Here is a 69,227-nt window from a genome sequence, read left to right on the forward strand (position 1 = left end):
TGGGTCTCCCAGGGGTGACCGCAGAACCGACCTGGATGCCTGCAAACCGAGTCCCCACACACGGTTCTACCTTGACTCCTGGCAACGCTGGGCTCCTTCCCTCTGCAAACCTGAAGCCGGCCTCCCTCACCCAGGCCCTCACCTCTCTCACCTCCCAAGGGTGGGGCATCAGTGCCCGTCACATCTGGACCCTGAGCCCAGGGGTTTCCGAGGGCTGTCGGGGGGGGCCGGAGGTGGATTCCCTGCGGGCCTCAGTCTCCTGTGTCCTCACCTTGACTCCTGACAGGAGCTGGATTCGCCCTCTGCCCTCCTGAGACTGCGTCTCTCAGACCTAGCCTCTGACTCCCCGAGTTCGCTGAGGAAGTGGGGGCCGGGGACTGCTCAGCCTGACAGCCCCGTCCGGGGGCCCCCAGGATTCCCGCACGGGGCCGATTTGCATTCTTAGGGTCCCTGTGTTGTCGGGTGGTTGGACCCCTCTGTCCTTACCCTGGAGGGCCCTCACCCACCCTCGCACACAAAGGCTGCAGTCCCAGCAAAGATGCTGGAGGGGACCTGCCTCCTGGTGACCGTGAAGGGGCAGAGAGCAACACAGCTTCCCTCGGCGACTCGCTGACAACCAGCCTGACCTCGGGGACGGTCTGTTCGAAAGACTTACCTTTTCCTGAAGAGGCTGAGCAGTGGCAGGGGAGCTGCGGATCCCTTGCGTTGATGACTAGATAATAGTACCTGTTCCAGAGCCGTGACTTTCACTTGTCAATTCTCATCTGCACCTACTGTGCGTGTATCTGTATCACATGTCTAGACTGTATGTGCTTATGTACACGTACATCCACGCACCACACACATGGACCAAACATGCCACGTGTGCCGCATGTGGAAACCTGGGCCGTCCCCAGACACAGGTGCCTGCCCAGGGCCCTGAGGCGCGGATCCCCGCCCCCTTGCGGGAGCCCTGAGAGCCCACCGGACCCAAGGGCACCATGCTTTGAACTACAGGCCTGCCGCCTGCCTGACACCCCATCTGCCCAGGGCAGTGAGCCTGCAGGAGAACGTGGGCCCCCCAGTCAGCTGGGAGAGAAGCCGAGCAGAGTGGGCAGGAGGAAGTGGGAGCAGGGCCCCAGCCCGAACAGAAGAGCAGACTTCAGAGGGCCGAGCCTTTACCCCCACCTCCAGGAGCCTTCTCCATCCTCACACCCTCTCTCCTAGACCCAGACCCGCCTCCTGGGGCCCCGTCTCCATTTCAGGATGGATGGTGATCCCGCGGGGCTGGGACAGGCCACGTGGGCAGAATCCGGTGTCAGGCTCTCCTGAGCACCGATGCCTGGCTTCCCTGTGTTCTCAGCTACGTGGCATGAGGCACCAGGTGGTAGGACAGCGTGCAGGACAGCCGGGGCCCCCGTGAGTGTTGGCGAGTCGGCTCAGACCAGTGGGGCACAGGGCTTTCGACCCACACAAAGCTCAGACTGAATGTGTGTCCTGCGGCCGCTAAGCTGAGCCAGTCATGGAAACCGTCTGTGCCTCGATTTCTGCCCGTCAAATGGGCATAGTAGTCGTACCCGTTGAAAGCACCGGTGCGAGTTTATACACGATGTGACCTGTCTCTACAATGTCTGGGCCAAGGACGTGGACAGTAGATGCAGCTGTTGTCACTGTGCGTGTACGATGTGCCTTCCCCACACTGTGGGGCTTCTGAACCAGTGTGTATCTCCCGGTCCACTGACTCAGGTGGGTTTCCTCTTCTCACCGGCACTCTGTTATTGGGAATGGGACCCCTCGCGTGCCAGAAGTGCTTAGACATGACAAAGCTTGTTCTAGACCCAGCATGGGTGACGCTCAGGGGCCCTGGACCAGCGCAGGGGAATGGACTGTGCTGAGGGGCTTGGCCCTGGGGAGGAGGCATCAGGACCTCTGCACGTGCTCCGTCCTGATCCACACAGCCCACCACAGAGCTCTGTGAGCGAGGGTGTTCTGGGACTCTCTGAGTGTGAGGGAAAGTTTCTGCCGTGGGCCTTTCCCCTGGCCCCCCGAGGAAACGTTTCCTCACCCAGAGCCACATTCCAAGTTCTCCCGGTCACAGCTCGGACTTGGAGGATGTGCCCGCCACGTGGTTGCTTCAGCAGCGTTTGGGCTCACACACGGTCTCTGAAGGTGGGAACCAATCTGAGTTACCTAGAGCCATCCTAAAGTTCTTTTCCTCTGAACTTTCCAGTTTCCTCTTCTGCTTTTCCTCCTAGAAAGAGGAATAGGAATGATGTCCAGAGGACAAAATCTTGCGCACACACAGTGTGACTGAAGCTGCCTCCTGATGCTTTGGGCAGGATTCTCCAAATCTTTAGCTTGACTGTGCCTTTCCCAGCTTGATACCTAGTGATCAACAGGTGTGAGGAGTCACTTGATGATCACACACACACACACACACACATCGTAACTAGACACGTATTGCAATTGGGAAAATCTGGTACAGTGACAACACCAAATGCTGGGGAGGATTTGGAGCAGCAGGAACTCCCATTCATTGCTGGTGGGAATACAAGATGGTACAGTTACATTGGAACAGCTTGGCAGGATCTTATAAAAGTAAACAAACTCTTACTGTATGATCCAGAAACCATATGGGTATTTACCCAAAGAAGTTGAAAACTTGTGTCCGCACAGAAACCTACACGTGGATGTTTATAGCAGCTTTACTTAGAATTGCCAAACTATAGATGCAAACAAGAGGTCCTTAAGTCGGTGAATAAATACACTTTGGTATGTGCAGGAAATGGAGTATCACCCAGTGCAAAAAAGAAATGAGTTATCAAGCAAGGAATAGACATGAAGAACCTTCGATGCAATTACAAACTGAGTGATTCTGAAAAGGCAACATACGGTATTATTTCAACTATGTGACATTCTGTGAAGGCAAAATGATGGAGACGCTAAGAAGATGAGTGTCTGCAGGCGCTGTGGGGAGAGGAATGAATAGGCGCTGTACAGCAGAGGGTGGTTAGTGACGTGAAATAGTCTGCATGATACCCCAGTGATGAGGGCATGTCATACACGTTTGCCCAAACCCAGGGAAGGTGCAGCACCAAGAGTGAACCCCAAGGGAAACTCTAATTTCTAGGTGACAGCGTAGGTCCATCAATTCTGACACATGGACGACTCTGGTGGGTTGCTGATAAGGAGGCAGGCTACGTAGGTGTGGGGGCGGGAAGTAAATGGGAAATCTCTGTACCTTCTCTTTGTTGTTCTGTGCACCTAAAGGTGCTATAAAAATAAAGACTTTAAAATAACACACGGTATGAACAACGCTAGGTGAACAACAAAACGTGAGGACACCCGAGGGGAAGACTGCTGACTGGGGAGCTGACTCGTCCGTTGCGGGGTGGGGGTGGGGGGCAGCAGGGAGTGGGGGAGGGGCTGTGGGCCGCACAGACGCAGAGGGCAGGACAGGTAGGAGAGAAGATCTCCCGCTTCTGAGCGGTTTCGTGCCTACAGCTGGGGCAGGGCCCCGGACACACATGCCTCAGCCCTGGGGCTCTACCAGGACAGCAAGAAAGATGGGTCAGTTGAGGCATTTCCCTCCTGAGTCTCTGCTAATACCCACCTGACATCAAACCTGCGTGAGGACTGGCCTGTGCAAAACACATCACTTAAACAGAACGTAAGGGAGAGACGGACAATAAGGTGGCGGTACCAGAGCACCTCACACGTGGTTATAGCAGGCACACTTTTGCGCCTTGGGTATGTATACCGTCTGCACGTACATACGAGCCCTCGTAAGATATAAACACGCACCCAGATACACGCGCTAGTACGTACACAGGTGGTGCGTGGATGTACGTGTACATAAGCACACACAGCCCGCACACGTGTCATACATACACGCACAGTAGGTGCAGATGAGAAATGTAGTTCTTACTATGCATGAGAATTAACAAGTGAAAGTCACGGCTCTGGAACAGGTACTATTACCTAGTCATCAACGCAAGGGATCCGCAACTCCCCTGCCACTGCTCAGCCTCTTCAGGAAAAGGTAAGTCTTTCGAACAGACCGTCTCCGAAGTCAGGCTGGCTGGCGAGGAGCCCCCGAGGGAAGGTGTGTTGCTCTCTGCCCCTTCACGGTCACCAGGAGGCAGGTCCCCTCCAGCATCTTTGCTGGGACTGCAGCCTTTGTGTGCCAGGGTGGCTGAGGACCTTCCTGGATGAGGACAAAGGGGTCCAACCACCCCGCAACAGAGGGACCCTAAGAACGCAAATCGGCCCCGCGCGGGAATCCTGGGGGCCCCCGGACGGGGCTGTCAGGCTGAGCAGTCCCCGGCCCCCACCTCCTCAGCGAACTCGGGGGGTCAGAGGCTAGGTCTGAGAGACGCAGTCTCAGGAGGGCAGAGGGTGGCTCCCAGATCCTGTCAGGAGTCCAGGTGAGGACACAGGAGCCTGAGGACCCCAGGGAATCCACCTCCGGCACCCCCACCCGCCCCCGACAGCCCTGGGAGACTCCAGGGCACTGGGTCCGGATGTCACGTGCACTGATGCCCCACCCTTGCGAGGTGAGAGAGGTGAGCGCCTGGGTGAGGGAGGCCGGCTTCAGGTCTGCACTGGGAAGGAGCCCAGCGCTGCCAGGAGTCAAGGTAAAACCGTGTGAGGGGACTTGGGGGGCGGGGGCAGGCATCCAGGTCGGTTTTGCGGTCACCCCTGGGAGACCCCAGGCAGGGTTGCGAGGATCAGATCCCCACCCCCTCATCCCCACTCCCCTCTCGGGGGTCCTGCCTGGGGAGGGTCTGAGTACAATGGGATCAAACTCAGGTGGGCAGAGGGAGGGGCCCAGGCCCAGCCTGGAGCCCAGGTGGGGAGCAGAGGGAGGGCTGCGGGATCCCCGGGGAATCCATCTCAGCCCCTGGCGTCCACAGTCCTGGGAAGCCCTGGGCCTGGTGGCCTGATGTGCGTCCACAGACTCCCCTGGGGGTGTCAGGGCAGTGAGGGCCTTGGTGTGAGGGTGTGGGCTCGGGTCAACAAGGGGGCGTCCCAGGACCCGCCAGGGCTGAAGCTGAGGACGCTGAGGGAGGACAGAAGGAGCCCCACAGATCCCCGCCCCTGCTGTCAGCCCTGGGAGGGCCTGGGTGGGATGAGCACTCGTGGGGTCCTGACTTCCTGACATCCGGGTCTCGGAGGGACTGGGGTCCTGGGATGAGGGGCGGGGCCTCGGGTGGTCCAAGGGGAGGCCAGTGCTGCCTGAGTGAAAGTGAGGACCCTGAGGGAGAACAGGGGATCCCGCACCCCGGGACAGTGTTGGTCCTTGGAGACCTTAGGGCAGGGTGACCAGCGGCGGCATTTCCTGACATCCGGGTCTCACAGGGTCTGGGGTCCTGGGATGAGGGGTGGGGCTTCGAGGGTTCCAAGGGGAGGCTACATACCGCCTGAGTCAAAGTGAGGACCCCGAGGGAGAACGGATGGATCCTGCACCCCGGGACAGTGTTGGACCTTGGAGGCCTTGGGGCAGGGTGACCACCGGTGGCATTTCCTGACATCCGGGTCTCAGAGGGACTGGGGTCCTGATATGACGGGCGGGGCCTCGGGTTGCCAGAAGGTAGACCACATGCTGCCTGAGTCAAAGTGAGGACCCTGAGGGAGGAAGGAAGGGCCCCGGAACCCAGAAAACAGACCATCCACAGACAGGGAACCTTACTATCAGCTGCCCGGAGGCCCGAGGGCAGGACAGGCCCACGTGTCGTGTCATGACTGCGGCACCCTGGTCTCAGAGAGACCGGGGACTTTGTGTGAGATGGGGGGACCCTCAGATATTCAGAGGAGAGAATCCGATGTCCCACTGGGAGTGAAGGTGACGACTGCGAGCGAGCAGTGAGGGACCCTGGACCCTAAAACATAATGAGTCCTGGGAAGCCATAGGTCGGAATAACCAGAGGCGGCATTTCCTGACATCCGGGTCTCACAGGGACTGGGGTCCTGGGATGAGGGGCGGGGCCACGGGTGGGCAGAGGGGAGACGACATGCCGCCTGAGTGACGACGCTGAGGGAGAACTGAGGGGACCCGGGACCCAGAAGATAGGCCACCCCACAGAAAGGCGCCCTTGCTATCAGCTGTCCGGAGGCCCGAGGGGAGGACAGGCCCACGAGGTTTGTCCTGACTTCCGCATCGGGGTCTCAGAGAGACTGGGGACATAGTGAAAGGGAGGCGGGGATCTCAGGGAGGCGGGGATCTCAGGTCTGCGGAGGCGAGAATCTCAGGTCCCCCTGGGAGTGAAGGTGACGACTGCGAGCGAGCAGTGAGGGAACCTGGACCCTAAAACATAATGAGTCCTGGGAAGCCATAGGTCGGAATAACCAGAGGCGGCATTTCCTGACATCCGGGTCTCACAGGGACTGGGGACATAGAGAAAGGGAGGCGGGGGGCTCAGGTCTGCGGAGGAGAGAATCTCAGGGCCGCCTGGGAGTGAAGGTGACGACCGCGAGTTAGCACTCAGGGACCCTGCACCCCAGAAGAGAGTCAGTCCTGGGAGGCCATAGGGCGGGAGGACCTCAGGCAGCAGTTCCTGAAATGCGGGTCTCAGAGGGACTGGCGTCCTGGTATGACGGGCGGGGCCTCAGGTGGGCTGAGAGGGGAATCTCAACTCCTGCCAAGAGTCAAGGTGAGGACCCCGAGGGAGGAGTGAGGGGACCCGAGACCCCAGAACAGGGGGACGCAACCGATCCTGCCCCTGCTGGCAGCCCTGGGGGGCCCCCAGGCAGGATGAGCACACGTGGTGTGTCCTGACTTCCGCATCCAGGTCTCAGAGAGACCTCGGACTGATTATAAGGAGGGCCCCTCAGGTGGTTGGAGAGCCGAATCCCAGGTCCCGCTTGGAGTCACGGTGAGGACCCTGAGCTAGCGCGGAGAGGACCTCCCGTGCTAGAAGAGTGGGAACCTGCCAGAGCCCAGGCCTCCTGCCACCACGCGGGTCCAGGGCTGTACCACAGTGTAGACCCGAGGTCTCCCCTCCTTTCTCTTCCAGGGGCTCCAGACACCGGGAGGTGAAGGCCTAGGTCTGAGACACGTGTCCTCGGGTCACAGAGCACAGGAGGCCGGCAGTGCCGGGTGAGGTGTGGGCCCTGAGTGTGTACCCGGGGGCTCCCGGAACAGACGGGAACCCACAAGGCCAACGTCCACTCCACACACCCCCTGTCGCCCCCAGAACCTCGGGCTGGTGCCGGCAGCACCCTGAGGAGTTGCCTCACTTCCCCCGTCAGGTTCACAGACGACCGTCCACCAGGAGGAGAGCCCCTGTGAGGCCGAGGGCACCCCTGAAGAGGAGACCTGTAAGTCGCCTTTGTCAGAGCCCCTCAGGGTGGGTTTCTCAGCCCAGCCTGCTGACACACCCTCTCTCCCCCAGGCCCTTGGGTCTCCATTTGTCACCCCTTCCCTCGCTCCTCTCGGCTGCCCGACACCACTCATCGTGCCCCCCGTTGAGATGAGTGAGCTCCGCAAGGCTGCGGAAGACCTTCAGGACCCCAGAGACTCCCGGGGCCTCATGGATGTTCAGCAGATGGAGGCTGAGCAGGAGGGGGGCGCATCCCCCTGGTCCTCCTCCTCCTCAGTCTCCTCTTCCTACTCTGCCTGTGCCGTGTCCCTGCTCCATGATGCACAGCCTTCGATGGTGACTGACCTGGTGGGCTTCCTGCTCCTCAAGTATCACAGGAAGCAGCCGACCACCAGGGCAGAAATGCTGAGTATCTTCCTCAGAGAATACCAGCACCATTTCCCTGCGGTCTTCAGCCAGGCCTCTGAGTACATGCAGCTGGTCTTTGGGGTGGATGTGAAGGAGGTGGATCCCGGGGGCCACTGGTATGTCCTGGTCCCCACCCTGGGCCTCACCTGTGATGGGATGCTGGGCGATGGGCAGAGCATGCCCAAGAACGGCCTCCTGGTGATGCTCCTTTGCATGATCCACCTGGAGGGAGAGCGCCTCCCTGAGGAGGAGGTGTGGGGAGCACTGAGCAAGCTGGGGCTGCGTGCTGGGAGGGAGCACTTCATCTACGGGGAGCCCAGGGAGCTCATCACCAAAGCGTGGGTGCAGGAGGGGTACCTGGAGTACCGGCAGGTGGCCGACAGCGATCCCGCTCGCTTCGAGTTCCTGTGGGGCCCCCGGGCCCACGCGGAGATCAGCAAGTTGCAAGTCCTGGAGCATGTACACAGGGCCAGTAGACGGGGTCCCAGTTCCTTCCCATCCCTGTCAGATGAGGCTGCTAGCGATGAGGAAGAGGAGGCCTGAGCCAGACTTGCAGCCGGGCTCCTCCAGGCCCCTGTCCACCAGCAGCTTCTCCTGCCGGGCAGGAAGGGAGTCCATCCTTCACTCTGTGTTTGCAGAGCGAGCGGTCAGCCTTGGAAGGAGTGAGGGCCCGGGCCAGCTCGGGGGGCACGGCGTACAGCATCTCTGGGCTCCTCCCGTCCTTTATGGTGACGTGGAAATTGATCTTTGTTTCCTGTAGGTGTTTTTCAGTGCTGTTCCTGTTAATAGAAGATTTAATAAGCTTCAGTATCTAACTTTGTGAATGACATTGATCACAACGTGTGTGTGCTTATCCAGTTCAAACACAACAGTTTTCCTCTTCTGTAAAGGAGACTGAAATCTGTCTCTCTTTTTTTTTTTTTCCTGTCATCCTGGATGACATAATATGGAATTGCAATTAGAATTGTTTGGGAAATGTGAGAGTAATTAGCAATAATATAGATGAGGGAAGATTTAGAACAATAAAAGTAAAAATATTAACTCGCTTCTTATCCCTTCTTGTTTGTCATTTTATACGTGTAATATCCCTATGTTTAATTGGATTTCCACGGGTTATTTAAGAAAGTAGGAGAAAATCAGTCTGAATCAATAGGATCCCCGCTCACCGTCTCACTTCATCCGCACACATTCACCGAGCCTCTGCTCTTCTCTTTGGGAAGCTGGGGTTGGGGGCGGGGGTCCTTCTGTGGGAGGTGATGGTAATGAAGCTGGGTGGTGGCGGCAGGCAGACGTGCAGACGGCACTTTTAGTGGTGAGAGGAACGTGTCAGGTGGGAGGTTGCTGTGAGCAGTCCCTCTGGGATCGTGGATACATCTCCTGGGCGAGAGGGGAAGATGCACTTTGTTCAGGGATGCTTAGAGACCTGGTTATCCTGCCTGAGCTGCTAGGACACTCAGAATGCTCCGAATGCAGGGAGGAGTGGCGTTTGATGTGGCTCCCAGTGTACTCCGTCCTGGCGTATATAGTTGAAGAGCTTTGGTAACCGCCCCAAACGCGGGGTAGGATTTACTGGGGTGTGTTCTTGGAAACGGTCTGCTGGACACTTACACTGATGGCTCAGCTCCCCTCGATGGTCAGACTCCAAAGCCATAGGTGCGGAATGGTCCTGGAATTCGCAGGGAGGGAACGCCCGCCGAGGCTGAATACAAAACAGCTCAGAATCCTCCTTGGAGATGAAAGATGGTTCTTGGTGGGTATTCTAGCCTGATTTGCAAAGAGAAACTAGTTAACCGTCCTTCCTCTGTGTCTAGTCTGCTGCCTGCCGCACAGGAAGGTCCTGGCTTTCAGGGTCCCTGATGCCACCTGAGCAGGTGCTCGGGCACTTCCGGTCCCGTGGAGGGCTGCTGAGTTTCCGAGGCTGAGCCTGTGTCCTGGCTTCAGGGCCAGAGAGCACGTTGCCAGCCCGCCGGCCTTGTGGGCGTTACTGCAGAGGGCAGGGCAGGAACGTGCTGTGGAGTAAGCCAGAAAGAGAAAGAAAAATACCATATGAGGTTGCTCGTATATGGAATCTAAAAAAAGAACATAAATTCAAAACAGAAACAGACTCATAGACATAGAATACATACTTGTGGTTGCCAAGGGGGCGGGGGGTGGGAAGGGACAGACTGGGATTTCAAAATTTGTAGATCTTGACAGGCATATATAGCATAGATAAACAAGATTATACTGTATAGCACAGGGAAATATATGCAAGATCTTGTGGCAGCTCACAGCGAAAAAAAAATGTGACAATGAATATATGTATGTTCATGTATAACTGAAAAATTGTGCTCTACACTGGAATTTGACACAATATTGTAAAATGACTAGAACTCAATAAAAAATATGGAAAAATTCCCAAACAATTAACAAAAGGACAATAAGAATCTACTGATTGATAACCTCTTTAATTGTGCAAGAACTAAATACTCCAATCATAGACATAGACTGGCTGAATGGCTACAAAAGAAGGCTCATGTATATATGCTGCCTACAAGAGGCTCAACTGAGATCTAAAGACATACATAGATTAAAAGTGAGGGGATTGAAAATGTTATTCCATGCAAATGGAAATAAAAACTAAGCCAGGGTAGCAATACTTGTATCAGACAAAACAGAATTTAAAACAAAGACTGTAACAAGACACAAAGAATTACAAAGTGATGAAGGGATCCATCCAAAAAGAAGATATAATATTATAAGTATATGTGCACCCAACACAGGAGCACCTAAATACAGAAAGCAAGTATTAACAGACATGAAGAGAAAAATCGGCAGTAACACAATAATGGTAGGAGACTGGAACACCCCACTTCTATGAATGAATCGATCATCCAGACAAAAAAATCCATGTGGAAACACTGGCCTTAATGACACTTCAGACCTGATGGACTTTATATATCTATGTTATAAATAACTGTATGTGTATTTACACACACACACACACACACACACAGACACACACACACACTTCATCCCAAAGCAGCAGAATAGATATTCTTTCAAAGTGTGCATGGAACATTCCCAGGATACATTACAAGCTAGATCACAAAAAAAGTCTCAGCAAACTTAAGAAGATTGAAATCACATCAAGCAACTTTTCCCATCACAGTTCTTTGAGACTAGAAGTCATATACAAATAAACCCCTGCAAAACCCACAGACTGGTGGAGGCTAAACAATATGCTATTGAACAGCCAGTGGGTCACTGAAGAAATCAGAGAGGAAATCAAAAATACCTGGAGGTAAATGAAAATGAAAACACAACCATCCAAAATCTATGGGACTGTAAGAGCAGACGCAGCTTTTGCAAGCATGTTCATAACAATACACTTCTAAGGTAGATGGGTTAATGAAGTTGCCATCTGCTGTAACTTGCAGTGTGGAGAGTGAAAGATTTCGAACCTTTGAGTGACTTTTTTCTATTCTCTGATAGACATCTCTGGTGTATACTGGGCAAGACATAGATTGTCAGAAATCGTTCGAGTCTGGGGCACTTTTGTCTTACTGAGAAATAATTGACATACCTTACCATCACCCTTCTAAAGTGTACAGTTCAGAGCGGCTTTTAGGAACTGCACACATTTTTGTATCCATCACTGCTATCTAATTCCAGAACATTTTCATCATTCCGATTTGACTCTATAAATTTTACAAAAATCTTAGAGAACCAAAATCACAAAGATTTTCTCTTATGGTTTCTTCTATAAGCATTCTAGTTTTCATCCATACAGTTAAGCCTATCTTCATTTTTGAGGTGTGGGTTGAGATCTCTGGTTTTTGTTTCTCAGTGTTTTACACACACACACACACACACACACACACAGACATACGTACACACACATCTCACACACACACACACACACACACATACATGTCCAATTATTCTAGCATAATTGGATTGCTTTGCAACTTTTGTTAGGTCTATTCTGGACTTTCTGTTATGTTCATTTGGCCCATTTGACTGGCCCTTTGCTAATAACACTAGGGACTGGCCAAGTATGGCTAATAGTCCAAACTCCTTCTGCCACCTATTTCTGTAAGCAAAGTTCATATTGGAACACAGCAATGCCTCTTCATTTACACGTTACCTATGCCTGTTTCTGCACTACAACAGCAGAGTTGAATAGTTGCAACAGAAGCTATATGACACACAAAATCTACCAAAACCACATGAAAAGATTGCACCCCCTGTTATGTAGTAAAGTCTTGACATTAAATTGTGTGGGACCTTTGATACTGATACTCTCTTTTCATAGTTGTTTAGACTATTCTAGTTCTTTGACTTTACATAAAGACGTTACTCATAATACATTTGGGAATCAGACATTTATATTTAGAAAAAAATCCTGCTGGAATTTAAAAAATATACTGTGGTAAAATTCATACAAAATTAACCCATTTAAAGTGAACACTTCAGTGGCATTTAGTTGTGCAACCAAGACATCTACCCATTTCCAAAACATTCCCATCACCCCAAATGGAAAATTCTTGCCCATTAAGCAGCTTCTCCCTGTCCCAAGCCCCTGGCAACTAGTAATCTAACTTCTGTCTCCATGGATTTCTCTAGTTTCAATATTTCGTACACATGGAATCATACAATATATGACCTTTTGTGTCTGCTTTATTTCACTTGGTATCATGTTTTTGAGGATATGACCATATCATAGCATATACCAGACTTCATTCCTTTTTATGGCTGGATATGATTCCACGGTACGTATGTATCTATATACACATACATATACATACATACATATAGATAGATATATAGCTATAGCTATAGATATAGATACATGACACAATTTGTTTAATCATTCCTCCACTGATGGACTTTTGGGCTGTTTCCACTTCTTGGCTCTTGTGAAGAGTTGCAATGAGCATGCGTGTACACGTACTTGTTTGAGTATCTAGTTTCAAGCCTTTTTGGTAGATACCTAAGAATGGAATTAAGGGGTCATATGTTCATTTCTACGTTTAGCTTTTGAAGAACTACCAAACTGTTTTCTTCCTGCTGGGATTTTCCTTGTGATCGTGATGATTCTATAGAACAACGTGAGGATAATTAACATCGTGACAATATTGACTCATGATTCATGAAAACCACACATCTCTCTATTTATCTCTTTCTTGATGACTTTCATCAGTGTTTTGTGGTGTTCAGCATACATATCTCACACATATTTTGTTGGACTTATACTAAGGATTTCGTTCCACGTTTCTTAGTTCTTAGTTATAAGTGACATTGATCTTTTTTTCCAATTTTCAATTTTAAGAACAATGATAGTGTACAAAAATATATAATTAATATTTCTGTATTGTTCTCATGTCCAGTGACCTTGCTAAACGCACTTAGGAATTTTCTAGGCAGATGTTGATGTCATTTTCTAATAGGGACTGTTTTGTTTTTCCTTCTCCTATCTGTTTATCTTTTTTTTTCTTATACCTGCTTCATTACATTGGTCTAGACTTCCATGTCTTCTATGCCTCGAAAGAATTTGCTTAAGAATGTACACCCTGGGCTTTTGTAAGTCTTAGAAGGAAGTCATTCAGGCTTTTACTATTAAGTATGAGGTTAGCTGTAGGATTCGTTGTTTGTGTGTTTGTTTTGGTATTTGAATCAAGGCGTGAAAGCTGTATAAACATCCAGGCCAAAGTCACTCACACAGAAAAAGACCCAAATCAAATGAAAAACATAGTCAACATAGCAGTGAAATAAACAGACAGTCTGTCTTAGTCTGTTTGGGCTGCTGTGACAAATTATCATAGACTGCAGACCTTATAAAAGATAGGAATTTCTTTCTCACCGTCCTCGGGCTGGAAGTCCAAGTTCAGGGTGCCAGCATGGTTGGGTGAGGTCCCTCTTCAGGGTAATACACTTTTCCTGGTATCTCCCGTGACAGAAAGGGTGAGGGACCTCTCTGAGTCCCTTTGATAAGGCACTAATCCCTTTCAGGAGGGTTCTTCCTTTGTGAAATTAATACTTCTCAAAGCTCAAAGGTCACACATCCTAGTACGATCACATCAGGCGTTAGAATTTTAGCATATGAATTCAGAGGGACATAAGACAGACCAGAGCACAGGCTGTGTTCAAGACGTAAACATTGAACATTATAAAAATACTTCCATGTGTAAATCCCTGTGTTAACAAATCCGCAGAGAAAAAAAGTTTTGATCAGGTCAACGGAGACAGAAAAGCCTTTGAAAGATATTCAGCACAAGTTCATGGTAGGAACTTTAGCAAGGTAAGATTGGAAGGTAAATTTCCTTTCCTACAGTTGGCAGCAAGCATACAGAAATGTGAAATGTTAGAAGCATTCTTGTCATGAACAGGTCCTAAAAAGATGTGATCACCTCCGATTTCTGAAGCTGCCCTGAAACGGAAAGCCAGAGCTATGGATATCAAAATAAATAAGAAATACATATATTGAAAAGAAAGAATGAATGTTCCTCGTCACAACATGATGACGTATCTAAGCAGATTCAAAGGAATGGGCCCATGGAAGAGTCAAATGAATATGAGGTTTCAGAGGAATAGTGGATGGAAGATCACCACAGCAAAACCAAGAGCCTTGCCATACAAAAGCAATGACTATTTAGAACATGTAACAGAAAAATACCTCAATTTATAACTGCAATAAAAGTTAAATGTTACCTAAAAAGAAGCCTAACAAATATGTATACAAGGTCTTGACGGAGGCGTTATACAAGTTTCCTGGTAGATTCAGGCTGAAGAGCTCCCCAAAAGAGCAGTATGCCATATCCACTGATGGGGAATAAACTATTGTGACCGTATCAATTCCCCTTTTTCTTTTCTTTCTCTTTCTCTCTTTCTTTTCTTTTTTCTGTCTTTTTCCCCCCACAGATTTAGTGCTATAAGTTTATCTGCCAAGATGACAGTCAATCTTGAGATTTTGTCTTCCGTTTCCAAAATCAACCCCGGAAAAAATTACACGGGAGAATGAAATTAAGTGTGTGTGTGTGTGTGTGTGTGTGTGTCTGTGTGTGTCTGTGTGTGTGTGTGTGTGTGTGTGTCTGTGTGTGTTGGATAAAAGCAGATGGCAGGATGGGTAAGAGGAAAAGTTTAAACTTCTACCCTTGTTTCACTGTGAAAATTGGGAGAGAGCTCAGCATCTCTGGCCACAGAGGCCAGAAGCCATGGGGAAATATCAGGGCAGTGTGAAGGATGGGATGATTAAGGGCAGCGGAATTTGTGCTAATAACCACCTGAAATCACCTTAGTGGATGAGGCCTGTCCTTTTCAAAATTGACCATTTAAATAGCAGAGGAAGTCTGGACAAGAAACAAGAGTATGGAGCATCGGAGTGAATCAGGCAGCCTAAGAGTGGCTATGCTTTCCGGAAACTTGGTGAGATGTAAAATGTATTTCTGACTCTGAATGAGGCTTCAGAGAATGAAAATCAGTGCTCTGAACTATGAAATGTTAGATAACCTCGAAAGAGCAGGACGTCCCCAAGTCCGGCTGCTCAGCCGCTGCCTTTTAGAGGGAAACGTTTCCGCAGTCTGGCTGGCTGGTGCTTCTTCTCTGACCCTCCGCGGCGGTCAGGGGCGCTGCAGCTCCCCACCCAGCATGGAGTCTAGGACTCAGAGTCATTTTCTGCAAGGGGTGCATCTGAGACACAAGCTCAGAGCTGACAGGGAGGGAGCCGGCCCAACCAGCATTTCATCAAGGACCCAGGAGCCAAGTTAGGAACTTCAGGAGCGAGTAATGGGGAGGGGCATCTTCCCCAGGGGGTCCGAGGAATCCAGCCTGGACCTGATTTCAGCCCTGGGAGACCCCGAGGCATGGCGTCTGGATGTGATGTGCCCTGACTTCTGCCTGGGAGGTCTGAGAAAGGTACGGGCCTGGGTCTGGGAGGAGGCTCCAGACTGGCACAGAGGAAGCCCAGCCCTACAGGGAGTCAAGGTAGGGGCCTGAGGGAGGACGAAGGCCCCACAGGATCCGTCTCCGCCCTAGGGGATCCTGGCCAGGCTTCTCGGGGGACTAGGAGGAGGAGGGCCTGGTTCTCAGGGAAGGCAATTCAAGTGGGCAGAGGGAGGGCCCAGGGCCTGATAGGACCCAAGGTGAGCATGCAGATGGAGAAATGAGGGCGTGGGGTGGGGTGACCCAGAGAAACCTGCCCTGCTGAAAGCCCTAGGAGGCACATGGCAGCGAGCCCTGACTTCCGCATCCGGGTCTCAGAGGGAGGGGGGACTTAATTTAGAGAGGGGGACCTCAAGGGGGCAGAGCGGAGACTCGCAAGTCCTGCCAGGAGTCAAGGTGAGCACTCTGAGGGAGGACTGCGGTGACCCTGGACCCCAGAACAGAGTCTGTCCTGGGAGGCCATAGGGTGGAATGACCACAGGCACATTTCCTGACGTCCGGGCTCTCAGAGGCACTGGGGACCTGGTATGAGGGGCGGGGCCTCAGGTGGGCAGAGGAGAGACTACAAGCCACCGGAGTCAAAGTGAGGACCCCGAGGGAGGACGGAGAGGACCCAGAACCCCCGAAAAGAGGCCATCCCACAGAAAGGAGCCCCTGCTCTCAGCCATCCAGAGTCCCGAGGGCAGGACAGGCCCACGTGGTGTGTCCTGACTGCGGCACCCTGGTCTCAGAGAGACCGGGGACTTAGTGTAAGTTCGGGGAGGGGGGGGCTCAGAGAGGGAGAATCCCAGTTTCCGCCTGGCGTCAAGGTGAGGACCCAGAGGGAGGACTGCGGTGACCCTGGACCCCAGAACAGAGTCGGTCCCGGGAGGTCGTAGAGCGGGATCACCTCGGGCAGCGTTTCCTCACATCCGGGTCCGCGTCTCAGAGCGAGCGGGGACCTGGTATGAGGGGCGGGGCCTCGGGTGCGCTGAGGGCAGAAACCCAGTTCCTGGCGGGAGTCACAATGAGGAACCTCAGGGAGGACTGCCGAGACCCTGGACACCGGAAGAGAGGGGACCCCACGATTTCTACCTCGGCAGGCCCCGGGTGGACGAGCACATGGCAGCGTGCCGGGACTTCCGCATCCGGGCCTCGGAGGGACTGGGGCGCTGGTATGGGGGGCGAAGCCTCAGGTCGGGAATGCGGAGCTGAGGGCCTGTCAGGACAGTAAGCAAGGACTGTGAGGGAGGACTGCGGGACCCTGGACCCCAGAACAGAGTCGGTCCTGGAAGGTCATAGGGCGGGATCACCCCAGGCCGCATTTCCTGACATCAGGGTCTCGGAGAGACTGGGGTCCTGGTTTGAGGGGCGGGGCCTCAGGTGGGCCGAGGTGAGAATCCCAGTTCCTGCCGGGCATCAAAGTGGGGACCCGGAGGGAGGACTGAGGGGACCCTGGACCCCACAACGGAGTCTGTCCTGGGAGGCAGTAGGGTGGAATGACCACAGTCGCATTTCCCTGAACATCCCGTACTCAGAGAGACTGGGGACCTGTATGAGGGGCGGGGCCTCAAGTGGGCTGAGCGGGGAATCCCGGTTCCTGGCGGGAGTCACAGTGAGGACCCTGAGGGAGGACCGAGGCCCAGGACTCCAGAAGAGAGGGGACCCCAAGATATCTACCCCATCAGTCAGCCCTTGGAGGCCCCGGGCGGACGAGCACATGGCAGCGTGCCCTGACTTCCACAACTGGGCCTCAGAGGGACTGGGGACTGGGGACTGGGGCGCTGGTACGAGGAGCGAAGCCTCAGGTCGGAAATGCGAAGCTGAGGACCTGTCAGGACAGAACGCGAGGACTGTGAGGGAGGACTGCGGTAACCTTGGACCCTAGAACAGAGTCGGTCCTGGGACGTCATAGGTCGGGATCACCTTTGGCAGCATTTCTTGACATCCAGGCTTCAGAGAAACTGGACCAGATTTCAGGGGCGGGGCCTCAGGTGAGCTGAGGGGGGAATCCCAGTTCCTGCCGAGAGTCAAGGTGAGGACGCGGAGGGAGGACTCAGGGGACCCTGGATCCCAGAAAAGAGTCAGTCCTGGGAGGTCATAGGGCAGGATGACCACAGGTGACATTTCCTGACATCCCAGTCTCTTAGAGAGTAGGGTCCTGGTATGAGGGGCGGGGCCTGCAGTGGGCAGAGGGGAGACTACATGCCGCCTGACTCAAATTGAGGTCCCTGAGGGAAGAGGGAGGGGACCCAAGACCCCAGAAAAGAGGCCATTCCACATAAATGTGCCCCTGCTGTCAGCCGTCTTGAGGGCCCAGGGCGGGATGAGCCCAATCGGAGTGTCCTGACTTCCGCAACTCGGTCAGAGAGACTCGGGACATAGTGTAAGGGGGGGTGGGGGAGGTCCTAGGTCTGTGGAAAAGAGAATCTGAGGTGCCAGTGGGAGTGAAGGAGACGACCGCGAGGGAGCACTGAGGGACCCTGGACCCCAGAACAGAGTCAGTCCTGGGAGGCCATAGGGCGGGATGACCTCAGGCAGCAGTTCCTGAAATGCGGGTCACAGAGGGACTGGCGTCCTGGTATGACGGGCGGGGCCTCAGGTGGGCTGAGAGGGGAATCCCAGGTCCTGCCAGGAGTCAAGGTGAGGACCCGAGGGAGGAGTAAGGGGACCCGAGACCCCAGAACAGAGGGGATGCAACTGATCCTGCCCCTGCTGTCAGCCCTGGGAGGCCCCCAGGCAGGATGAACACACATGGTGTGTCCTGACTTACGCATCCAGGGCTGAGAGAGGCCGGGGACTTGCTATAAGGAGCGGCCCTCAGGTCCTTGGAGAGCAGAATCCCAGGTCCCGCTTGGAGTCCCGGTGAGGACCCTGAGCTAGCGCGGAGAGGACCTCCCGTGCTAGAAGAGTGGGAACCTGCCAGAGCCCAGGCCTCCTGCCACCACGCGGGTCCAGGGCTGTGCCACCGTGTAGACCCGAGGTCTCCCCTCCTTTCTCTCCCAGTGGCTCCAGACACCGGGAGGTGAAGGCCTAGGTCTGAGACACGTGTCCTCGGGTCACAGAGCACAGGAGGCCGGCAGTGCCGGGTGAGGTGTGGGCCCTGAGTGTGTACCCGGGGGCTCCCGGAACAGAGGGGACCCTACAAGGCCAACATCCACTTCACACACCCCCTGTCGCCCCCAGAACCTCAGGCTATGCCGGCTGCACCCTGAGGAGTTGCCTCACTTCCCCCGTCAGGTTCACAGGCAACCGTCCACCAGGAGGAGAGCCCCTGTGAGGCCGAGGGCACCCCTGAAGAGGAGACCAGTAAGTCGCCTTTGTCAGAGCCCCTCAGGGTGGGTTTCTCAGCCCGAGCCACCGGCATTCCCTTTCTTCCCCAGGCCCGTGGGTCCCCATCTGTCATCCCTGCCTCCACTCCTGTCGGCGCGGACACCAGTCGTCATGACTGGGGTTCAGATGAGTGACCTCCACCAGACTGAAGCCGACTTTCAGGACCCAAGAGAGGCTGAGGATGTGGTGGTTGCGCAGCAGATTGGGGCTGAGGAGGTGGCGGATGCATCCCCCATGTCTCCCTCCTCCTCCTCCTCCGTCCTGTTCCTGGACACCCTGGAGGAGGTGGATGATTCTGGGACACCCAGTGCCCCGCAGAGCCCACGGGGTGTCTGCTCCTTCCCCACTGCTGACGATGCCGCCCCTCCATGGAGCCAGTCGGAAGACAGCACCTCCAGCAGCCAAGATGAGGAGAGGCCCAGCACCGGCCAGGACCCCGCAGATGCCGAGTCCTCACACCCAGACCCACTCCATTTGAAGGTGGCTGAACTGGTGAGCTTCCTGCTCCTCAAGTACCGCTCAAAGGAGCCGACCACAAAGGAAGACATGCTGAATGCGGTCCTCAGAGATGACCAGGACCACTTCCCTGCGGTCTTGAACCAAGCCTCTGAGTGTGTGCAGCTGGCCTTTGGGGTGGATGTGAAGGAGGTGGACCCCAGGGAGCACTCGTATGTCCTGGTCCCCACCCTGGGCCTCACCTGTGACGGGATGCTGGGCGATGGGCAGAGCATGCCCAAGAACGGCCTCCTGGTGATGCTCCTGGGTGTGATCCTCCTGGAGGGAGAGTGCGCCACTGAGGAGAAGATGTGGGAAGCACTGAGTGTCATGGGGGTGTATCCCGGGAGGGAGCACTGCATCAACGGGGAGCCCAGGGAGCTCGTCACCAACGTGTGGGTGCGGGAGGGGTACGTGGAGTACCGGCAGGTGCCCAACAGCGATCCCCCTCTCTACGAGCTCCTGTGGGGGCCACGGGCCCACGCGGAGACCAGCAAGCTGCAAGTCCTGGAACATTTCCTCAGGATCAATAGAAGGGGTCCCAGTTCTTTCCCGTCCCTGTCTGAAGAGCGAGTGAGTGATGAGGAAGAGGGGGCCTGAGCCAGACTTGCAGCCGGGCTCCTTCCAGGCCCCTGTCCGGCAGCTTCTCCTGTCGGGCCGGAAGTGAGTCCATCCTTCACTGTGTGTTTGGAGAGCGAGCAGGCAGCCTCCTAAGGGGTGACAGCCCGGGCCAGTTGGGGGTACACGGTGCACAGCATCTCTGGGCTCCTCCCGTCCCTTATGATGACATGGAAATTGATCTTTGTTTCCTGTAGGAATTTTTCAGTGGTGTTCCTTGTATCAGAAGATTTAATAAGCTTCACTATCTAACTTTGTCAATGACATTAATCACAATGTCTGTATCCTTATCGAGTTCAAACACAAGAGATTTGCTCTTTTGTAAAACAAGTTATAAATCTCCCATCTTATTGTGTCATCCTGAACAAGATAACATGGAATTAGAATTTGGGGGAGCAATGAGAAGAAAATGTCTCCCTCCCTGGGCCTCGCCCCAAGTGCCCTGAAGAGGGACGTCGGTTCCTCGGAAATGCTCAGCCAGCGCGACCCAGTTGACTCTGGGTCCACGTGCTGATATCGCCTCCGTCTCTAGTGGTTGTGACCTTGAATAACCATGTTCTCTTAGGGGCAGGCCTGGTTTATGGAAGGGAAGACATCTGTGTGCTTCTCTCTTTGTGCACAGGGCTCGTTGACGTTGGGGACACTTTGCTGTGCCCAGAAAACTTAGGTCCCGAGGAGGTTGTGGAACTGGAGAATCGAGCCGTCCTGACCAACCTGCAGCAGAAGTACCTGACCACGCTCTCCAACCCCCGGTGGTTACTGGAGCCCGTGCCCAGGAGAGGCGGGAAGGGCATCTTCCAGGTAGACGTCCCCAAGCACCTGATCCCCTTTGGGCAAGAGGCCTGAGCAGCGTGGGCTCTTGAGAGGAGGTGACCGAGAGACCAAGCTAAACCGTGGCACGGTCAGCTCGCCGTCACGCCCTGGACGTGCCCCCCTGGTTCGCTCTGAATCGGCGCCGCCCTGGAGGGCGCTCCCCACTCTGTGCTGTTCCCGGAAACAGATGTGTCCACCGGGACGCGGGGACGGGGGAGCGGGACCCCTGCAGGGAGATGCCTCCCTGGGCTCGGTGACAGAGTCTCAAGGACTTTGGACCTCTAGGACAAGGGGAAGCGGCCTTGCAGGCCGCTGCTCATTCTGGCCCTGCTGATTCTGGATTGTGTAGAGAAATGTGTTTTGAGAGAGCTGGTGAGTGTTCTCCCCGCCTTTGTTCTGGTCAAAACCCCTAGAGGGTCTGAAGAGCATCCAGGAGACGATGTGGGACGGCTGGAGCGGGCGCTGAGTGCTTGCCAGGGAGTCACCAGCCAGCGACGGCCTGACTCCCGGGCAAGAGGACGTCGGACTCAGAAAGAGCACCGTCTGCCTCGCAGATGACTCTCGCCCTGTTGTAAAGTGTCCCTTGGCTCACGGAGCCGGTGTGTTAGACGTGCCGCACGGCCGCTTCACGTCCCAAGAAAGGGTCCTAACTACAGCCCTGATGGAAGTGAGCAGTGCTGGTGTTCGCTGGGTGGGAGATCTTTTATACATTTGTGGGGGGGGGTGGGGTTGGTCACTTGAGAGTAGGGTTTCCAGTGGTTGCTACCTTCGAGGGTGACGGGCCTCCCCCCAGGCGTTTGACTGCAACCCCCCGTCTCTTCGGAGCCAGGCTGCAGTGCTCTCAGCCCTTGGTGGAGGGGGTGGCCCTACTTTTCGGCGGGCCTCCGTGGGGGGCCCCTGGATCGTGAGCTGGAGACGCTGAGCTGCTGATCAGAAACTTCTGGCATCCTTGCGGGACCCAGGAGGAAGACCCTCCTGCTCCGCGATGCATGAGTAATGGGGGGGAGACACCCCCGAGGTCAGAAGCCAGGCTGTCTGTCCCCTGACGGGCAGGCCCGGCCCAGCGGACCAGACCTTCCTGGGCTCGCCTCAGTGCTCGCTCCCCACCTCCTTGGGCGGGTGTCCGAGATGCCACAGCTTCAGATGCAAGAGGCCGATGGGGACCAAAGCCTGCCCCCGGCCGGGGTCTCCAGCCTCCGCGGGCTTATCTGGTGAGAGGTGTGCGGAATCGAACGCGAGAAAGAACACGGACCCGCGGGTCTCGCAGATTGTTTATTTAGTCCCGGGGAGTTTTGCTTTTCTTTATTAAAGCCCAAAATGTTCATGGTTACAGGACGGTGCTCTTCGTGTGTCTCTAGTGGTCTGTGAGCTCAGCGCTTTGGGTTGTTCTGGAACTGTTCGCAGAGAGCACACTTGTAATCTGAAGAGCCCTCGGGCTCTTCATCGGCCTCGGGCCTCCTGGTTGGGGGCCATGAGCAGAAGGGCCGCGAGCAGCATGCAGTAACCCGTGTTGCACGTGGACACCACCGAGCTGGGATCGGGGCAAACGGGGGGGCTTCTGGGCAGCTCCCCTGCACCGTCCCTTCCGGCAGTAGCCGGGGGCACTAGCGTGACATTCCTGGAGGTGCCCTCCCCACTCGGGCCGCCCTGCTCGCTGGAGGGACGCTGCACTACCACCAACCTGGCCACCCGGCCGGCAGACAAGACGCCAGGGAGCACGAAGGCCCGGATGCCGCTGGGCACCTGAGCACGGGGGGCTTCCCTCTGGGTCTTCCTGTCGGCATCATTGGTGGAGTCATTCTGATGGAAAAATTGGGTGCATCTCATAGGTGGGACGGCTTGCTTCTTTCTCTTTGGGGTGGTTGTGCTGGAAGCGGGCCGAGCAGTTGCTCTCGGGTCACCTTTTCTCCGCATGTTCTCGATCAGCAGGGGCTTCTCTCTCTGAAAGTTGCAGTTGTGGTAGATCTGAAAGGACAAGAATCATTCTCGTCATTTCGGGGGAAATATTCACTCCTCCCCGCCCACCTCCATCATAAAGGTCTTGTTTGACTGTGGAGAAAAGGTCTTTTTAAATTCCTGGCAAGTTTTGTTTCGCCCTGGAGTGTGCGCTCACTAAAGCTACGTGGTGCCTGGGCTGAGGTGTCACTCTAGCTCCCTGACGTGAAGTGGCCCCTGGGTCTTCGGTCACACCCGCAGGGCATCTCTAAGGGGCGAGCCTTCCATGACACGCCGGACTGCCTCAGCCTTCATTCAGTACTGGCTCACAGGAAAAAAGTCCCCCTCGGGAATGAACCCCGCCCAGCACATCACTCATCCGCTCAGGACTAGGAAGCCGTTCCAGGAACAGAGAACTCGGGAGACGGAAGGGCTGTCTACGTTACCATCAGCCTTTTCTTCCCCGGAGAGCGACCCAGAGTGCCGGGCAGGTGTATTTTCCTGAACCCATAGAGGTTCAGTTGGCGGATGAAGCTCTTCAAGCTGTCTGTTTCAAAGATCCTGTCTGCGCCGCGCCGGCGAAGAACCTCCCGCTGGAAAAGGTCTTCCTCGATGATCAGCATGTCTCCCTTGTCGTTCCAGCGCACGGACGTGAAGGCCTCGTCCTCCACTATCATCCAGAGCTTTCTCGGGAAGGAGAGCCCAAGAACACCATGGGTTCCGTCCACGTTGGCGGGACCCGGGTTTGGGTCCTGTGGTGGCTGGTTGTCTTGGGAGCCTGGATCTTGGCTCTCGGCCTGGTCGCCGGGCCTCTCCAAAATCTCCCTCGAATCCACCTTTGGATCCGGGGATGAACCCGATGGGGCCCCCGCTGGGGGCTCTCCATCAGCTGCGGGGGCCGCCGTGGCCGTATATTCCTCGTCGGGGCTCTGACTCGCCATGCAGCTAGTCTAGACCAGGCACACGCTCTCCCTGAGACCAGATCACTGAGCTCTCAGGGCAGAAGTGCCTTCAATCTGAGCAGGGACGCCCAGTAAATAGTGTCCGCAGAATTCTAGAATCTCGGTAGCAGGGCAACCAGCGACTTTGGTCATCGTCCTCTTTATGTGTCACGTGAGGTCACAGAGTTGGTCTGGACAGGGAGCCCTGGCCGAGGGGAGGGGAGGGGAGGGGAGGGGAGGCGAGGGGTACAGAGCCCCCAGCTTCTCTGTTTTCTAAAAGTGTAGGAAGGTATGTTCAAGTTCCCGGGAGAAGGCTCCCATCTGCTGCCAGGCACCTTTTTCCCAGGGGCCAGGCCCTGAGTGGGCGGACAGACATGATCCTGTTTCCATCCCCAAAGGTTGGGGAGGCCTGTTGCCAGCCTCCGATTTGTTCAAGGGCCAGGCCCTGGCTGGCCCTGGCTTGGCTACCACCAAGGCGGCAGGGGTGAGATGGGCCCCGGGCGACTGCACCTCCCGGAAGTGGTGGTCCGAGTGGGCTGGTTGGCCCGGGCTGGCTGGCAGCGCCCCCTCCCCCCACCCCGCCACCAGCTCCTGCCTTGGTCTCTTCCAGCTGTTCCTGCTGGCTGGTCGGTCCAGCTCTGATGGGCCGTAAGGAAGTGTTCCGTTCTCCTGCCCCTGGGTCGAGCTGTCCCCAGAGTGGGGCTGTGTGTGGGAGCGTGTGGGGGCACTCCCCACGTCCCACTTCAGTGTCACCAAAGCACCTGGCACATAGGGTTCCCCCCGTACCGCGTGAGTGGATGGCCGCATCCTCCCCTGTGCTTTGGAGCCTCCTTTTGAGCTCCGCTGTCCGCAGCCCCACCCCTCTCCAGAGCACATGGGATCCTCTTTAGTGTCCATTTCTTGCCATAGAAACTCCTCGTGGCCCGAGAGCACTCACTTTCAGAACACCGGCCTTAGTCCGCGTCAGAGCACCTCCCTCAGACCTCGGATTCAGCCTCCCCTGAGGCTGCTCTAAGGCCCTCTTCCCTCTGTCACTGGGGGGGGGGGTTAGGCTCCTGCCCTGCCAGATTGCTGGCCTTCCGCTTCCAACTCGGCTCTGCCCTGCTTCTTCCCCTTTGCAGTCCTTGATCTGGGGGTTCAGCATGTATTCTGATCTGTTGAGAGCAAGCATTTCCCTGGTCTGCTCCCAGGCCTGCCCTGCTGGCCTTCCCCGAGCCAGCCCCACCCCCAGCCCTGGGTCCCCGTCCCGCCGTCACCTCGGTGGCAGGTACACTGAATAATTTTGCCTGCTCTGGGTGCGGTACTTTTCAAGGGGCCTACTCTACAGACTCACTCCCAAGGACAATTCCTACTTGTTGAGCTAGACGTGACCAACGGAAAGCCCGTCCACGTGTGACTGAAAATAGATGAGGCTCTGGGTGTGGGATGGGACAAATCCCGCCCGAGAGCCGTCTTCACCACGGATGGCAGGACAGACAGGACAGTGGTCTGGGGGGACACGTGTTCTGTAGCCGCTGTGGTGGCTGTTCTTCCTAGTCACTGCACAGGGAGAGACAATGGGACCTGGAAAGGCCCGTCTGCCAGGCTCCTAGGTCCTCATCCCAGCTCTGCCGCTAAGGAGAGGCGTCTGTCCTCTCTGAGGGCCACTCCCTGTTCCAGAAGGGGAGGGCAAGGGGTTCGAAAGAGATTCTCCCAAGGGGCCCTCGAGTCTGAGGACTGTCAGCCTTCGTGGAGCTCCTAGGCCGAGACTAGAGCTTGGGCTCAGGTCTTTGTGCCTCTAAACAGGTTTACAGAGCACTTGTTCGGGTCACTCCCTCCTGCAGGGACGTGTCCTTAGAGTTCGAACTTCAGTGGAGGCCATGGGGGCGTCTCAGAAGGGGGCCCAAAGGCTGGGACATCGGTGGGCCGATCCCAGCCCTGTGGCCTCGCCTGCCGCCCGCTCCTTCCAGCCCTCCCTCACACCCTGGGTCTGGTGGGCCTGCCCCCTCACAGGTCTGCCTCCCTCCCTCCCACGCACCCCTGCCCCCCCCCGGGGGGGGCCGGCTGGGCCGTGGCTACGTGTAGCGCCCCAGGGGTCGCTCTCAGCCATGGCTCAGGACACTTGTTACTCGATACCAGCCCTCACGACGTCCAAGGCCTGCCTTTCCCAGCCTGGCCCGCCGGCCGCTGCACCTGCCTTAGCCCCTGGTGTCCGCCAGCCCAGAGGACCACCCAAGCGCTCTCCGTCACCATCCATGGGCCCTGGGCCAGACCCGCACCCAGTCCCCAGCTGCTCTGGGACCCGCCAAGAACTCCCCTGTCTGGGCGTGTCCTCAAGCTGCCTCGTCGGGTGGCGATGCCCGTCTCTATCCAGAGGCCGCTCTGCATGTTGGGGCCCGGCTTCAAGGCCGGCCCGGCTTCCAGGCCACCTCGGCAGTCAGGGCTTCCTCCAGTCCCAGGCTCCCTCCCAAGGCTCCCACAGCCCGCCTTGCATGTCCAGTCCCAAGATGGGGTGCTCCTGTCTCCCTGAGACCTTGGGTGTATCTGCCTCCCCCTCCAGACCAGGAAAGAGGTCCCTGAGGACAGCAGACTAGGATGTGAACGGGGTCCCCAGCCTATCTTGGAACGAACAAATTTGTATGTCCCCCAGGAGCTGGCTTTAGTGTCCTTGAAAGCAGCTGTGCACGGTCACTGCGACAGCTCGAGCAGGTGGGAGGGCGCCTGCATTCCCTTGGCGGTGCTGAGCGCTCTGCGGTGCAGCGCCGTGGACTCTTCCCGTCTGACCCGGGGCAGGTGGCAGGGAAGGCCCGGCCCGGGCCGGGGAAGGTGGAGTCGTGGGCCTAGGATCCGCCCGACGGAGAAGTAGAGCCGGCCTGTGGTCCACTGCGGACGCCCGAGCCCACGGCCTCAGCCCAGACTGGGGGCCTTGTGTCTGCCCGGAAGCCACCTGCACCCCGCAGGGACAGCAGCAAAGGGGAGTCTTCCTTGTCCAGTGATGACTCATTTCGTAGTTGTCCAAGGCCAAGGAGACCCGGGAAAGCCATCCTTAGAAGCTCAAATGGCACAGGGGCCGTCGGGTGCAATGCACTTTCCAAAGGAGCCCCAGGCAAGCTCTGTTACAGCCGCTCCCCTCCCCCACTGGGGACGGGGAGACGGTGTCAGGATGTTCCCTAGTGTTACCTTTTCTCCAGCTTCTGAAAAGTCTACGTTAGGGATGTTATCCCATAAGAAATGTGGCCTTCAAGACGCAGTCAACCACAATCCCAATCCCAGTCTCAAGCCCAGTCTCGCGCTCTGGCTCTCGCTCTGTCCCTGTGTCTGTCTCCGTGACTGTCTCTCTGTCTCTGTCTCTGTCTGTCTCCGTCTCTCTGTGTCTCTCTCTCTCTCTCTCTCTCTCTGTCTCTCTCTCTCTCTCTCTCCACACCCCCACCCCCCGTGATGACCAAGTCAGCAGGTCAGGTTCGAGTTGGCCAGGAGGGCCCCGAGGAAGGAGGAGACCAGGGCAGGGTGCTGTCGTGTGGGATAAGGGCTGGGACTGGACAGCAGTGCCACCACCTGGCAGGGTCAGCTCTCAAGAAACCGCAGACAGTCCTCACCCTGGCTTTGATTGTCACAGTCACCTTCCTTTCTTGGTCCAGCTTTTACTACCTGGGCCTCAGGATCCTACTTTCTGTCACCCGACAGACTCCATGAGGACACTGAGGAGACAAGTGGACTCTGGGTCAGGAGGCGGGCCGCAGGCTGCGATGGGTGGGCGCAGCGTGGGCTCTAGATGAATTCAGACCAGGGGTCTCGGCCCCAGCCCGTCACTTACTAGCACGTGATCCTGGGAAGGTTCCCGAGCCCCACGACCCCAGGGTCTTCATCTGTGCAGTGGGCGGGTGTGAGGAGGCCCGGCCCGCAGGACTGCAGGGGTGCGTGCGATGTGCGCCAAGCACCTCGCGCGGGGCGCGCTGCCTGTTGGAACCGCGATGATTGGCAGTTGCTTCTGATTTTCTTTGGCCCCAGACCCTTCCACTCCCTCCTCTGGGACTTGGCTGGTTGGTTTGTTATCCAGGTCATGTTAGAGAACACGCAGCTCAGTAGGATGTGGAAGAGCTAATCAGCCAAAAAGCATGCCTCGTAAATGAAACTAAGTAAATTCTCCCGATTAGAGGCTAGGTTACACTGAGGGGTGGGGGAGCGTTCCCAGCTGGACTCAACACCGAGCTCCTAGGAAGGGAGTCAAGGAACAACCTTTGCCCCCTCCCAGCCGCCCTTCCATCCGAACTGTGGCTTCTGAAACCCAAAACACGCCTTCTTCAAGTCTGGCCGCCGCCACCACCCAGCTTCATTACCGTCACCTCCCACAGAAGGAAGCCCAGCTTCCCAAAGCCCCCACCTGCCCTGGCTCTGCGCACTTGCACTTGGGTGCTCTCTCCCGGACCCCCTCCGCCTCACCGCTTCTTTCCCTTGTTCTGTGGGACTTCAGGGACATGTCACCATCTTCCTGATGTGACTGGGCTCCTAGCCTGTCCTTCTAGGTGTGGGGTGTGTCTTGCTTTTCCTAGTGTCCCCACTAACACAGAGCCCTCCGGAGAGCAGAGGCTCGGTGAGTGTGTGCGGATGAAGTGAGACGGTGAGCGGGGATCCTATTTGATTCAGACTGATTTTCTCCTACTTTCTTAAATAACCCGTGGAAATCCAATTAAACATAGGGATATTACACGTATAAAATGACAAACAAGAAGGGATAAGAAGCGAGTTAATATTTTTACTTTTATTGTTCTAAATCTTCCCTCATCTATATTATTGCTAATTACTCTCACATTTCCCGAACAATTCTAATTGCAATTCCATATTATGTCATCCAGGATGACAGGGAAAAAAAAAAAAAAAGAGAGATTTCAGTCTCCTTTACAGAAGAGGAAAACTGTTGTGTTTGAACTGGATAAGCACACACACGTTGTGATCAATGTCATTCACAAAGTTAGATACTGAAGCTTATTAAATCTTCTATTAATAGGAACAGCACTGAAAAACACCTACAGGAAACAAAGATCAATTTCCACGTCACCATAAAGGACGGGAGGAGCCCAGAGATGCTGTACGCCGTGCCCCCCGAGCTGGCCCGGGCCCTCACTCCTTCCAAGGCTGACCGCTCGCTCTGCAAACACAGAGTGAAGGATGGACTCCCTTCCTGCCCGGCAGGAGAAGCTGCTGGACAGGGGCCTGGAAGGAGCGCGGCTGCAAGTCTGGCTCAGGCCCCCTCTTCCTCATTGCTCACGGCCTCCTCAGACAGGGACGGGAAGGAAATGGGACCCTTACTGTTGAGTCTAAACAAATGCTCCAGGACTTGCAACTTGCTGGTCTCCGCGTGGGCCCGGGGCCCCCACAGGAACTCGTGGCGAGCGGGATCGCTGTCGGCCACCTGCCGGTACTCCAGGTACCCCTCCTGCACCCACGCTTTGGTGATGAGCTCCCTGGGCTCCCCATAGATGAAGTGCTCCCTCCCAGGATACACCCCCATGACACCGAGTGCTCCCCACACCTCCTCCTCAGGCGCCCCCTCTCCCCCCAGGACGATGACACCCAGAAGTATCACCAGGAGGCCGTTCTTGGGCATGCTCCGCTCATCACCCTGCATCCCATCACAGGTGAGGCCCAGGGTGGGGACCAGGATGTACAAGTGCTCCTTGGGGTCCACCTCCTTCACATCCACCCCAAAGACCAGCTGCATGCACTCAGAGGCCTGGCTGAAGACCACAGGGAAGTGGTGCTGGTATGCTCTGAGGATACTCAGCATTTCTGCCCTGGTGGTCGGCTGCTTCCTGCGATACTTGAGGAGCAGGAAGCTCACCAGGTCAGCCATCATTGAAAGCTCTGCCCCTTGGCGCAGGGACTCGGCACCGGCAGAGTAGGAAGAGGAGACGGAGGAGGAGGAGGAGGAGGAGGAGGACGAGGAGGACCGGGGGGATGCGGCCCCCTCCTGCTCAGCCTCCAGCTGCTGCACATCCACCAGGCCCTGGGCGTCTCTTGGGTCCTGAAGGTCTTCCACAGCCTGGCGGAGCTCACTCATCTGAACCAGGGACATAATGACAGGTGTTGGCAGCTGACAGGAGTCTGGGCCGGGGTGACAGGTGGGGACCCAGTGGCCTTGTGGGAGGACAAGCTTATCGACCTTCCCAGGGTTTCTAGGGCTGAACGAGGTTTCCTTTGGTGTCCCATCTTTGTTGTGGGCGTGCGGGTCCCCTCACCCTTCCCTCGGGCCCTCACCTTGACTCCTGGGAGGACCCGGGACTCTTCTCTCTGTTGCCAAGGCGTGGTTCCTTCAGATGATCTGACCCGTCCTCTCACACCAAGGTCCTCACCTCCCTGAAAGGCGGGAGAGAAAGGAGAGGAGGCCCCTTTCCTGCTGTGATTCAGGACAAGGATACCTCTGGTCATTGACTTTGGTTTCTGGGCACAGTTCCTTGTTCACAGCTCCCAAAGCCCTTGGGATGTCCTCAGTGTTGAGAGTGATGAATGTGCTTTTTTTGTTTTTTATGTGAATGAGATGTGTTTGCAAAGCACCTAAAATGGGGCTGGTTGCCAGAAGAGCCAATCATGTGATTAAAAGTTTGGATCTTTTGGCCCCTCCCCAGCACCACCAGGGAGGGGAGAAAGGCTGGAGATTTGAGTTCAATTGCCAATGGCCAATGATTTAACCAATCGTGCTTATGTAATGAAGCCTCCGTCAAACCCCAAAAGGATGGGTTTGGAGAGCTTCTGGGTTGGCGAGCAGGTAGAGAGCTGGGGCAAGTGGCGCTGTCTGAGAGAGCGGGGAAGTCGGCCCCGCTCCCGCACACCTTGGCCCTAGCACCTCTTCCATCTGGCTCTTCGTGACTCATGCCCTTTATGTTCAGCTGGTGATCTAGGAAGTGGTATGTTTGTCAGAGACCTGTGAGCCACTCTAGCAAATCAACCAAACCTGAGGAGGAGGGCGTGGCAACCTCTGAAGGTCTTTCAGAAGGACAGGTCTTTCAGAAGGACACGTAACAGCCTCGACTTGTCACCAGCGTTGGAAACCCAAGGAGGAGGGAGTTGGAATCCCCAACCTACAGCTGGCCATTTAGCAGCACAGGCAAGAACCTTGCCTTGCGGTGGGCTTCTGAAGTGGTGGGGGGAGGGCAGTCTTGGAGGACTGAGCCTGAACCAGAGGGTCGGATGCCATCTCTGGCTAGACAGTGTCAGAACGCAGTTGAATTCCTGAACACTCTGCTGCTGTCTGAGAACTGTCGTTGGTCTGGGGAACCTCTCCCCTACGTGGAAATTGGTCCCAGGATCCATTTACACAACATCCACCCCCAGCTCCCCCCGAAAAACCCAGAAGCACTGGCAGCGGGGATCGGCCCCTCTGCCCTGGGCGGAGGTGCCCTCAGTGCCTGGAGGCCATGCATCTTGACTCCCGCCAGGGCCTGCTCTTCCCCCCTGCCCCCACCTGGGATGATGAGTTGACATCTGCCCTTCAGACCCAGACCTCAACTCCCTGAAGACTCCCACCTTCCCACCCAGGATGGAAGTGAGCACGGCACTTAGGGCCACCACTGACTGTTCCTTCCAGGGCTGGGAACAGGGGTCAGCTGGAGCCGGTGGGGTCCTTCCTCTCCTGAGATGGCGGGGTACATTTGGTCCTCATGAAGAGTCCTTGCCTTGACACGTGGGATATCCTAGGACTCCTCCCTCTGCTGGCCTGATGTTTCCCCTCAGACCAAGGTCCTCACACCCTGAGATACCCCACCCCCAACCACGTGACGGAAGTGATGGCAGGCCCCATCCGGCCAGACCTGACCGGGGACTCCTAGGGCTGAAACAGCTCAAGCCGGACACTGTAAGTTCCCATCTCTTTTGGGGTGAGGGTCTCCTCACGCCCTGCATCCACCCAAAGGGTCCTTCTCCTGAGTCCTGGCACATCCTGTGAGTCCTTCTGCTGCTGACCGGTTGTGGCTCCTTCTGCCAACCTCAGAACTAGGTCTGAATTCCCTGAGAGCCTGGGGCAGAGGTGAGGGGGCAGCACCACTGGCCACTCCTGCCCAGGGACTTCAGGGATGACAGGGGGCAGGGCCGGATTCTGTGGGCTCACTCTCTACTCTCAGTATCAAGATATTCACATTTACTCCCAGCAAGTCCTGGAACCCTCCCCTCAGCTAACATGAGGTTGTCCCCTGCAGGCCGACACCACCATCGCACTGAGTTTGAGGATAAAGTGGGGAGGTGATGCCTCCTGACTCACACCCGGGCCTCCCAGGAAGGAGCAGAGGAGCAAGTTTCTGTTGAGGCCCCCTCTACCTGGGGAGGGGGTCTGCCCAGTCCTACTGGGGGTTCCGGGGAGACCACCCTCTGCACATCTGAGCCACACTCCTCAGACCAGGGACTTCACCTCCCAAGGACCTCTGAGTTAAGAGGTCAGAAAGCATCTCACCTGGTCGCCCTGCTCTGGGGCCTCCAAGACCCAGCACAAGGGCAAAGGCTCCCTCACGGTCCTCACATTGCCTCCTGGTAATTTAGGATTCTGTCCTCTGCCCATCTGACGCCCCGCCCCCTCATACCAGGATCCCTGTCCCCTCTGAGACCGCGATGTCAGGAAATGCTGCCTTTGGCCATCCTGCCCTATAGCCCCCCATGGCCGACTCTGTTCCGGGGTGCAGGGTCTCTTAGTCCTCCCTCAGGGTCCTCACCTTGACTACCGGGGGGACCGGACCGGGGATACCCTCCTCTGCATACCTGAGGTCCCCCTCCTTATATTAAGGCCCCAGTCTCTCTGAGACCCGGATGGGGAAGTCGAGACACCAACGTGTGCTCATCTCGCCCTGGGGCCTCCCAGGGAGAAAAGCAGGGGCAGGATCGGTTCGGCGGGTCCCCACTGATCTGGGGTCTCTGGTCCCCTCAGTCCTCCCTCAGGATCCTCACCGTGGCGCCAGGCAGGAACGGGGATTCCCACCTCAGCCCATCTGAGGCCCCGCCCCTCAAACCTGGTCCCCAGTCCCTCTGAGACGCGGATGTCAGGAAATGTGCCTGTGGTCATGCCACCCTATGATCTCCCAGGACCGACTCTGTACTGGGGTCCAGGGTCCCGCAGTCCTCCCTCACAGTCCTTGCTTACTGTCCTGACAGGCCCTCAGCCCCGCGTTTCCCAACCTGAGGCTTCGCTCCCCACACCAGCGCCCCAGTCCCTCCGAGGCCCGGACGCGGAAGTCCCGGCACGCTGCCATGGGCTCGTCCGGCCTGAGGCCTCCGAGGGCTGCCTGCCGGGGTACATATCTTGGGGTCCCCTCGATTCTGGAGTCCAGGGTGTCCCCAGTCCTCCCTCAGGGCCCTCGCCTTGACGCCCGGCAGGAACCGGGATTCTCTCCTCAGCGCACCCGAGGCCCCGCCCCTCAAACCAGGACCCCAGTCCCTCTGAGACCCGGATGTCAGGAAATGCTGCCTGAGGTGATGCCGCCCCATGACCTCCTGGGACCCACTGTGTTCTGGGGTCTCTGGCCCCCTCAGTCCTCCCCCAGGGTCCTCACCTTGACGCCCGGCAGGAACTGGGATTCTCTCCTCAGCCCACCCGAGGCCCCGCCCCTCAAACCAGGACCCCAGTCCCTCCGAGACCCGGATGTCAGGAAATGCTGCCTGAGGTGATGCCGCCCTATCACGTCCCAGGACCGACTGTGTTTTCGGGTCCAGGGTCCCTCACTGCTGGCTCGCGGTCGTCACCTTCACTCCCAGTGGGACCTGGGATTCTCTCCTCTGCAGATCTGAGGGTTCCCCCCCCCATCACACACTAAGTGCCAGGTCTCTCTGAGACCAGGATGCCGCGGTCATGACACGACACGTGGGCCTGTCCTGCCCTCGGGCCTCCGGACAGCAGCTAGCAAGGGCCCCTTTGTGTTGGATGACCACTTTTCCGAGTTCGGGGTCCCCTCAGTTCTCCCTCAGGGTCGTCACTTAGGCGTCATGTCGTCTAGCCTCTGGCCACCCGAGGACCCACCCCTCATCCCAGGACCCCAGTCCCTCAGAGACCCGGATGTCAGGAAATGCCGCCAGTGGTCACCTTGCCCTATGGTCTCCAAGGTGCAACGCTGTCCCGGGTGCAGGATCCCTCCGTTCTCCCTCGGGGTCCTCACCTTGACTCAGGCGGCATGTGGTCTCCCCTCTGGCCACCCGAGGCCCCGCCCCTCATCACAGGACCTCAGTCCCTCCGAGACCCGGATGTCAGGAAGTCAGGACCCCACGAGTGCTCATCCCACCCAGGCCCTCCCAGGGCTGACAGCAGGGGCGGGGATCTGTGGGGCCCCTTCGGTCCTCCCTCAGCGTCCTCAGCTTGAGCCCCGGCAGGTCCTGGGACGCCCCCTTGTTGACCCGAGCCCACACCCTCACACCAAGGCCCTTACTGCCCTGAGACCCCCAGGGGAGCCTCTGGACTCACATCAGGCCACCAGGCCCAGGGCTTCCCAGGACTGTGGACGCCAGGGGCCGAGATGGATTCCATGGGTTCCCTCAGCCCTCCCTCTGCTCCTCACCTGGGCTCCCGGCTGGGCCTGGGTGCCTCCCTCTGCCCACCTGAGCTTGGTCCCCTTGGACTCGGACCCTCCAGAGCCAGGACACCAGAGAGGGAAGCGGGGATGAGGGGGTGGGGATCTGATCCTTGCAACCCTGCCTTGGGTCTCCCAGGGGTGACCGCAGAACCGACCTGGATGCCTGCAAACCGAGTCCCCACACACGGTTCTACCTTGACTCCTGGCAACGCTGGGCTCCTTCCCTCTGCAAACCTGAAGCCGGCCTCCCTCACCCAGGCCCTCACCTCTCTCACCTCCCAAGGGTGGGGCATCAGTGCCCGTCACATCTGGACCCTGAGCCCAGGGGTTTCCGAGGGCTGTCGGGGGGGGCCGGAGGTGGATTCCCTGCGGGCCTCAGTCTCCTGTGTCCTCACCTTGACTCCTGACAGGAGCTGGATTCGCCCTCTGCCCTCCTGAGACTGCGTCTCTCAGACCTAGCCTCTGACTCCCCGAGTTCGCTGAGGAAGTGGGGGCCGGGGACTGCTCAGCCTGACAGCCCCGTCCGGGGGCCCCCAGGATTCCCGCACGGGGCCGATTTGCATTCTTTGGGTCCCTGTGTTGTCGGGTGGTTGGACCCCTCTGTCCTTACCCTGGAGGGCCCTCACCCACCCTCGCACACAAAGGCTGCAGTCCCAGCAAAGATGCTGGAGGGGACCTGCCTCCTGGTGACCGTGAAGGGGCAGAGAGCAACACAGCTTCCCTCGGCGACTCGCTGACAACCAGCCTGACCTCGGGGACGGTCTGTTCGAAAGACTTACCTTTTCCTGAAGAGGCTGAGCAGTGGCAGGGGAGCTGCGGATCCCTTGCGTTGATGACTAGATAATAGTACCTGTTTCAGAGCCGTGATTTTCAGTTGTCACTTCTCATGCATGGTAAGAACTACATTTTTCATCTGCACCTACTGTACGTGTATGTGTATCACATGTCTAGACTGTATGTGCTTATGTACACGTACATCCACGCACCACACACATGGACCAAACATGCCACGTGTGCCGCATGTGGAAACCTGGGCCGTCCCCAGACACAGGTGCCTGCCCAGGGCCCTGAGGCGCGGATCCCCGCCCCCTTGCGGGAGCCCTGAGAGCCCACCGGACCCAAGGGCACCATGCTTTGAACTACAGGCCTGCCGCCTGCCTGACACCCCATCTGCCCAGGGCAGTGAGCCTGCAGGAGAACGTGGGCCCCCCAGTCAGCTGGGAGAGAAGCCGAGCAGAGTGGGCAGGAGGAAGTGGGAGCAGGGCCCCAGCCCGAACAGAAGAGCAGACTTCAGAGGGCCGAGCCTTTACCCCCACCTCCAGGAGCCTTCTCCATCCTCACACCCTCTCTCCTAGACCCAGACCCGCCTCCTGGGGCCCCGTCTCCATTTCAGGATGGATGGTGATCCCGCGGGGCTGGGACAGGCCACGTGGGCAGAATCCGGTGTCAGGCTCTCCTGAGCACCGATGCCTGGCTTCCCTGTGTTCTCAGCTACGTGGCATGAGGCACCAGGTGGTAGGACAGCGTGCAGGACAGCCGGGGCCCCCGTGAGTGTTGGCGAGTCGGCTCAGACCAGTGGGGCACAGGGCTTTCGACCCACACAAAGCTCAGACTGAATGTGTGTCCTGCGGCCGCTAAGCTGAGCCAGTCATGGAAACCGTCTGTGCCTCGATTTCTGCCCGTCAAATGGGCATAGTAGTCGTACCCGTTGAAAGCACCGGTGCGAGTTTATACACGATGTGACCTGTCTCTACAATGTCTGGGCCAAGGACGTGGACAGTAGATGCAGCTGTTGTCACTGTGCGTGTACGATGTGCCTTCCCCACACTGTGGGGCTTCTGAACCAGTGTGTACCTCCCGGTCCACTGACTCAGGTGGGTTTCCTCTTCTCACCGGCACTCTGTTATTGGGAATGGGACCCCTCGCGTGCCAGAAGTGCTTAGACATGACATAGCTTGTTCTAGACCCAGCATGGGTGACGCTCAGGGGCCCTGGACCAGCGCAGGGGAATGGACTGTGCTGAGGGGCTTGGCCCTGGGGAGGAGGCATCAGGACCTCTGCACGTGCTCCGTCCTGATCCACACAGCCCACCACAGAGCTCTGTGAGCGAGGGTGTTCTGGGACTCTCTGAGTGTGAGGGAAAGTTTCTGCCGTGGGCCTTTCCCCTGGCCCCCCGAGGAAACGTTTCCTCACCCAGAGCCACATTCCAAGTTCTCCCGGTCACAGCTCGGACTTGGAGGATGTGCCCGCCACGTGGTTGCTTCAGCAGCGTTTACGCTCACACACGGTCTCTGAAGGTGGGAACCAATCTGAGTTACCTAGAGCCATCCTAAAGTTCTTTTCCTCTGAACTTTCCAGTTTCCTCTTCTGCTTTTCCTCCTAGAAAGAGGAATAGGAATGATGTCCAGAGGACAAAATCTTGCGCACACACAGTGTGACTGAAGCTGCCTCCTGATGCTTTGGGCAGGATTCTCCAAATCTTTAGCTTGACTGTGCCTTTCCCAGCTTGATACCTAGTGATCAACAGGTGTGAGGAGTCACTTGATGATCACACACACACACACACACACATCGTAACTAGACACGTATTGCAATTGGGAAAATCTGGTACAGTGACAACACCAAATGCTGGGGAGGATTTGGAGCAGCAGGAACTCCCATTCATTGCTGGTGGGAATACAAGATGGTACAGTTACATTGGAACAGCTTGGCAGGATCTTATAAAAGTAAACAAACTCTTACTGTATGATCCAGAAACCATATGGGTATTTACCCAAAGAAGTTGAAAACTTGTGTCCGCCCAGAAACCTACACGTGGATGTTTATAGCAGCTTTACTTAGAATTGCCAAACTATAGATGCAAACAAGAGGTCCTTAAGTCGGTGAATAAATACACTTTGGTATGTGCAGGAAATGGAGTATCACCCAGTGCAAAAAAGAAATGAGTTATCAAGCAAGGAATAGACATGAAGAACCTTCGATGCAATTACAAACTGAGTGATTCTGAAAAGGCAACATACGGTATTATTTCAACTATGTGACATTCTGTGAAGGCAAAATGATGGAGACGCTAAGAAGATGAGTGTCTGCAGGCGCTGTGGGGAGAGGAATGAATAGGCGCTGTACAGCAGAGGGTGGTTAGTGACGTGAAATAGTCTGCATGATACCCCAGTGATGAGGGCATGTCATACACGTTTGCCCAAACCCAGGGAAGGTGCAGCACCAAGAGTGAACCCCAAGGGAAACTCTAATTTCTAGGTGACAGCGTAGGTCCATCAATTCTGACACATGGACGACTCTGGTGGGTTGCTGATAAGGAGGCAGGCTACGTAGGTGTGGGGGCGGGAAGTAAATGGGAAATCTCTGTACCTTCTCTTTGTTGTTCTGTGCACCTAAAGGTGCTATAAAAATAAAGACTTTAAAATAACACACGGTATGAACAACGCTAGGTGAACAACAAAACGTGAGGACACCCGAGGGGAAGACTGCTGACTGGGGAGCTGACTCGTCCGTTGCGGGGTGGGGGTGGGGGGCAGCAGGGAGTGGGGGAGGGGCTGTGGGCCGCACAGACGCAGAGGGCAGGACAGGTAGGAGAGAAGATCTCCCGCTTCTGAGCGGTTTCGTGCCTACAGCTGGGGCAGGGCCCCGGACACACATGCCTCAGCCCTGGGGCTCTACCAGGACAGCAAGAAAGATGGGTCAGTTGAGGCATTTCCCTCCTGAGTCTCTGCTAATACCCACCTGACATCAAACCTGCGTGAGGACTGGCCTGTGCAAAACACATCACTTAAACAGAACGTAAGGGAGAGACGGACAATAAGGTGGCGGTACCAGAGCACCTCACACGTGGTTATAGCAGGCACACTTTTGCGCCTTGGGTATGTATACCGTCTGCACGTACATACGAGCCCTCGTAAGATATAAACACGCACCCAGATACACGCGCTAGTACGTACACGGGTGGTGCGTGGATGTACGTGTACATAAGCACACACAGCCCGCACACGTGTCATACATACACGCACAGTAGGTGCAGATGAGAAATGTAGTTCTTACTATGCATGAGAATTAACAAGTGAAAGTCACGGCTCTGGAACAGGTACTATTACCTAGTCATCAACGCAAGGGATCCGCAACTCCCCTGCCACTGCTCAGCCTCTTCAGGAAAAGGTAAGTCTTTCGAACAGACCGTCTCCGAAGTCAGGCTGGCTGGCGAGGAGCCCCCGAGGGAAGGTGTGTTGCTCTCTGCCCCTTCACGGTCACCAGGAGGCAGGTCCCCTCCAGCATCTTTGCTGGGACTGCAGCCTTTGTGTGCCAGGGTGGCTGAGGACCTTCCTGGATGAGGACAAAGGGGTCCAACCACCCCGCAACAGAGGGACCCTAAGAACGCAAATCGGCCCCGCGCGGGAATCCTGGGGGCCCCCGGACGGGGCTGTCAGGCTGAGCAGTCCCCGGCCCCCACCTCCTCAGGGAACTCGGGGGGTCAGAGGCTAGGTCTGAGAGACGCAGTCTCAGGAGGGCAGAGGGTGGCTCCCAGATCCTGTCAGGAGTCCAGGTGAGGACACAGGAGCCTGAGGACCCCAGGGAATCCACCTCCGGCACCCCCACCCGCCCCCGACAGCCCTGGGAGACTCCAGGGCACTGGGTCCGGATGTCACGTGCACTGATGCCCCACCCTTGCGAGGTGAGAGAGGTGAGCGCCTGGGTGAGGGAGGCCGGCTTCAGGTCTGCACTGGGAAGGAGCCCAGCGCTGCCAGGAGTCAAGGTAAAACCGTGTGAGGGGACTTGGGGGGCGGGGGCAGGCATCCAGGTCGGTTTTGCGGTCACCCCTGGGAGACCCCAGGCAGGGTTGCGAGGATCAGATCCCCACCCCCTCATCCCCACTCCCCTCTCGGGGGTCCTGCCTGGGGAGGGTCTGAGTACAATGGGATCAAACTCAGGTGGGCAGAGGGAGGGGCCCAGGCCCAGCCTGGAGCCCAGGTGGGGAGCAGAGGGAGGGCTGCGGGATCCCCGGGGAATCCATCTCAGCCCCTGGCGTCCACAGTCCTGGGAAGCCCTGGGCCTGGTGGCCTGATGTGCGTCCACAGACTCCCCTGGGGGTGTCAGGGCAGTGAGGGCCTTGGTGTGAGGGTGTGGGCTCGGGTCAACAAGGGGGCGTCCCAGGACCCGCCAGGGCTGAAGCTGAGGACGCTGAGGGAGGACAGAAGGAGCCCCACAGATCCCCGCCCCTGCTGTCAGCCCTGGGAGGGCCTGGGTGGGATGAGCACTCGTGGGGTCCTGACTTCCTGACATCCGGGTCTCGGAGGGACTGGGGTCCTGGGATGAGGGGCGGGGCCTCGGGTGGTCCAAGGGGAGGCCAGTGCTGCCTGAGTGAAAGTGAGGACCCTGAGGGAGAACAGGGGATCCCGCACCCCGGGACAGTGTTGGTCCTTGGAGACCTTAGGGCAGGGTGACCAGCGGCGGCATTTCCTGACATCCGGGTCTCACAGGGTCTGGGGTCCTGGGATGAGGGGTGGGGCTTCGAGGGTTCCAAGGGGAGGCTACATACCGCCTGAGTCAAAGTGAGGACCCCGAGGGAGAACGGATGGATCCTGCACCCCGGGACAGTGTTGGACCTTGGAGGCCTTGGGGCAGGGTGACCACCGGTGGCATTTCCTGACATCCGGGTCTCAGAGGGACTGGGGTCCTGATATGACGGGCGGGGCCTCGGGTTGCCAGAAGGTAGACCACATGCTGCCTGAGTCAAAGTGAGGACCCTGAGGGAGGAAGGAAGGGCCCCGGAACCCAGAAAACAGACCATCCACAGACAGGGAACCTTACTATCAGCTGCCCGGAGGCCCGAGGGCAGGACAGGCCCACGTGTCGTGTCATGACTGCGGCACCCTGGTCTCAGAGAGACCGGGGACTTTGTGTGAGATGGGGGGACCCTCAGATATTCAGAGGAGAGAATCCGATGTCCCACTGGGAGTGAAGGTGACGACTGCGAGCGAGCAGTGAGGGACCCTGGACCCTAAAACATAATGAGTCCTGGGAAGCCATAGGTCGGAATAACCAGAGGCGGCATTTCCTGACATCCGGGTCTCACAGGGACTGGGGTCCTGGGATGAGGGGCGGGGCCACGGGTGGGCAGAGGGGAGACGACATGCCGCCTGAGTGACGACGCTGAGGGAGAACTGAGGGGACCCGGGACCCAGAAGATAGGCCACCCCACAGAAAGGCGCCCTTGCTATCAGCTGTCCGGAGGCCCGAGGGGAGGACAGGCCCACGAGGTTTGTCCTGACTTCCGCATCGGGGTCTCAGAGAGACTGGGGACATAGTGAAAGGGAGGCGGGGATCTCAGGTCTGCGGAGGCGAGAATCTCAGGTCCCCCTGGGAGTGAAGGTGACGACTGCGAGCGAGCAGTGAGGGACCCTGGACCCTAAAACATAATGAGTCCTGGGAAGCCATAGGTCGGAATAACCAGAGGCGGCATTTCCTGACATCCGGGTCTCACAGGGACTGGGGACATAGAGAAAGGGAGGCGGGGGGCTCAGGTCTGCGGAGGAGAGAATCTCAGGGCCGCCTGGGAGTGAAGGTGACGACCGCGAGTTAGCACTCAGGGACCCTGCACCCCAGAAGAGAGTCAGTCCTGGGAGGCCATAGGGCGGGAGGACCTCAGGCAGCAGTTCCTGAAATGCGGGTCTCAGAGGGACTGGCGTCCTGGTATGACGGGCGGGGCCTCAGGTGGGCTGAGAGGGGAATCTCAACTCCTGCCAAGAGTCAAGGTGAGGACCCCGAGGGAGGAGTGAGGGGACCCGAGACCCCAGAACAGGGGGACGCAACCGATCCTGCCCCTGCTGGCAGCCCTGGGAGGCCCCCAGGCAGGATGAGCACACGTGGTGTGTCCTGACTTCCGCATCCAGGTCTCAGAGAGACCTCGGACTGATTATAAGGAGGGCCCCTCAGGTGGTTGGAGAGCCGAATCCCAGGTCCCGCTTGGAGTCACGGTGAGGACCCTGAGCTAGCGCGGAGAGGACCTCCCGTGCTAGAAGAGTGGGAACCTGCCAGAGTCCAGGCCTCCTGCCACCACGCGGGTCCAGGGCTGTACCACAGTGTAGACCCGAGGTCTCCCCTCCTTTCTCTTCCAGGGGCTCCAGACACCGGGAGGTGAAGGCCTAGGTCTGAGACACGTGTCCTCGGGTCACAGAGCACAGGAGGCCGGCAGTGCCGGGTGAGGTGTGGGCCCTGAGTGTGTACCCGGGGGCTCCCGGAACAGACGGGAACCCACAAGGCCAACGTCCACTCCACACACCCCCTGTCGCCCCCAGAACCTCGGGCTGGTGCCGGCAGCACCCTGAGGAGTTGCCTCACTTCCCCCGTCAGGTTCACAGACGACCGTCCACCAGGAGGAGAGCCCCTGTGAGGCCGAGGGCACCCCTGAAGAGGAGACCTGTAAGTCGCCTTTGTCAGAGCCCCTCAGGGTGGGTTTCTCAGCCCAGCCTGCTGACACACCCTCTCTCCCCCAGGCCCTTGGGTCTCCATTTGTCACCCCTTCCCTCGCTCCTCTCGGCTGCCCGACACCACTCATCGTGCCCCCCGTTGAGATGAGTGAGCTCCGCAAGGCTGCGGAAGACCTTCAGGACCCCAGAGACTCGCGGGGCCTCATGGATGTTCAGCAGATGGAGGCTGAGCAGGAGGGGGGCGCATCCCCCTGGTCCTCCTCCTCCTCAGTCTCCTCTTCCTACTCTGCCTGTGCCGTGTCCCTGCTCCATGATGCACAGCCTTCGATGGTGACTGACCTGGTGGGCTTCCTGCTCCTCAAGTATCACAGGAAGCAGCCGACCACCAGGGCAGAAATGCTGAGTATCTTCCTCAGAGAATACCAGCACCATTTCCCTGCGGTCTTCAGCCAGGCCTCTGAGTACATGCAGCTGGTCTTTGGGGTGGATGTGAAGGAGGTGGATCCCGGGGGCCACTGGTATGTCCTGGTCCCCACCCTGGGCCTCACCTGTGATGGGATGCTGGGCGATGGGCAGAGCATGCCCAAGAACGGCCTCCTGGTGATGCTCCTTTGCATGATCCACCTGGAGGGAGAGCGCCTCCCTGAGGAGGAGGTGTGGGGAGCACTGAGCAAGCTGGGGCTGCGTGCTGGGAGGGAGCACTTCATCTACGGGGAGCCCAGGGAGCTCATCACCAAAGCGTGGGTGCAGGAGGGGTACCTGGAGTACCGGCAGGTGGCCGACAGCGATCCCGCTCGCTTCGAGTTCCTGTGGGGCCCCCGGGCCCACGCGGAGATCAGCAAGTTGCAAGTCCTGGAGCATGTACACAGGGCCAGTAGACGGGGTCCCAGTTCCTTCCCATCCCTGTCAGATGAGGCTGCTAGCGATGAGGAAGAGGAGGCCTGAGCCAGACTTGCAGCCGTGCTCCTCCAGGCCCCTGTCCACCAGCAGCTTCTCCTGCCGGGCAGGAAGGGAGTCCATCCCTCACTCTGTGTTTGCAGAGCGAGCGGTCAGCCTTGGAAGGAGTGAGGGCCCGGGCCAGCTCGGGGGGCACGGCGTACAGCATCTCTGGGCTCCTCCCGTCCTTTATGGTGACGTGGAAATTGATCTTTGTTTCCTGTAGGTGTTTTTCAGTGCTGTTCCTGTTAATAGAAGATTTAATAAGCTTCAGTATCTAACTTTGTGAATGACATTGATCACAACGTGTGTGTGCTTATCCAGTTCAAACACAACAGTTTTCCTCTTCTGTAAAGGAGACTGAAATCTGTCTCTCTTTTTTTTTTTTTCCTGTCATCCTGGATGACATAATATGGAATTGCAATTAGAATTGTTTGGGAAATGTGAGAGTAATTAGCAATAATATAGATGAGGGAAGATTTAGAACAATAAAAGTAAAAATATTAACTCGCTTCTTATCCCTTCTTGTTTGTCATTTTATACGTGTAATATCCCTATGTTTAATTGGATTTCCACGGGTTATTTAAGAAAGTAGGAGAAAATCAGTCTGAATCAATAGGATCCCCGCTCACCGTCTCACTTCATCCGCACACATTCACCGAGCCTCTGCTCTTCTCTTTGGGAAGCTGGGGTTGGGGGCGGGGGTCCTTCTGTGGGAGGTGATGGTAATGAAGCTGGGTGGTGGCGGCAGGCAGACGTGCAGACGGCACTTTTAGTGGTGAGAGGAACGTGTCAGGTGGGAGGTTGCTGTGAGCAGTCCCTCTGGGATCGTGGATACATCTCCTGGGCGAGAGGGGAAGATGCACTTTGTTCAGGGATGCTTAGAGACCTGGTTATCCTGCCTGAGCTGCTAGGACACTCAGAATGCTCCGAATGCAGGGAGGAGTGGCGTTTGATGTGGCTCCCAGTGTACTCCGTCCTGGCGTATATAGTTGAAGAGCTTTGGTAACCGCCCCAAACGCGGGGTAGGATTTACTGGGGTGTGTTCTTGGAAACGGTCTGCTGGACACTTACACTGATGGCTCAGCTCCCCTCGATGGTCAGACTCCAAAGCCATAGGTGCAGAATGGTCCTGGAATTCGCAGGGAGGGAACGCCCGCCGAGGCTGAATACAAAACAGCTCAGAATCCTCCTTGGAGATGAAAGATGGTTCTTGGTGGGTATTCTAGCCTGATTTGTAAAGAGAAACTAGTTAACCATCCTTCCTCTGTGTCTAGTCTGCTGCCTGCCGCACAGGAAGGTCCTGGCTTTCAGGGTCCCTGATGCCACCTGAGCAGGTGCTCGGGCACTTCCGGTCCCGTGGAGGGCTGCTGAGTTTCCGAGGCTGAGCCTGTGTCCTGGCTTCAGGGCCAGAGAGCACGTTGCCAGCCCGCCGGCCTTGTGGGCGTTACTGCAGAGGGCAGGGCAGGATCGTGCTGTGGAGCGATCGGGGTGAACCCTCCCTGCGGACAGGTACTAGGTCCTGCGAGAGCACATGGAATGTTGTATTTGAAAGGACGTGTCAGAGGCAAGTGATTAGAGAACGTTGGAGGATTTCGAGGCACATGTGGCTTCTCAGAAGCTCCTCCAGCGGATGAAGGGAACTGCTTTCATCCCCAATTACACTAGCTGCTTTTCGTCGAGCACCTAGTACCCAGCGCTGTTCCGGAGAGACCTTGAGTGTGGCCCATGTCTTGTCTTCCTCTCCTTCCTGGACGCTGAGTGGAGGGAATATGAGATTCTTCGTGTAAACCTACAAATATTTTGTAGTAAAAAGGTGTTAAAGATCACTTTAGTAAATCCGAAGACGGAAAATAAAGTCCGTTTAAGAATCAATAGCACATTGGCCGGCAAAAAGATACCACGTGCCCTGGCTGCTGGGTTATGTGGAAAGGTATTTGGGGTCCAGGCGGTCCTTACTCCAGGGGCTGAGCTCCCAAAGAAGCAGGAAATGCTCCTGAGAGACTGTTTGATGCAACCTCGGACCAGGCAAAGTCCCTTCAGGGCCAAGGGGAGGAGCCAGACAGCTCCTCCCAGTGGCACAGTCGCAAGGTGTGTGTGTCTCCTTGGACTGCTGTCTTCCTAGAGCCTTCCAGGACAGCTGTGATGTAGAGATGGGGGAGGAGGGAGGAGCATTTTGGACTGTGGGCACTGCAGAAGCTGTCTTGGGGGTGGTACGGCAGAGGGACCAGGGAGGGGCCAAGACCCCTGGGAGCAGGAGGCAGGGACACAGCACAGGAGTCTGTAGCTGAGCTGAAAGGCAAGAACTGCACGAGGACGGTGCACTCCTCTCCCCACTGCCCTCCTCCCGGGATCCACCCCTCTCTCCCTGTTCCCTTACCCACGGGGCAGGTCAGGCCTGGCCAGGAGGAGGGGATTGACGCGGATGGGGGTCCGGTGCCTGATCTGCTGGGGATGGTGAGAAGAACCTGGATCCAGGAAGCTGTGTGAGGCAGCAGCCCCAATGGCTCTGTAGAGATTGGAGTGCCCTGTGCCTGGGGTTCAACCCAGGGCTTCCCTGACCCCTGTGGTATATAGCACCTTGGCCCCACCCTCTCGAACTTGGCCTCACTCTGCCCAGCTTGGGGTTTTATCCTTCCTGTCCATTTACCGACAAGCGCTCAGCCCACGATGGGACCCAGTGGTGAAGGTTGTCTGCAGTCATCTGTAAGTGAAAGTCCCCGGATAGGAATCTTCTTTCACAATCACAAATGATTCAGGTAAGTTGACAGGAGTTGATGTAGCCTGTTGGTGTCCCAGTGGCTGGTTAATAAGAACCCTTCGCTATGTGAGTAAGTGACAAAATGCTACAATTATCAATCATTCTTCAGATGATTCCCCATGTGATTCCCAAACTTTGATGAAACTGGTCACCTTGGCTGGGTAACGATGAGAGTTCCTTTCTGAGATTTTTCCTGAAAAGTGGTGCAGGGTTGACCCTTCAGCCACCCATCAAGCCAGCTAGGCCTTAGTGTCCTCAAACAGGCAGTTGGAGCAAACAAAAGGCGGGAGCAGATGGCAGGAATGGTCACCAGGGTGCCCCCCAGACCCCAGACATCCTTGGACTCAGACGAGGATGGAATGAGCTGCCTTCATCCCTTGGAGCATTTTATGCCTGTGCAGGTCACAGGCACTTCCTCACTGAGCCTTGAAGTCACCCAGCTGTTTTGACTGCAGGGTGCAGTGCCTGTGCGTGACCACACGGACTTACTGTGGGATGCGGAAACTTTGTTCTCCTCATACTAACGGTACCTGCTTACCAGTACTGTCCCATTTATTCACGGGGTCGAGGAGATGATCTCATTTGCTAAAGCAAGAGACAGGATACAGTTGCCTTGAGATTCTGGCTTTTGATAGAGTTCCATTCATACACCTGGGGAACATCACTCCTGGAATTTCTGACAGATGGCAGCGATTGCCCCTGTCCACGTCTTACGCCTCCGATAGCTGAGTTTCCGTGTCTGACTTGCGCTTGACTCTTTCGTTCGCTTCTGCTGCCATTTCAGAGCCCAGTGGTCTTAGTAATTTTTGGAAAACAGACATCCCCTGGTACCCCTGCAGAGACAAGCCTAATCAAAGCAGCAGTGTCAGGCCTCTTTATCCTCCCCTTTGATCCCATGACTAGTCTTTCAAAGGAGCTGACCCTGGGGAGGCAGGCCCCTTCGACAGAGGGCCATTCTGGAGAAGCTCTTCACTGTGGGTCATCATCCACCATCACCCGTAGCAGCTGGGCGAACGAGTGCCTTAGTCATGACGAGGAGATCTGGGCGGTAGCACCCCATCCGTTGTAATCCGTCCCTGGCAACACTCATCTGGCAAGTTCACCTCATTTGAGGATGGCTCCTTGAGGATTCTGGTTGGTCTCTTCCTAAAGAATCATAGACGACAAGGATCGTGGACAAATAATGGGCCCTCTGTGGCAGCAGGCTGCTAAGCCACAACTGCTGGTCACTCTCTTCTGCCTCCTGTCCATTCTAGAGTCCCCGTAGTCTCGGCCAGGACCTCTGCTGTCTTCGGTGGCCCTTACTTGGTGAGGTAATGCAGACTTCTGTCCCTGAGGGCTCTGAGCCCCTGGTCCGATGCCCTTCTCAGGCTGTTGCTCTTGCACTTGAGCATTTACAGAGAAAGTAAGCAGGGACACCAAGACACATTCAAGTGCGCCACCTGGGCATTCGGCATGTCACTCTCTGTTCCCGTTGTGCCCGAGTAACCCTGCCCCCTCCTTGTGATCAGGGTCAACTATCCCCGGCAGGATGGCGACTCCTCTGTGCGCCTGCTGGTCCCCAAGTAGGAGGAGCCCAGTGTGCCCTGGGAGGACCCATGGCTTCTAGGTCAATAGGATTCTTATCTTGCCTCCTGGTGGAAACATTCTCACTTTTTGAACAATATGTCTAGCCAGCACTGACCAGTATCCACATGAGGCTGAGTATGAGTACTGAAATGTGCCTAGTGTGTCCGATGGCCTAAACGTTTAACTTAAGATAATACAGTGAAATGTACATAGGTACATGTGGCTAAAGGCTAGACAGCACAGGAGTGGACCTACAGAACCTAAACTTGGGGGACACGAAGCACAGATTCCCATGAAGGTCACAGGGAGTGATGGCAAGTGGGGGCACTCAACCCTCTGGTTCATGGATCATGTATTTGATCTCTTGCTGGGAAATGATGATGATATATTTAGAGTGTGTCCAGTAACCTGGAGGATGACACCCCATCCTCCGGGGCTGTCGTCTCCCACTTGGCACCTCGTTTGTGCTTGGAAGAGGCCATTTCACTGCTCCAGAAGACCAGCAGCTTCTGGAAGGTGCGGGCTGAGGTAGCAGCTTTGGATCTCATGGCCTCCCTCTGAGCACCTCGTTCGCTGTAAGAGAGTCTCTTGGTCCCAGGTGGTCAAAGGAGACATCCTGTTAGTCAATTGGGCATTCTGTGAGCCCTCAGTTAGTAGCACCAGACAAGGCACTACAAGTAGGAAAGTCAAAGCCATACCTAGAATGTGTATAAATTTCAGTAAACTTGAACTTCTCCCCCTTCAAGGATGGAAGTGAGATGTTGTCAACAAGTAGCCATATTGGCTCATTGGTCTACTTGAGCAGTGGTGCAACACTGGAGATTAGGCATTAGCGTCTGTACTGGCAGGGTCAACATGTGGCAGCAGCAGTAGCTAATCTGCCTTGGGTGGGTGGGTATGCTGTTGAACGCATACCTAGCATCTGCCCCCGCCACCATGGCTACTCCGTGTATCAGAACATTGTGCAGCAACGATGTGGCCACTTACAGAGGCTGGCTGCTGTCAATTAGTCAGGCCATTCTGTCTTCTTCACCGTTTAGTGCCTCCACTGTGGTGGATGCTTCTGTGAGCATTAAGGTGTCATATACATATCTTCACGTCCAGTGCCCCTTGCAATAAGTCCGTTGATATAGCCCTTCTCCGAACCTACTTGTTGCAATCTCCAAATAGTTCTCATTCTAGGTCCCTGACCAACTGGCCAATCCCTTTCCCGTCGTCTTTAAGTCCATGTATATTCTTAGCTTGGGCCACTTCTTTTATCCATACAACGTGGATCACTAGATGCACCATGTGAGGCTCTGCCCACTGGGAGAATGCTTCTGCTCACCACTGCCTTTCAAGGTCACTCTTGATTAAGGCAGTATTGCAGCAGGAGTCCATTTTCACCTTGTACCTGAAATTCAAGCAACCCGCTGATCAACTATGCTCAGCATTTCTACCCCTCCTGTAGCTGGTCATGAAAGAAGTTCCTGGTCCGTTAAGCTACAGGAATGAGCTGAGGGGCAGGTGCTGGTGCAACATCTACAGGTGCTGTTGGGTCTAGGTCACCTTCTTGTAATCCATGGCCCTGCTTGTGTCTGGTCCCAGACACACCACTTCCATTTGATGGTGGATGACTGTTGCAATCACCTCACTTTGTGGTTCTGGCAGAACCGACCTCATGAGGACCGATGGCTGCATGTCAGATGCCGAGGCTGTTCTGATCTGTTCTAGCAAAGATAACAAATCTGGTAAAGCAGTAGCCATTGAGTATGCGGTAGTCTGTAGTCCTCCTTTAGCATCCATCCGGTTTCAGTAGGGTCCAGACTGCTGAGGAGGTATGATGGGGACCACCAGCCCTGCATCCTGTTGGTCTTAAGGGTGTCATTAATATTTGGCATCTCCCCAGATGAAATCTTGGTTTCTGTTTACTCTCATGGTCAAGGTACCAGGAGTACACTCAGCCTTCCCCACTCTAATAGCTCTTATAATAACGGCCCCAGACCCAGGCGGGACTTGTGCCCATCATCAAGCCAGTCCATTTTAATTACACATTTGGAGACTGCAGGCACAAGTGCTCTGGGTCAGACCTAGGGCAAAACGCCACATACTCCTGGTCTACACATGCTTCCACTCTACCAGGGGGCCTTGATGAAGCTAAAGGTACAGAGTATCAGGGCCAAAGCACATCCTGTTTCCAGGAGTTCTCACAGCGTTTCGATATTGCCTCTTTCCCCAGTGTTCGGTTGCCAAGGTGAATGGACGTAGGTCTCTTTGTGCGATAGACTTGGGGAACCATTACTATAGAAATTTGCCACGATGTTTTGGGGTCTTTCCTCAGAGGGGCCCCTCCTACCCTTCAGTCAATGGATTCTGCCTCTGACAGTTGGCTCAGGTCTGGAAACCAGGGAGGAGATCTCGACTTTGGTTGGAGCAGTTTACCCCAGCCTCTTGCTGACACACCCTTGATTTCTTTTGTTTATACAAGTTAAGCAACATACTTGTTGGCTGTCCATCTGTCTTGACAATAAAAATACTGTGTCCTGTTGACAATCTCTATACCTCTCTGCAGGTCAGAGCCCCAGATGCTGTCAACTTTGTTGCTTATCACAATCATTGTGACCACTTTTTGTTTGAACATTTTTTTATTGAGTTACAGTCATTTTACAATGTTGTGTCAATTTCCAGTGTAGATGGCAATTTTTCAGTTATACATGAACATACATATATTCATTGTCACATTCTTTTTCACTGTGAGCTAACACAAGATCTTGTATATATTCCCCTGTGCTGTACAGTACAATCTTGTTTATCTATTCTGCATATGCCTGTCAGTATCTACAGATTTCGAACTCCCAGTCTGTCCCTTCTCACCCCCCTCCCGCTTGGCAACCACAAGTTTGTATTCTATGTCTATGAGTCTGTTTATGTTTTGTATTTATGTTCATTTTTGTTTGTTTTAGATTCCACATATGAGCGACCTCATATGGTATTTTTCTTTCTCTTTCCGGCTTACTTCACTTCAAATGACATCCTCCAGGGACATCCATGTTGCTGCAAATGGCGTTATGTTGTCGGTTTTTATGGCTGAATAGTATTCCATTGTATAATATACCACCATTTCTTTATCCAGTCATCTGTCGATGGACATTTAGGCTGTTTCCGTGTCTTGGCTACTGTAAATCGTGCTGCTATGAACATTGAGGTGCAGGAGTGTTTTTGAAGTAGGGTTCCTTCTGGATATTTCCCAGGAGCAGGATTACTGGGTCATAGGGTAAGTGTATTGCTATTCTTTTGGTGGAAACTCTATACTGTTTTCCGCGGTGGCTGCACCAAACTGCATTCCCACCAGCAGTGTAGGAGGGTTCCCTTTACTCCACAGCCTCTCCAGCATTTGTCATTTGTGGACTTTTGAATGATGGCCATTCTGACTGGTGTGAGGTGATACCTCATTGTAGCTGTGATTTGCATTTCTCTGATGAATAGTGATATTGAGCATTTTTTCATGTGCCTATTGATCATTTGTATTTCTTCCTTGGAGAATTGCTTGTTTAGGTCTTCTGCCCATGTTTGGATTGGGTTGTTTGTGTCTTTCTTATTAAGTCGTATGAGCTGCTTATATATTCTGGAGATCAAGCCTTTGTTGGTTTCATTGTTTGCAAACATTTTCTCGCATTTCGTAGGTTGTCATTTTGTTTTGCTTATGGTTTCCTTTGCCGTGCAGAAGCATGTAAGTTTCATTAGGTCCCATTGGTTTATTCTTGCTTTTATTTCTATTGCTTGGGTAGACTGCCCTAGGAGCACATTTCTGAAATATATGTCAGATAATGTTTTGCCTATGTTTTCTTCTAGGAAGTTTATTGTATCTTGTCTTATGTTTAAGTCCTTGATCCATTTTGAGCTTATTTTTGTGTATGGTGTAAGGGAGTGTTCTAGCTTCATTGATTTACGTGCTCCTGTCCAGTTTTCCCAAAACTATTTGCTGAAGAGACTGTCTTTATTCCGTTGCATATTCTTGCCTCCTTTCTCGAAGATGAGTTAACCAAAAGTTTGTGGGTTCATTTCTGGGCTCTATGTTCTGTTCCATTGGTCTATATGTGTGTTTTTGTACTAATACCATGCTGTCTTGATGACTGTAGCTCTGTAGTATTGTCTGAAGTCCGGGAGAGTTATTCCTCCAGCCTCTTTCTTTCTCTTCAGTAATGCTTTGGCAATTCTAGGTCTTTTGTGGTTCCATATAAATTTTATTATGATTTTTTCTAGTTCTGTGAAATATATCCTGGGTAATTTGATAGGGATTGCATTAAATCTGTAGATTGCCTTGGGCAGTGTGACCATTTTAACAATATTGATTCTTCCAATCCAGGAGCATGGGATATCTTTCCATTTTTTATAGTCTTCTTTAATTTCCTTAATCAGTGTTTTACAGTTCTCCTTGTATAAGTCTTTCACCTCCTTGGTTAGATTTATTCCAAGGTATTTTTTTACTTTGGGTGCTATTTTAAAGGGGATTGTTTCTTTATTTTCTTTTCCTGTTGATTCATCGTTAGCATAAAGAAATGCAACTGATTTTTGAACTTCAATCTTGTAACCTGCTACCTTGCTGAAGTCTTCGCTCAGCTCTAGTAGTTTTTGTGTGGACCTTTTAGGGTTTTCTGTATATAGAATCATGTCATGTGCATCGAGTGACACTTTTACCTCGTCTTTTCCAATTTGGATCCCTCTTATTTCTCTCTCTTGCCTGATTGCTATGGCTAAGACTTCCAAGACTACGTTGAATAGGACTGGTGATAGTTGGCAGCCTTGTCTTGTCCCAGATTTTAGTGGGAAGCTTTTGAGTTTTTCACCGTTGAGTACTATGCTGGCTGTAGTTTTGTCATATATAGCTTTTACTATGTTGAGATATGTTCCCTGTATACCCACTTTGGTGAGAGTTTCTATCGTAAATGGGTATTGAATTTTATCAAATGCTTTTTCTGTGTCTGTTGAGATGATCATGTGGTTTTTGTCCTTTGTCTTGTTGATGTGATGTATTACATTGATTGATTTGCATATGTTGAACCACCCTTGTGTCCCTGGGAGGAACCCCACCTGGTCATGATGTATAATCTGTTTTATGTGCTGTTGGATTCTATTTGCTAAGAATGTGGTAAGGATTTTTGCATCTTTCTTCATCAGGGATATTGGTCTGTAATTCTCTTTTTTGCTAGTGTCTTTGCCTGGTTTTGGTATCAGGGTGATGGTGGTTTCATAGAATGAATTTGGGAGTATTTCCTCCTTTTCAATCTTCTGGAAGACTTTGAGAAGGACTGGTATGAGTTCTTCTTTGTATGTTTGATAAAATTCCCTGGTGAAGCCGTGTGGTCGTGGACTTTTATTTGTAGGGAGGTTTTTTTATTTGCTAAATTGGTTTCATTTCTAGTGATCGGTTTGTTCAAGTGGTCGGTTTCTTCTTGGTTCAGTCGTGGTGGACTGTATGTTTCCAGTAACTTGTCCATCTCCTCTAGGTTATCCATTTTGGTTCCATATAGTTTTTCATAATATTCTCATATGATATTCTGTATTTCTATGTTATTTGTTGTAATTTCTCCATTTTCCTTTCTTATTTTGCTTATTTGTGCTCTCTTTTTTTTCTTCTTTGTGAGTTTGGCCAGAGGTTTGTCGATCTTATTTACTTTTTCAAAAAACCAGCTTATGGTTTGATTGATTTTTTTCTATTGTTTTTTTAGTCTCTATTTTGTTTCTTTCCTCCCTGATCTTTCTTATTTCCTTCCTTCTGCTGCCTTTTGGGGGTTTTTTTGCTCTTCTTTTTCTAATTCTTTTAGTTGGTGGGTTAGATTGTTTATTTGAGATTGTGCTTCTTTTTTGAGGAAAGCCTGTATCGCTATAAACTTCCCTTGTAACACTGCCTTTGCTGCATCCCATAAATTTTGTGTGATTGTGTTTTCATTTTCATTCGTCTCAAGGTATTTTTTAATTTCAACTTTGATTTCATCATTGACCCATTGGTTTTTTAATAGCATGCTGTTTAATCTCCATCTTCCAAACAGAAAATAAATGAGGCAACAGAGAAATTAAATGATACAATATAAAAATTAGATTTGGTGGATATTTTGAGAGCATTACACCCCCCAAAAATAGAATATACATTCTTTTCAAGTGCACATGGAACATTTTCTAGGTTTGCTTATGTACTTGGACACAAAAGAAGCCTCAACAATTTTAAGAAGATAGAAATTATCTCAAGCATCTTTACTGACCACAATGCCATGAAACTTGAAATCAACTACAGTGACCACTTTCTTTTGAAATTTAAGACGCACCTCCTGAACTGAAGGGCCACATGATCAAAAACTTCTACTTCTTTTTTTTTTTAATGACATTGCAAGAAATGGGGACTCTGAAGTCAGCACCTGCACATCACTAACACCAGAATGCACTGACCACAGGTGCTGCTGTGGGCACCACCCTCCTGTGTCTTCCCACGATCTGAACCAGGGGAGTATGAATACATTGGATTCAGGCACTACTCGTGAGCACACAGGAGGCAGCTCCAGGAATTCTACAAAATCACCTGGTCATGATTTTCAGAGGTTAGAGATGCCATATCAGGCGAGTGTGAGTGCAACTGGTGAAGTTTAAATTGTTACCGTTAACACAATTCCTAAGGAAAAGGGAGAACTGATTATCATTTGTAGTCAATATGATCTTGTGTATAGAAAATTCTAGTGAACACCCCCCCCAAAGAAAAACCTATAGAAACTATTAAACGAGTTCATCAAGGATGTAGAACACAAGATCAATGTTTCAGAAAATGAATTGCATTTCCATGTACTAGCAGTGTATAATCCCAAGGTGAAATTCTGAAAACCAGTCCTTTCACAATAGCATCAAAGAAGAGATATTTGGAAGAAGACAATAAATCACATGAATTATTCACTAAATACTACAAAACATTGCTGAAAGGAGTTTTTCACAACAACAACAAAAACAACCTAAAAGAGAGAGATGAACTCTGCTCATGAGTCAGGAGATGCAATGTTGTTAAATGCCAGGTTGCTCCAAATCGATGTATGGATTCTACACCGTCCCTATCCAAATTCCAGCAGAGTTTTGTGTAGAAATTGATGAGCTGATGTGAAATTCATCTTATGATGCAAAATGCCCAGCATAGCCACAAAATGTTTGAAAAAAAAGCTAGAGGACTTCCTTGCACTTGGTGATATCAAAACCTAAAGTAATGATATAGGAACCATGACAATACAATTGTGTTGTAAGGTTAGGCGTATAGACCAACAGAACAGAATGGAGGTTTCCTAGATAAACTCATTTACCTGTGGTTAATGGATTTTTAAAAGGTGCTTATATGGTAAATACACAGGGATAGGATCATCGTTTCAACAATTGGTGCTGGGAAAAGTCGGTATCCACCTGCAAGAATGTAAATTTATAGCATTTCCTCAGATCACACTCAAAAATTCTTCAAGTACAGCTGAAATCTTCAACCCCATTACCGCCTGCAAGGGTGGTTTCTGCATCTGCGCTTCTGCTCTGTAAGCTGCCATTGTCTCTATCTGCCTGTCTGTCTCTTCCACTTGGGGGAGCAGTGGTTTTGCCTGCCACCTCCATTCTCTCATGGATCTGAGAAGAGTCACTGATTTTCAATGTGCTCACCTGTTTTCTCTCTGTGAGGATGGGTTGTGCTGACTTCCAAGCTCCTCACATGCCTGACCAGAAACCACAAGTCTCCAGTAAATGTTTGGTTCTTGAAAGGTGGTATTAAGACCCCTTGTATGCCAGCAGGAGTGATCAGGTCGAGAGCAAGGGTTAAATGATGCAAGAAAAAAAGGGGCAGAATTTAAAGAGAAAAGTGCTTGGGAAAGAGTGGGCTTCTGGTCTTAAATAGGTGCCTGGAAGTTTGTAACCCTTTAAGGGATCGGGGCAGAGAATGCAGGCATCTGGGTGGGGTCATGAGAAGAGGGAGAAAACAGGTGGCAACGTGACCAGGTACAGAAGTAGACCCACACACATATGCAGGCACGGACAACCGCTCATCAGTAACACGACAAAACTCCGAGGTGAAAACGTAATCTTATCAACAATTAGGTCTGGAACAACCGGATAGCCACGTGCCAGAAATAAAGCTTAATCTGTACCTTGCTCCATATAACAAATAACACAAAATGGATGGTAGAAGTCCATGTCAAAAGTAAAAGTGTGATGCTTCCTGGAGAACACCTCGGAGACGATCCTTGTCACCTTTGGTGAGTGTGGTAAGTTTGAAGATATCGAGGTTGATCAAGGAAGAGCCCGGGCCAGGAGAGGCAGGAACACACAAGCATCGTGGAGCAGCACTTGGATGCGGTTGCCTGAGAGGAGAGTCCCTCCCAGGAAGGACCTTCGAGAGGCAGAGGCACCAGGCCACCTCCCAGAAGGGGCATAACGCCAGGGACCTCCCAGGAGAGAAGGGGAATCGGACGGGGGCTTCACACATCTGGAAGGTGCTGCTCGGCAGCAAGGTGGCAGTCTCTGGGCTAGAGAGCTCCAGGGGGCGCTGGCAGTCACAGACCTTTACCGCTGCAGGGTTTGTCTTCTGGAGGGTTAGTGACGGTGGGACGGCGGGTGCCGTTTGCGGCGCCTGCGAAGTGGGGAGGTTCTAAGTAGCTGCGTAGCACAGGACTGGATTTCAACTTTCAAAGAAATGTCTTCCTCGACCTCCCATTGTCCTTGTGTTTCGTGGCTCACTCCAGAACTTAGTAAAATTCTTTGCAGAACTGTCCAGGTGTTGGGCTCCAAATGCTACCTTCGTCAGCTCCCATCAGACAACTCCCCCCACAGCTGCATGGGAGCAGCTCCTCTCAAGGTCACCAGTTACCTACATTTTCACCAACTAACAGTAAATTCTCACCGGCACTCAGCAGAGCTGACCACGTGCTCCCAGAGACTGTTCCACACTTGCATTTCCTTCACTCTCACTGACTCTTCCTTCCCAGCTCCTTTCCCTGAAGACCTAGCCAAATGGCTCCAAGTGGCTCACAGCCTCGAACTTGGTCTTGGTCGCCGTCTCTCTCACCTGGTGATCATGTCCAGTCCCGTGGCTTCACATGCCATCTGTCCCCTGGGAACTCTCAGTTTCTACCAATAGCGAACTCTTTCCTGAGTTCCAGACTCCTCTATACATCCTCTGGGTTGCCTAGCAAATTCACAGACAGAGCTCGGGTTAATTAGAGCTCTTTCCGTCCTCCCGCCCCTCCCCAGTCTGGTTCCACTTGCATCTTCGGAACGTCCATCCATGGAAACTCTGGTTTCCAGGTGTTCGAGCCCAAATTGCCATAGTCTTTCTGGGCCACCTGCTTTCCCTCGCATTCAGCATCCAAACAGTCAGTGAGGCCTGGATGGCTCTCACTCCAATTGCTTCAGGACCGCAAAGGAGGCAGGGATCACTGGGAAGCATCGTGGAGACTGCTCCTCTAGGCAGGGACTCTGTTGTTCACGGCTGCTTTGCTGGTGCCAAGCACAGTGCCTGGAACACAGAAGAGTAGCCCTTAGTGCCTGCTGACCTCCTGATGGTTCACATCTCCTAGGAGCCTTCTGTTCTGAAGAATAGAGGTTGTGAAACACCAGCTGAAACATGTTCGTCTCCACTGCTTGGAACAGAGTTCTTCAGAACAAGTCTTCTTTTTTGTTCCAAAGGGTATTCGTACAACCTTGCACAGTGTCTGGCATGTGGTAGGTGCTCAGTACAGGAAGAGATGCATAAAGGAATAATGAATCCTTGACTGAGTGATTATACACATGGAACCAAATCTATGGGTACAACAGAATCATTTTTAAGGCTTTATTGACATACCATTTAAATACCATAAAATTTTCCCATTTAAAGTGGTCAGTTAAATATGGGTATTAAATGTCCTGAGTTGTACAGCCATCATCAAAGGCAAAGGTTCGAAAATGTCCGCCACCTTCGTAAGATCCCTCGTGCCACCTGTAGGTAAACCCTGCTCTCGCCCTCCACCGCAGGCAAACGCTGCTCCACTGTCTGTCTCTAAGGGTGTGATTGTCTCCGAGCTTGTTATGAACGGGCTCCTGTCTCACGGCTTACTGGGCCCATCCTGGTTAGCACATGCAGCGGGGGTTGTTTTGGCTTCCTTGTATTCACTTTATCTTCGAATACTATGTCATTACATCGCACGGACTGATCACATGTTGCTTATTCACTCACCAGTTGAGGGACATTTGGGTTGCTTCCCTTTGCAGTTACCCTGACTATCGTCCTAGTCACAGTCACGTGGCAGTCTTAAGACGAGCACGTATTTCCTTTTTCCTCAGGTAGTGGAATTGCTGGTCATAGGGTAATTTTATGGTGAAAACTTTCAGTATTGGACTGTCTTTATTTTTGAGTTGCAGAGGGCTTTTTTGGTTTGTTCTGTTTCATTGGCTAATCTGGAAATGAGTCCCTCATCAGGGTCAGGGACATGATTTGCATATATTTTCTCCTCGACTGTGGTTTTCATTTTCTTAGTTGTGCCTTTTACTATGAAAAAGTATTTATTAATTTTTTTTCATTCAGGGATGGTGGTTTTGGTGTCTTACTTAAGAATTCTTTACTAAATCCAAGGTTGTGAAGATTTTTTCCTATGACGGATCCCTTCCCGTGGGCCAGCACAGACCCCAGGACTGGCCGCACACCCCCCTGTGGGCGAGCACCAGCCGGGACTCCCTGGGCTCCGCCCCGCCCCCCTACCAGCAGGTCAACAGCAACACCGGAAGCCCTAGAGCCCTGAAGCCAGCACCCCAGGGACCCAGCTGCCTACTGGGCGGCCCGCACCTGCAGGAAGCAGAGATGGATGGAGGGGCCCACGGGGGAAGACCAGGCAAGGGCACCTGGGCAACGTCAGCTCTCAAGGACCCGGGGACTCGGGCAGGAGGACCCTAGATTCATAAAGCCCACAGACAGTCCCCAAATTCTGTCTGATGTGCCTTGTCACTTTCTGTCGTTAAGCCTGCTTTTGTATTTTGGAAATAGAGTCCTGCCGTTTGTTCCTTTAGCACATCATGAAGTCGTGAGAATAGAAATGAATGAAGTCACGGAAGTTTGGTCTCAGCTAGAAAGAGGGGAACAGGGCAGCGTGGACACATTCAGAGCAGCCTGATCTTTACTAAAAGGCTCTACAATCGTGGGACCAGTACCAAGCACCACGTAGGGTTGTACATCTGTAACATGGGTTTCACAACCTGCACTTTGTGACGCTGTTGGAATGGAGGCCATGTAGTAAAACACCTGGCTCAATGCCTGGTGTGTATTGGATCTTTAGTGGCTGGTACATATTTCTAGTATTATTTTCACCCCAGACCCTACCACTCCCTCTCTGGAAATGATTTTGCTCCCATGACATCTCTGAGAACTTCTAACTCAGTAGGAAACAGAAAGGAAATTCAGCCGAATGGCCACTCTACATATTTCCCTCCTGGAGGATACATTATACAATTTGGCTGTGTGTGAGCTGAGGTCTTCCCCGGCTGGGAGTAACGAGCTCAAAGCTCCAGAATTTCAGTTAAAAACCAGCTCCTTCCCTGTTTTGCAGCTTCTCTTCCATCCAAACCATTATTTTCACTCATTTCATCCCCACAAAAATCTAGATCTTGCTTAAAATTGGCTAAATGGCACTCAAGGTAACAAAGATTTTCTCAGCTCAGTGGAATCGATCCTGGCTTTCTGAGACCGGGAAGAAGACTTCCTGCCCAGTGGGTTCTGGGCCTCACTTCAGGGAAGTTTCACTCTGGTCCTAAGGAAACCCTTGGGAGATGATGGATTATAAAACACCTAGCTCGTAAGTGCATTCGAGTGCAATGTGACAGGACCCGAGAATGACTTCCTTCTTTCCCCAAGAGGAGCGCTCTCTTTGCTTTCTTCAGGATCCAGAAGGATCCTCTCAGTGCCTCATGTCCGATTGTCCTCTCAGCCTTAACACATACTCTTTGATTCTAGCCGCCGCCACGCCGCCACCACCCAGCTACTTTACCAACACCTCCCACAGAAGGACCCCCAGCTTCCCAAGGCCCCCAACTGCCCAGGCTCCTGGCACCTATACTTGAGTGCTCATTCCCAGACTCCCACCGCCTCACCCCATTTTTACTTGCTCTATGGGACTTAAGGGACATCTCACCATCTTCCTGATGTGACTGCGGCTCCGAGACTATCATTGTAGGTGTGGGGCGTCCTGCTTTTCCTAGTGTCCCCACTACTAACACAGGGTCCACCAGAGAGCAGAGGCTCAGTGAATGTCTGTGGAATAAATAAGATGGGGAGCAGGGATCCTACTGATTCAGATTGATTTTCTCCACGTTCTTCAATAGCCCATGCAAATCCAACTCAACATGGATATCTTAGTTTTACAGAATGACAGACACAATGGGATAAGAAGCTAGAAATTGATGGGGAATGCTTAACCCCATCAAATTTATTCTTACATTTTCTTCTCATTGCTCCCCCAAATTCTAATTCCATGTTATCTTGTTCAGGATGACACAATAAGATGGGAGATTTACAACTTGTTTTACAAAACAGCAAAACTCTTGTGTTTGAACTGGATAAGGATACAGACATTGTGATTAATGTCATTGACAAAGTTAGATAGTGAAGCTTATTAAATCTTCTGATACAAGGAACACCACTGAAAAATTTCTACAGGAAACAAAGATCAATTTCCATGTCATCATAAGGGATGGGAGGAGCCCAGAGATGCTGTACACCGTGTCCCCCCAACTGGCCCAGGCTGTCACCCCTTAGGAGGCTGCCTGCTCGCTCTCCAAACACACAGTGAAGGATGGACTCACTTCCGGCCCGACAGGAGAAGCTGCCGGCCAGGGACCTGGACGGAGACCGGCTGCAAGTCTGGCTCAGGGCCACTCTTCCTCATCACTCAACACCTCTTCAGACAGGGACAGGAAGGAACTGAGATTCCTTGTATTGACCCTGAGCAAATGCTCCAGGACTTGCAGCTTGCTGGTCTCCGCGTGGGCCCGGGGCCCCCACAGGAGCTCGTAGCGAGGGGGATCGCTGTTGGGCACCTGCAGGTACTCCACGTACTCCTCCCGCACCCACACGTTGGTGACGAGCTCCCTGGGCTCCCCGTAGATGCAGTGCTCCCTCCCGGGATACACCCCCATGACACTCAGTGCTTCCCACATCTTCTCCTCAGTGGCGCACTCTCCCTCCAGGAGGATCACACCCAGGAGCATCACCAGGAGGCCGTTCTTGGGCATGCTCTGCCCATCGCCCAGCATCCCGTCACAGGTGAGGCCCAGGGTGGGGACCAGGACATACAAGTGCTCCCTGGGGTCCACCTCCTTCACATCCACCCCAAAGACCAGCTGCAGACACTCAGAGGCTTGACTCAAGATCACAGGGAAGTGGTCCTGGTCATCTCTGAGGACCGCATTCAGCATGTCTTCCTTTGTGGTCGGCTCCTTTGAGCGGTACTTGAGGAGCAGGAAGCTCACCAGATCAGCCACCTTCAAATGGAGTGGGTCTGGGTGTGAGGACTCGGCATCTGCGGGGTCCTGGCTGGTGCTGGGCCTCTCCTCATCTTGGCTGCTGGAGGTGTCATCTTCCGACTGGCTCCATGGAGGGGCGTCGTCGTCAGCAGCGGGGAAGAAGCAGACACACCGAGGGCTCTGCGGGGCACTGGGTGTCCCAGAATCATCTACCTCCTCCAGGGTGTCCAGGAACAGGACGGAGGAGGAGGGGGAGGGGGAGGAGGAGGAAGAGGATGAGGGAGACATGGGGGATGCATCCGCCACCTCCTCAGCCCCAATCTCCTGCGCAACCACCACATCCTCAGCCTCTCTTGGGTCCTGAAAGTCAGCTTCAGTCTGGTGGAGGTCACTCATCTGAACCCCAGGCATGACGACTGGTGTCCGCGCCGACAGGAGTGGAGGCAGGGATGACAGATGGGGACCCACAGGCCTGGGGAAGAAAGGGAATGCCACTGGCTCGGGCTGAGAAACCCACCCTGAGGGGCTCTGACAAAGGCGACTTACTGGTCTCCTCTTCAGGGATGCCCTCGGCCTTACAGGGGCTCTCCTCCTGGTGGACGGTTGCCTGTGAACCTGACGGGGGAAGTGAGGCAACTCCTCAGGGTGCAGCCGGCACAGCCTGAGGTTCTGGGGGCGACAGGGGGTGTGTGGAGTGGATGTTGGCCTTGTAGGGTCCCCTCTGTTCCGGGAGCCCCCGGGTACACACTCAGGGCCCACACCTCAACCGGCACTGCCGGCCTCCTGTGCTCTGTGACCCGAGGACACGTGTCTCAGACCTAGGCCTTCACCTCCCGGTGTCTGGAGCCCCTGGAAGAGAAAGGAGGGGAGACCTCGGGTCTACACTGTGGTACAGCCCTGGACCCGCGTGCTGGCAGGAGGCCTGGGCTCTGGCAGGTTCCCACTCTTCTAGCACGGGAGGTCCTCTCCGCGCTAGCTCAGGGTCCTCACCGTGACTCCAAGCGGGACCTGGGATTCGGCTCTCCAACCACCTGAGGGGCCCTCCTTATAATCAGTCCGAGGTCTCTCTGAGACCTGGATGCGGAAGTCAGGACACACCACGTGTGCTCATCCTGCCTGGGGGCCTCCCAGGGCTGACAGCAGGGGCAGGATCAGTTGCATCCCCTCTGTTCTGGGGTCTCGGGTCCCCTTACTCCTCCCTCGGGTCCTCACCTTGACTCCTGGCAGGACCTGGGATTCCCCTCTCAGCCCACCTGAGGCCCCGCCCGTCATACCAGGACGCCAGTCCCTCTGTGACCCGCATTTCAGGAACTGCTGCCTGAGGTCATCCCGCCCTATGGCCTCCCAGGACTGACTCTGTTCTGGGGTCCAGGGTCCCTCAGTGCTCCCTCGCGGTCGTCTCCTTCACTCCCACTGGCACCTCAGATTCTCTTTTCCACAGACCTAGGACCTCCCCCACCCCCCCTTACACTATGTCCCGAGTCTCTCTGACCGAGTTGCGGAAGTCAGGACACTCCGATTGGGCTCATCCCGCCCTGGGCCCTCAAGACGGCTGACAGCAGGGGCACATTTATGTGGAATGGCCTCTTTTCTGGGGTCTTGGGTCCCCTCCCTCTTCCCTCAGGGACCTCAATTTGAGTCAGGCGGCATGTAGTCTCCCCTCTGCCCACTGCAGGCCCCGCCCCTCATACCAGGACCCTACTCTCTAAGAGACTGGGATGTCAGGAAATGTCACCTGTGGTCATCCTGCCCTATGACCTCCCAGGACTGACTCTTTTCTGGGGTCCAGGGTCCCCTGAGTCCTCCCTCCGCGTCCTCACCTTGACTCTCGGCAGGAACTGGGATTCCCCCCTCAGCTCACCTGAGGCCCCGCCCCTGAAATCTGGTCCAGTTTCTCTGAAGCCTGGATGTCAAGAAATGCTGCCAAAGGTGATCCCGCCCTATGACCTTCCAGGACCGACTCTGTTCTGGGGTCCAGGGTCCCGCAGTCCTCCCTCACAGTCCTTGCTTACTGTCCTGACAGGCCCTCAGCTCCGCATTCCCGACCTGAGGCTTCGCCCCCCATACCAGCGCCCCAGTCCCTCCGAGGCCCGGATGCGGAAGTCCCGGCACGCTGCCATGTGCTCGTCCACCCGGGGCCTGCCGAGGTAGAAATCGTGGGGTCCCCTCTCTTCCGGTGTCCAGGGTCTCGGCAGTCCTCCCTGAGGTTCCTCATTGTGACTCCCGCCAGGAACTGGGTTTCTGCCCTCAGCGCACCCGAGGCCCCGCCCCTCATACCAGGTCCCCGCTCGCTCTGAGACGCGGACCCGGATGTGAGGAAACGCTGCCCGAGGTGATCCCGCTCTACGACCTCCCGGGACCGACTCTGTTCTGGGGTCCAGGGTCACCGCAGTCCTCCCTCTGGGTCCTCACCTTGACGCCAGGCGGAAACTGGGATTCTCCCTCTCTGAGCCCCCCCCTCCCCGAACTTACACTAAGTCCCCGGTCTCTCTGAGACCAGGGTGCCGCAGTCAGGACACACCACGTGGGCCTGTCCTGCCCTCGGGACTCTGGATGGCTGAGAGCAGGGGCTCCTTTCTGTGGGATGGCCTCTTTTCGGGGGTTCTGGGTCCTCTCCGTCCTCCCTCGGGGTCCTCACTTTGACTCCGGTGGCTTGTAGTCTCTCCTCTGCCCACCTGAGGCCCCGCCCCTCATACCAGGTCCCCAGTGCCTCTGAGAGCCCGGACGTCAGGAAATGTGCCTGTGGTCATTCCACCCTATGGCCTCCCAGGACAGACTCTGTTCTGGGGTCCAGGGTCACCGCAGTCCTCCCTCAGAGTGCTCACCTTGACTCCTGGCAGGACTTGCGAGTCTCCGCTCTGCCCCCTTGAGGTCCCCCTCTCTAAATTAAGTCCCCCCTCCCTCTGAGACCCGGATGCGGAAGTCAGGGCTCGCTGCCATGTGCCTCCTAGGGCTTTCAGCAGGGCAGGTTTCTCTGGGTCACCCCACCCCACGCCCTCATTTCTCCATCTGCATGCTCACCTTGGGTCCTATCAGGCCCTGGGCCCTCCCTCTGCCCACTTGAATTGCCTTCCCTGAGAACCAGGCCCTCCTCCTCCTAGTCCCCCGAGAAGCCTGGCCAGGATCCCCTAGGGCGGAGACGGATCCTGTGGGGCCTTCGTCCTCCCTCAGGCCCCTACCTTGACTCCCTGTAGGGCTGGGCTTCCTCTGTGCCAGTCTGGAGCCTCCTCCCAGACCCAGGCCCGTACCTTTCTCAGACCTCCCAGGCAGAAGTCAGGGCACATCACATCCAGACGCCATGCCTCGGGGTCTCCCAGGGCTGAAATCAGGTCCAGGCTGGATTCCTCGGACCCCCTGGGGAAGATGCCCCTCCCCATTACTCGCTCCTGAAGTTCCTAACTTGGCTCCTGGGTCCTTGATGAAATGCTGGTTGGGCCGGCTCCCTCCCTGTCAGCTCTGAGCTTGTGTCTCAGATGCACCCCTTGCAGAAAATGACTCTGAGTCCTAGACTCCATGCTGGGTGGGGAGCTGCAGCGCCCCTGACCGCCGCGGAGGGTCAGAGAAGAAGCACCAGCCAGCCAGACTGCGGAAACGTTTCCCTCTAAAAGGCAGCGGCTGAGCAGCCGGACTTGGGGACGTCCTGCTCTTTCGAGGTTATCTAACATTTCATAGTTCAGAGCACTGATTTTCATTCTCTGAAGCCTCATTCAGAGTCAGAAATACATTTTACATCTCACCAAGTTTCCGGAAAGCATAGCCACTCTTAGGCTGCCTGATTCACTCCGATGCTCCATACTCTTGTTTCTTGTCCAGACTTCCTCTGCTATTTAAATGGTCAATTTTGAAAAGGACAGGCCTCATCCACTAAGGTGATTTCAGGTGGTTATTAGCACAAATTCCGCTGCCCTTAATCATCCCATCCTTCACACTGCCCTGATATTTCCCCATGGCTTCTGGCCTCTGTGGCCAGAGATGCTGAGCTCTCTCCCAATTTTCACAGTGAAACAAGGGTAGAAGTTTAAACTTTTCCTCTTACCCATCCTGCCATCTGCTTTTATCCAACACACACAGACACACACACACACACACACACACAGACACACACAGACACACACACACACACACACACACACACTTAATTTCATTCTCCCGTGTAATTTTTTCCGGGGTTGATTTTGGAAACGGAAGACAAAATCTCAAGATTGACTGTCATCTTGGCAGATAAACTTATAGCACTAAATCTGTGGGGGGAAAAAGACAGAAAAAAGAAAAGAAAGAGAGAAAGAGAAAGAAAAGAAAAAGGGGAATTGATACGGTCACAATAGTTTATTCCCCATCAGTGGATATGGCATACTGCTCTTTTGGGGAGCTCTTCAGCCTGAATCTACCAGGAAACTTGTATAACGCCTCCGTCAAGACCTTGTATACATATTTGTTAGGCTTCTTTTTAGGTAACATTTAACTTTTATTGCAGTTATAAATTGAGGTATTTTTCTGTTACATGTTCTAAATAGTCATTGCTTTTGTATGGCAAGGCTCTTGGTTTTGCTGTGGTGATCTTCCATCCACTATTCCTCTGAAACCTCATATTCATTTGACTCTTCCATGGGCCCATTCCTTTGAATCTGCTTAGATACGTCATCATGTTGTGACGAGGAACATTCATTCTTTCTTTTCAATATATGTATTTCTTATTTATTTTGATATCCATAGCTCTGGCTTTCCGTTTCAGGGCAGCTTCAGAAATCGGAGGTGATCACATCTTTTTAGGACCTGTTCATGACAAGAATGCTTCTAACATTTCACATTTCTGTATGCTTGCTGCCAACTGTAGGAAAGGAAATTTACCTTCCAATCTTACCTTGCTAAAGTTCCTACCATGAACTTGTGCTGAATATCTTTCAAAGGCTTTTCTGTCTCCGTTGACCTGATCAAAACTTTTTTTCTCTGCGGATTTGTTAACACAGGGATTTACACATGGAAGTATTTTTATAATGTTCAATGTTTACGTCTTGAACACAGCCTGTGCTCTGGTCTGTCTTATGTCCCTCTGAATTCATATGCTAAAATTCTAACGCCTGATGTGATCGTACTAGGATGTGTGACCTTTGAGCTTTGAGAAGTATTAATTTCACAAAGGAAGAACCCTCCTGAAAGGGATTAGTGCCTTATCAAAGGGACTCAGAGAGGTCCCTCACCCTTTCTGTCACGGGAGATACCAGGAAAAGTGTATTACCCTGAAGAGGGACCTCACCCAACCATGCTGGCACCCTGAACTTGGACTTCCAGCCCGAGGACGGTGAGAAAGAAATTCCTATCTTTTATAAGGTCTGCAGTCTATGATAATTTGTCACAGCAGCCCAAACAGACTAAGACAGACTGTCTGTTTATTTCACTGCTATGTTGACTATGTTTTTCATTTGATTTGGGTCTTTTTCTGTGTGAGTGACTTTGGCCTGGATGTTTATACAGCTTTCACGCCTTGATTCAAATACCAAAACAAACACACAAACAACGAATCCTACAGCTAACCTCATACTTAATAGTAAAAGCCTGAATGACTTCCTTCTAAGACTTACAAAAGCCCAGGGTGTACATTCTTAAGCAAATTCTTTCGAGGCATAGAAGACATGGAAGTCTAGACCAATGTAATGAAGCAGGTATAAGAAAAAAAAAGATAAACAGATAGGAGAAGGAAAAACAAAACAGTCCCTATTAGAAAATGACATCAACATCTGCCTAGAAAATTCCTAAGTGCGTTTAGCAAGGTCACTGGACATGAGAACAATACAGAAATATTAATTATATATTTTTGTACACTATCATTGTTCTTAAAATTGAAAATTGGAAAAAAAGATCAATGTCACTTATAACTAAGAACTAAGAAACGTGGAACGAAATCCTTAGTATAAGTCCAACAAAATATGTGTGAGATATGTATGCTGAACACCACAAAACACTGATGAAAGTCATCAAGAAAGAGATAAATAGAGAGATGTGTGGTTTTCATGAATCATGAGTCAATATTGTCACGATGTTAATTATCCTCACGTTGTTCTATAGAATCATCACGATCACAAGGAAAATCCCAGCAGGAAGAAAACAGTTTGGTAGTTCTTCAAAAGCTAAACGTAGAAATGAACATATGACCCCTTAATTCCATTCTTAGGTATCTACCAAAAAGGCTTGAAACTAGATACTCAAACAAGTACGTGTACACGCATGCTCATTGCAACTCTTCACAAGAGCCAAGAAGTGGAAACAGCCCAAAAGTCCATCAGTGGAGGAATGATTAAACAAATTGTGTCATGTATCTATATCTATAGCTATAGCTATATATCTATCTATATGTATGTATGTATGTATGTATGTATGTATGTATATGTATGTGTATATAGATACATACGTACCGTGGAATCATATCCAGCCATAAAAAGGAATGAAGTCTGGTATATGCTATGATATGGTCATATCCTCAAAAACATGATACCAAGTGAAATAAAGCAGACACAAAAGGTCATATATTGTATGATTCCATGTGTACGAAATATTGAAACTAGAGAAATCCATGGAGACAGAAGTTAGATTACTAGTTGCCAGGGGCTTGGGACAGGGAGAAGCTGCTTAATGGGCAAGAATTTTCCATTTGGGGTGATGGGAATGTTTTGGAAATGGGTAGATGTCTTGGTTGCACAACTAAATGCCACTGAAGTGTTCACTTTAAATGGGTTAATTTTGTATGAATTTTACCACAGTATATTTTTTAAATTCCAGCAGGATTTTTTTCTAAATATAAATGTCTGATTCCCAAATGTATTATGAGTAACGTCTTTATGTAAAGTCAAAGAACTAGAATAGTCTAAACAACTATGAAAAGAGAGTATCAGTATCAAAGGTCCCACACAATTTAATGTCAAGACTTTACTACATAACAGGGGGTGCAATCTTTTCATGTGGTTTTGGTAGATTTTGTGTGTCATATAGCTTCTGTTGCAACTATTCAACTCTGCTGTTGTAGTGCAGAAACAGGCATAGGTAACGTGTAAATGAAGAGGCATTGCTGTGTTCCAATATGAACTTTGCTTACAGAAATAGGTGGCAGAAGGAGTTTGGACTATTAGCCATACTTGGCCAGTCCCTAGTGTTATTAGCAAAGGGCCAGTCAAATGGGCCAAATGAACATAACAGAAAGTCCAGAATAGACCTAACAAAAGTTGCAAAGCAATCCAATTATGCTAGAATAATTGGACATGTATGTGTGTCTGTGTGTGTGTGTGTGTGTGTGAGATGTGTGTGTACGTATGTCTGTGTGTGTGTGTGTGTGTGTGTGTGTGTGTGTGTGTGTAAAACACTGAGAAACAAAAACCAGAGATCTCAACCCACACCTCAAAAATGAAGATAGGCTTAACTGTATGGATGAAAACTAGAATGCTTATAGAAGAAACCATAAGAGAAAATCTTTGTGATTTTGGTTCTCTAAGATTTTTGTAAAATTTATAGAGTCAAATCGGAATGATGAAAATGTTCTGGAATTAGATAGCAGTGATGGATACAAAAATGTGTGCAGTTCCTAAAAGCCGCTCTGAACTGTACACTTTAGAAGGGTGATGGTAAGGTATGTCAATTATTTCTCAGTAAGACAAAAGTGCCCCAGACTCGAACGACTTCTGACAATCTATGTCTTGCCCAGTATACACCAGAGATGTCTATCAGAGAATAGAAAAAAGTCACTCAAAGGTTCGAAATCTTTCACTCTCCACACTGCAAGTTACAGCAGATGGCAACTTCATTAACCCATCTACCTTAGAAGTGCATTGTTATGAACATGCTTGCAAAAGCTGCGTCTGCTCTTACAGTCCCATAGATTTTGGATGGTTGTGTTTTCATTTTCATTTACCTCCAGGTATTTTTGATTTCCTCTCTGATTTCTTCAGTGACCCACTGGCTGTTCAATAGCATATTGTTTAGCCTCCACCAGTCTGTGGGTTTTGCAGGGGTTTATTTGTATATGACTTCTAGTCTCAAAGAACTGTGATGGGAAAAGTTGCTTGATGTGATTTCAATCTTCTTAAGTTTGCTGAGACTTTTTTTGTGATCTAGCTTGTAATGTATCCTGGGAATGTTCCATGCACACTTTGAAAGAATATCTATTCTGCTGCTTTGGGATGAAGTGTGTGTGTGTGTGTGTGTGTGTGTGTGTGTGTGTGTGTGTGTCTGTGTGTGTGTGTGTGTGTGTGTAAATACACATACAGTTATTTATAACATAGATATATAAAGTCCATCAGGTCTGAAGTGTCATTAAGGCCAGTGTTTCCACATGGATTTTTTTGTCTGGATGATCGATTCATTCATAGAAGTGGGGTGTTCCAGTCTCCTACCATTATTGTGTTACTGCCGATTTTTCTCTTCATGTCTGTTAATAATTGCTTTCTGTATTTAGGTGCTCCTGTGTTGGGTGCACATATACTTATAATGTTATATCTTCTTTTTGGATGGATCCCTTCATCACTTTGTAATTCTTTGTGTCTTGTTACAGTCTTTGTTTTAAATTCTGTTTTGTCTGATACAAGTATTGCTACCCTGGCTTAGTTTTTATTTCCATTTGCATGGAATAACATTTTCAATCCCCTCACTTTTAATCTATGTATGTCTTTAGATCTCAGTTGAGCCTCTTGTAGGCAGCATATATACATGAGCCTTCTTTTGTAGCCATTCAGCCAGTCTATGTCTATGATTGGAGTATTTAGTTCTTGCACAATTAAAGAGGTTATCAATCAGTA

General features: G+C 53.3%; 6 protein-coding genes and 1 long non-coding RNA gene across 7 annotated transcripts; 4 read left to right on the top strand and 3 right to left on the bottom strand.

The window, feature by feature from the left end:
- Positions 1 to 5,911: 5,911 nt before the first annotated feature.
- LOC105106000 (melanoma-associated antigen 10) lies at positions 5,912 to 8,398 on the top strand. The gene is made up of 4 exons (XM_064482715.1): positions 5,912 to 6,120; positions 6,996 to 7,078; positions 7,231 to 7,299; positions 7,374 to 8,398. Exon 4 carries the CDS (start codon positions 7,452 to 7,454, stop codon positions 8,250 to 8,252), a length of 801 nt encoding a protein of 266 aa, XP_064338785.1. The 5' UTR covers positions 5,912 to 6,120; positions 6,996 to 7,078; positions 7,231 to 7,299; positions 7,374 to 7,451; the 3' UTR covers positions 8,253 to 8,398.
- Positions 8,399 to 19,055: 10,657 nt separating this feature from the next.
- On the top strand, positions 19,056 to 20,039 carry LOC135320193 (melanoma-associated antigen 8-like). Its single transcript, XM_064482897.1, has one exon. The coding sequence runs from the start codon at positions 19,056 to 19,058 to the stop codon at positions 20,037 to 20,039; it is 984 nt and encodes a 327-aa protein (XP_064338967.1).
- Positions 20,040 to 20,533: 494 nt separating this feature from the next.
- Positions 20,534 to 30,376, top strand: LOC135320117 (uncharacterized). Its single transcript, XR_010379328.1, has 3 exons — positions 20,534 to 20,858; positions 28,731 to 29,150; positions 29,286 to 30,376. It is a non-coding gene; the product is annotated as an uncharacterized LOC135320117 (long non-coding RNA).
- LOC135320160 (heat shock transcription factor, X-linked member 3-like) lies at positions 22,241 to 23,746 on the bottom strand. Its single transcript, XM_064482854.1, is given in 3 exon segments — positions 22,241 to 22,327; positions 22,329 to 22,835; positions 23,252 to 23,746. Coding segments are annotated over 3 exon segments (1,089 nt in total).
- LOC135320116 (melanoma-associated antigen 8-like) lies at positions 28,965 to 33,889 on the bottom strand. Its single transcript, XM_064482713.1, has 3 exons — positions 33,783 to 33,889; positions 29,981 to 30,079; positions 28,965 to 29,783 (listed from the first exon to the last, which is right to left on the bottom strand). Exon 3 carries the CDS (start codon positions 29,781 to 29,783, stop codon positions 28,965 to 28,967), a length of 819 nt encoding a protein of 272 aa, XP_064338783.1. The 5' UTR covers positions 29,981 to 30,079; positions 33,783 to 33,889.
- A 6,437-nt stretch (positions 33,890 to 40,326) lies between these two features.
- LOC135318492 (melanoma-associated antigen 10-like) lies at positions 40,327 to 42,812 on the top strand. The gene is made up of 4 exons (XM_064482686.1): positions 40,327 to 40,535; positions 41,394 to 41,476; positions 41,629 to 41,697; positions 41,772 to 42,812. The coding sequence occupies exon 4, from the start codon at positions 41,850 to 41,852 to the stop codon at positions 42,648 to 42,650; it is 801 nt and encodes a 266-aa protein (XP_064338756.1). The 5' UTR covers positions 40,327 to 40,535; positions 41,394 to 41,476; positions 41,629 to 41,697; positions 41,772 to 41,849; the 3' UTR covers positions 42,651 to 42,812.
- A 17,038-nt stretch (positions 42,813 to 59,850) lies between these two features.
- Positions 59,851 to 62,567, bottom strand: LOC116150895 (melanoma-associated antigen 8-like). Its single transcript, XM_064482898.1, has 2 exons — positions 62,515 to 62,567; positions 59,851 to 60,919 (listed from the first exon to the last, which is right to left on the bottom strand). The coding sequence occupies exons 1-2, from the start codon at positions 62,565 to 62,567 to the stop codon at positions 59,851 to 59,853; spliced, it is 1,122 nt and encodes a 373-aa protein (XP_064338968.1).
- Positions 62,568 to 69,227: the final 6,660 nt, after the last annotated feature.

The sequence above is a fragment of the Camelus dromedarius genome, chromosome X (assembly GCF_036321535.1).
Source record: "Camelus dromedarius isolate mCamDro1 chromosome X, mCamDro1.pat, whole genome shotgun sequence".
NCBI lineage: Eukaryota > Metazoa > Chordata > Mammalia > Artiodactyla > Camelidae > Camelus > Camelus dromedarius.

Coding starts and splice junctions, on each gene's coding strand:
- LOC105106000 (XM_064482715.1), top strand. CDS start 7,452: ATGAGTGAGCTCCGCAAGGCTGCGGAAGACCTTCAGGACCCCAGAGAC.
- LOC135320116 (XM_064482713.1), bottom strand. CDS start 29,783: ATGAGTGAGCTCCGCCAGGCTGTGGAAGACCTTCAGGACCCAAGAGAC.
- LOC135320193 (XM_064482897.1), top strand. CDS start 19,056: ATGACTGGGGTTCAGATGAGTGACCTCCACCAGACTGAAGCCGACTTT.
- LOC116150895 (XM_064482898.1), bottom strand. CDS start 62,567: ATGGCAGCGTGCCGGGACTTCCGCATCCGGGCCTCGGAGGGACTGGGG. Junction 60,920..62,514: donor TCGGAGGGACTGGGGCGCTG/GTATGGGGGGCG, acceptor TTTCTTCCCCAG/GCCTGTGGGTCCCCATCTGT.
- LOC135318492 (XM_064482686.1), top strand. CDS start 41,850: ATGAGTGAGCTCCGCAAGGCTGCGGAAGACCTTCAGGACCCCAGAGAC.